This window comes from Takifugu rubripes, chromosome 5 (genome assembly GCF_901000725.2).
Source record: "Takifugu rubripes chromosome 5, fTakRub1.2, whole genome shotgun sequence".
NCBI classification, from domain to species: Eukaryota; Metazoa; Chordata; class Actinopteri; order Tetraodontiformes; family Tetraodontidae; genus Takifugu; species Takifugu rubripes.
Window position 1 is genome coordinate 3,497,293 of NC_042289.1, and position 71,721 is coordinate 3,569,013.

General features: G+C 42.2%; 3 protein-coding genes, 1 long non-coding RNA gene and 1 pseudogene across 4 annotated transcripts; 1 reads left to right on the top strand and 4 right to left on the bottom strand.

Annotated features, from left to right (window-relative positions):
• Positions 1–21,826: 21,826 nt before the first annotated feature.
• LOC115249931 (uncharacterized) lies at positions 21,827–27,483 on the bottom strand. The gene is made up of 3 exons (XR_003888552.1): positions 27,374–27,483; positions 22,348–22,436; positions 21,827–21,927 (listed from the first exon to the last, which is right to left on the bottom strand). It is a non-coding gene; the product is annotated as an uncharacterized lncRNA (long non-coding RNA).
• Positions 27,484–29,575: 2,092 nt separating this feature from the next.
• nags (N-acetylglutamate synthase) lies at positions 29,576–34,700 on the top strand. Its single transcript, XM_003964403.3, has 8 exons — positions 29,576–30,060; positions 30,394–30,674; positions 31,653–31,866; positions 31,944–32,124; positions 32,365–32,404; positions 32,749–32,880; positions 32,983–33,165; positions 33,682–34,700. The coding sequence occupies exons 1-8, from the start codon at positions 29,683–29,685 to the stop codon at positions 33,860–33,862; spliced, it is 1,590 nt and encodes a 529-aa protein (XP_003964452.1). The 5' UTR covers positions 29,576–29,682; the 3' UTR covers positions 33,863–34,700.
• A 1,149-nt stretch (positions 34,701–35,849) lies between these two features.
• Positions 35,850–37,842, bottom strand: coa3b (cytochrome C oxidase assembly factor 3b). Its single transcript, XM_003979659.3, has 2 exons — positions 37,627–37,842; positions 35,850–36,178 (listed from the first exon to the last, which is right to left on the bottom strand). Exons 1-2 carry the CDS (start codon positions 37,793–37,795, stop codon positions 36,072–36,074), a joined length of 276 nt encoding a protein of 91 aa, XP_003979708.2. The 5' UTR covers positions 37,796–37,842; the 3' UTR covers positions 35,850–36,071.
• A 1,810-nt stretch (positions 37,843–39,652) lies between these two features.
• Positions 39,653–48,325, bottom strand: LOC101069273 (sodium- and chloride-dependent betaine transporter-like). The gene is made up of 15 exons (XM_011603700.2): positions 47,968–48,325; positions 47,759–47,894; positions 47,236–47,370; positions 46,774–46,911; positions 45,709–45,799; positions 45,453–45,585; positions 45,043–45,177; positions 44,841–44,944; positions 43,149–43,273; positions 42,966–43,078; positions 42,345–42,482; positions 42,155–42,257; positions 41,885–41,985; positions 40,011–40,181; positions 39,653–39,892 (listed from the first exon to the last, which is right to left on the bottom strand). Exons 2-15 carry the CDS (start codon positions 47,880–47,882, stop codon positions 39,800–39,802), a joined length of 1,704 nt encoding a protein of 567 aa, XP_011602002.2. The 5' UTR covers positions 47,883–47,894; positions 47,968–48,325; the 3' UTR covers positions 39,653–39,799.
• Positions 48,326–52,685: 4,360 nt separating this feature from the next.
• LOC101069506 (sodium- and chloride-dependent betaine transporter-like) lies at positions 52,686–59,825 on the bottom strand (annotated as a pseudogene).
• Between the last annotated feature and the right edge of the window lie 11,896 nt (positions 59,826–71,721).

A 71,721-nucleotide genomic window follows, 5' to 3' on the forward strand; every position in this document is an offset into this window, starting at 1 on the left:
AAACGCTACACAAGATGCCCATGTGGTGTAATCATCACCTGAATCCTAAATTTGAACTATGTCCAAATGTATTTGTGTGTTTGGTCTGTTAAATGACACAAAAATCCATTTTTTTTTATTGTTGCTATTCTAGTAAGATGCAGACAGCAACATCTCAAGTCAACACACACATGAAAGAGGTCCGTTGGCTGCGTGTTCACCCCTGCTGCCCTGCGAGGTGAGGTGAGGCAAAGGGTGGAAAAGGTAAACGCTGCCTCCTCTGCTAACACTGTAATTATAGTGTGCCATTATGGAGCGCAGAACAAAGGCGAGCCCTGCAGCTCCGCAGCCGTCGCAGAGCAGGGGATGTACTGCTGCCTTTATTCTCACTGCAGTTAATAACAATACTCCTCAATGCTCTGCAGACAACGTGGCGTCAACCCTCCTACGTGTGTGCGTGTGCGTGTGTGTCTGTGTGCGTGCATGACACAGATCAGAGGGAGTGGAGAGGGTGTGTGTGGGATGACAAAGCACGAGCAAGACAATGATACTAGTACATTCAATTCAGTGTTGGTCAAAAAAAGAAGCTCATATTGGAATAAAAGTATCTAGGTGTTAACTACATCTCCTGTATTAATGGTGCTTGTGTGTCCGGGGTGTCTGAATTTTTATTTGCAGTGTAATTTACAATAGACAAAAACCTGAACGCACAAATTGCTGTTGTTTCTTTACTTAATTATACTTAGTAAATGATGGTATAGACGTGGATCCACGTGATCCAATGTGATTATGAACTTTTGCACTTGTTATTATTTGTCCCCTGGGGGCTGCAGTAGACAGGTGTGTCAAGTTTTGCTCTAAACCAAAATTAAATGGACCAGAACCCTCTAATAGAGTACATCAACTCTATTGACTCGTGGTGTTTACATTCTGTCACTGTTGCACAAGTTGTGTTTTGGGTGTTGGCCACTTGTTAGAAAGACATGCAGCTGAATTGACGCATGAAATTAGTCCATCATCCTCATACTTAAAAGGAGGCTACAAAGAGTTTTCATCTTTAACAGCAATGAGACTCTCGCTGTCATTTCTTTTGGCACCAAAGCAGTCAGATATTCCACAGTACAACATATCTCTGCGGCAACAATTGACCTTTGCAAACCATGAAGTTTTCTGTCACGTTTCTCACTTCAAAGGTAAATGATCTTATCAAATATATTCTACATATGACGCGAGAGTACAAGCAGGAACAAATATACATATAAACAAGGGAAGCTACAGATAACTTTACATTTTAGGATGAATTTGTCTGCATTCCAAAACCCAAAGTGTAGTCAGAATCTCTGCGTTTTCCACTAACCAGTTAGCAGCCCTTTGCCCTCTTTGCCTCCTGTTCACATTCTGCCAATCACAAGCAGCTATCAATGATGTAAAGTCCAGTCTGTCCTGCTGGTGTCATGCCACCTCTTCACATCCTTGGTCCATCCATGTGACCTCCTCTAGCCCCCTAAAGGCCCGACTCTATGATGGCCTTCATCACCAATATGTGGAGTCTGTGGGTGGAAGAGGATTCAGATCATTGGCTTTCCCCAGTGGTCTCCTCCTAGAGTGTCGACAGCTTTTATCTTAAAAGCAGCACTTTATAAGCCTGATCAGTCTTTATTTGATTAGTCTATATCTCTGATGTGCCTGTACTGTAAATGATGCAATAATTCCGAAATATGCATACATATAAGTAATTGTGTGACTGTTGTGTGAACCCAATGGGCAGTACAGCAAAAGCAAGCCCAGATGATAGCAGTTCCAGCAGTTGTGTTCTTATATCTACCCCAAGCAGACCCGAAATTATTTATCATTTCATTAAACAGTTCAGACAACAGTGAAAACAGGTCCGTGGGAAACTCCAGCATGGCCTAATGGTCCCGGAACACAGCAGATGGAGCAGCCAGACGCAGCTACACTGGAGCGGAATGTTCACTGTTTCTCATCGCGGTTATTCCTTTGTGGTGATATTTTCAGTTTCATTGACGCTCAGGGAGGAAGTTCAGAACCCGTTGGCACCTCCTGAAAGAGAAGCTCTGATGGCAGAAAACCATTAAGATAGTTTCAACTCAATTGTACACAGCAAAGAACATTCCGACAATCATATTAAAAAACAATTAAAAAATACTTTTGAGGCCAGCCCACGTTCTTAGATGCCTTCCTTAGATCTTAATACCGTCTACTATTATATCTGTACCTGAGGGAGAGAAGCTCAACCATTTGAAAGCATCAAACCTAAACTGTTCATAATTGTTTCTCATCATTGTAGTCAAAGTGTTTTTAAAGTGTGTAGTGAATGACACACACACATCAAAGCCTTTGATTTGCTCGAGTAGAACTGGGAGGTTTGTCTCGCTATTGTCTCATTTTCTTAAGGGTAATTGGGAACTTACTGAATGTACGACAAACCTGTCCTGGGGGAAAGTTCACAACTGTAATGACTCCATGTAAACAGAAGTTAAACTGCCTTTCAGATCTGACTCTTTGACTAGTACTTTTTTTCTGTACCCAAACTCACATCACTATCTTTTTGCCATATCCAAATCAAATCAAATGAAATTTATTTGGAGCTCCAATTGTTTGCCTCTGAGGGCAAACTTCAGGATTTTGCATTTTCTTCAAGATGAAACCTGAAAGAGAGCCACAGATGAGTTCCACCTGTCTCCGGCACTGTAGATGGCCCATAGGCAGAGAACATCAATAATGTATCTATCTTCATTTAAATTAGACATAAGAGTCAGTGTGTAATCTGTCCAAATTACTGGTGGTCATGGAAAATGACCAGTACATAGGCCCAGGTCCTCAGATTGAGACTTGGACCACTCAAGTTTTAGATCTTGATGGATCAGGATCTAGGATCAGGATCCAGGCTCTTGGGGGAGGGGGGGTCATCTTTCTGCATTACTTTGGGACAGAAAGTGTCGAATTTTTTTTGCACAGGTGATAAAAGGCAACCTTGAAATGTGCTTAATATGGGTGTTCAAGGACAGGATCCTGATGGAACAAAGCACCACTGTTGCTTACAGTGGTACCGGGGGCCATGCTGATGCCATATTAAATAATATGTATAAAATAAACAGAATTGGACTGGCCGTGATAGTCAGTCCTTTATCTGCTGCTGTAAGAAGGTCATTAGTGACCTTCACGCGTGCTGTTTCTGTACTATGATGAGTTTGAAGTCCGGACTGAAGGTCCCCAAAAAGTCTATTACTTTGGAAGTAGTCACATAATTAACTGAAAAACACTTTCTCTGGGTTAATCTGACTAAGACTAGTGTTGGGTTGTTGCTGGGTTTAATTTTTGAACATAAAAATGAGTTAGATAGGTTGGAATTGTACTTGACAGAGGTCTGATCCTGGAAGATCTTTTCCTTTATGTTCACTGCACTGAATGCTGCTGGAACTACTGAGAAAAAATGTAATGGTATAACAAAATAGGATATTGGGGAAAGATGTCAAAGATGTCAATTTTTCAACTTCAATATCATGTGTAAGGACCTAATCAAGGTGTGATTGGGACTGCGTTGGCGAATTGACCCTCTGGGAAAACCCTGCAGAGTCCAGTGATGAGATGAATGCAGTTTTAAGGGTTAAGACTGTCACTGTCCATGTTGAGCTGGAGATGAAAGAACAATAGTTAGGCTTTCAAATGAGGCCCAGAATTATTAAAAAGGCTGAATTAAAAATGGCTTCGACTCCACCTCCTTGGACCAATGTCTCAGAGAATACAGTGATTTCAATGAATGAGGAGTTTATTCCTACCCTAACCAGGTTTCTGTTAGATACAACAACAGCCTTAGAGACCACAGAACTGATGTTTAAGAAGCCACATTTCATTTTCTTGAAGGGCTCTTGTGTTAATTTTTCTTAATCAATTCATTGTCTCCCACAAAAAAGCTGCCAATTAGCAATCTGACCCATGCCGCTTTCTGGACACCACCTCATTCACCACTGATGGAATGAAGTACCCATAAACAAGGCGCTGACCCCAAATGCTCACCCGCAATGAGCTGGTGACTCCTTCACTGGTGCCCTCTGCCTTCAGCCACATGCAGACTGGATGGGCTTCAGCACCCTTCCTGTGACCCTGAAAGGGGCTAAAGCACTCAAGGAAGGAAAGGAATGAAGACATGCAGCTATAGGTTTAATCATTAGTCATGTCAGGGAGAGGTTCACAGAGAACTGTGACATCATCTTGGCAGATTTGCACATCGAATCCTCGTTGATTTTAGTGGCTTCCTTTGGCATAGTCGGGCATCATTAATGCAGACATGCATCCTGACATTATTGTGTCTCTGGTTACTTTTAGCAAGTAGCTTGACTTCAGGGACACATTTGACTCTGGACAGTAGAGCTACTGTAACTTGTTTCGCACTATTGAGCTGCCATTGAACAGAGTTGGCTTTCAGTGCGTGTGCCATCCAGAGTTAAAAAATGTATTGAGCCATGAAGTGCTCATTGGTGTACTATTGGGGACTTTCGTTTTGGGATAAGCTTTCTTCTTTTCTTTGTTTCCCAGCTGTCCTGCCTTGTAGTCTTTGTCAGAGGAACACTGGGGAACTAGCGAGGCCTAATCTGATTGTTCTCGTGATAACTTGAGCTTGTTGATGATTTCCAACAACAGTCACATTTTCTGGCTTTGTAACATCTGCTGTGTTGTTTTTATTTGGTACCATGACATAAATCATGCAGAAACATAAGCAGTCCACTTCATTACTGAGGATTCCTGTTTGGCTCCTGAAACAGTCTCAGAACAGTTACATCCAACGGCCTGTAAAGATGATGCACTGATGCCGGTACTGATGTAGTGGAACCAGTCCTGGCAGGGACGTAAGGACTGATGATGATGTTGTACACAGAAGTGAAAGTGAAACTAAGATGGTCTGAGTGCTCAACCTGTGTCTGTTTCACACATTTTCTGGTTGCGGTATATTGCATTATTTCTTGACTTGGGTTTATTCTTTTGTACTATTTTCTACTTAAAAAACATTTTCATCAGCTTATAGCTTTAACACCCATATATGTCTGCTACTCTTATTTCATGCACTTTGTGTCCAAATGGCAAAAAAGCTCTCACACACTTACAGGTCTGGAATAAGTCGCTAATGCTTGAATGGATGCAAAAGTGGACCATGTACAGGCAATAGATGGAAAATCGAAGACATCTTTGTTGGTGATACTGGACTAATGTTGGCCTCCAGTAGGAACAGACAAAACACTGAGATTGGACTGGAGAAACAATGGTGTCCAGTTCTTTCCATCTCTTGTTTTACATAGTTCTTCTGGCATGAGTCCAAAATCATTTCAAGTGAACATAAAACTAAACAAGATTAAGACATATACGTTTTTAACACGACTGTAGATCTGTCTGTTAAACTGTCCCTGAGCACACCCAGAACTTTGAGGGAAAAGTGAGCAAAAAGTGGTGCTGGGGAAGACGTCATTAAGTCATTGTGATCTGACACTGTGGTTACATGGAGTCTTGTTTTCTTATTGATTTTCTCAATACACAAAATAAAAGCATCCAACACAGGATTTTGAACCCAATCAAAACCTACCCACACATTTTTTTGTGGTTGTACAGGTGCCATAACACATATGGGCTCTATGGGATTAGTTTCAGATACACCTCTTGGATGAAACAGCTAAAAATCGTCATTCACTGAATGCAATATGAGCTGTTGTTGACAACGCTTCATGAAATAATAAGAGAAAGTAGTTGTTTCCATGTGTGTTAAAGAAACAATGGCTGGCAAATATTCAGAGGGTCTAAGTGGAGTTTATAGGTTCTCCCTGTGCCTGTGGAGGTGTTCTTCAGGTTCTTCTACGTTCAGTTGGTTTCTTTAGGACTCACCACAGAAAATCAAAATGTCTCCATCGCCCCTGTCCTCTGCATCCTCTTCCTCACTACATGTCCAAACCATCTCAGTCTGACCTTATTTCAGCTAACCTTCATAGATTAATCACACTGCCATTTGGAAACCTCATGGTCCAAAGCGATTCTTCTCTAGTCTCATCTGTTAGCCTGATCATCACCATATCAAACAAGGATACAGTCTGACCTCCCACCTACAGCACACCACACCACACCACTGCGTTACAGCTCTCATCCACGTCTTCTTCATGTATCTCATCTCCATATATCTAACATACTTCTCTGCCACTCCACACTTCTTCATACAGTTGCACAGCTCCTGCCTCAGCACCCCGGCATGTACTCCAGATCTGCAAACACATGATGCAGCTCTGTCCTCCTCTGTCCTTCTCCTCCTCCTCCTTTTGCATTTATACTATTTTTCCACTTTGTGAAACCAGAGTATAGTTTAAAGATCCCTTTTACCCGGGGACTAGCTTCTGTTAAGCTTTGCCACAACTTCATTATATCAACAACTTGATGCCTCCATAGAGGCCACGACTTTGACTATCTACCTTGTTCTAAAAGGTCAAGATGGGACTGATGACATACATCTGGAGGTGTGTCATCAGCGCCATCTGTGTTATTAATTTTATTTTTTATAATCAATCACATCCAAAATGGCCCTTACTCAACTTTGCTTCTGCCTCGTTCGTCATGGTTTTCCTCAGGTCCAGCCTGAAAACATGCACATTAAGATGATTGAAGGCTCCAAATTGCCCCTCGGTGTGCGTGTCTGAGTTGATTAACAAAAAAATGATGGATGATATATTAGGCACAACACAAAGCACCTGAAATGGAAGAAATGGAATGTCAGACATTCTTTACCTTTGAAAGTTAACACTGTGAAAACACGGAAGGAGCCATTTCATCAGAGTTTGGAGTGCGTGTCGTGTTTGGAATTCTTTTGTGTCCTTTTGTGTCTCTAGTTAGAGAGACTGCCCATATTTTCCTATTACTGCATTGATTTAATTAAGACCTGTGGGGATTGTTACAGTATGTTTATAACTTCTCTATAACAAATGTCACAGGTGATGTTGCCATCAGGAGAGGAGGATTTGCAGCCACCTCTGAGGGGGATGTCTGGGGGGCACTTCACCAGCACTGTGTTTTCTCTGTCTCTACAGAAGGCCTGATGGTTGGCTGGTACAGATGTGTTCAGCTTCCCCATACTCACATATATTTCGTCTCTCTATTCAAAGGCAACACACACCAATCAACAAATTGCTGTTATTTTTTTTAGATCTGACACACAAGGTGATGTGGACGAGAAAAATTGTAGACAATCGTAAAATACGTGGTTGTGAGGTTGCATTGATTTCATGAGTTTAGCATCAACAAATGCATCGAGCTTGTTCATATCTTGGAGTTTGAATTGAAGAAAAAAGCCCAGTATCAAATTTCAAATTACATTAAGCTGAGACAAGTTAATTCTTTTCGAGGTTTGCCATGATTAATGCACCATTTTGTTAACCAAATTATTGCTGCCTTTTGTTTGAAGAGTATCGTTTACGTGTTTACACCTGTTCCTGAATTTCTTCATCAGCTGCCAGATATTCTAATCACTTTGAAACCTGCCGCAGGTCGATAAGAAGGCCATATTTGTCACCACGCTCTGTTAGGTTACACATGCATCTCCAGGGTGAATACCTGAAATACTGACTTCTTGTGATGTAATGGCCAAGTCCGGATGACAGGAATTTAAATTGTTCCCTTGCTTTAGTACCACCTTGCTTTTGAATTCACTTTACACACCTTTTTAATTTCAGGGTGTGAATGGTAGGTAAACACAAGTTTGCTTAATCAAGTGTTTGTCGGTGTGAGTATCTTTGTCATTGTCAATTAATTAATGATTCATTAGTTATGTGAGTGTTGCGTCTCATTCAATTGATGTTTTTTTAACACACTGAAATGCCATAGGGGTGCGGTGGAACGAAATTTGCTAAATTAACATTTCAAAGATTGTTGTTAAAGAAAGACTTAGCTTAACCTTGTGAAAGTGCCGACAGAAGAAGAAAGAGGTAATTACGGTTTGTGTTTAGCGGTTGACTGCACTTCTGTTAATATGTTTATGTTACACACCGAAAGAAAAGTCTGATTTGTTATATTTTTAGTCGATAGGCAAGAATGATCCCAGCTTCATCGGAATTTAAATGTAGGACACAAAATCTCAGTAAGAATAATAAATATAATAATGAAAAAAATATAAGAAAGTGGAGTAAGCTTGTAATAACGTGACCAAATATGGCTAAAACCCTATTTTATTCTCAGGTGCATCTGAGCGTTGGACTATTAAAAAAAAGGTCAAAGGTCATTTCAAGTTTATTGATCTTCTTGATGTGTTGCATATTGAAATATTTATAAGATGGAGTTTGAATTTAGAAAGGAAAAACAAATGATTAAAAGGATCCTGGAAAGGCTCCAACTGTGACTCAGGTCAGCGCAAAGGGGCTTTTTTCCCTTCTGGAAGTAGAAATGACTCCTCTCATCGGCTGATATTTTAAAGAGAAGGAAAAATCAGTTATGGGATTAAAAAGGGATTTGTCAGCATGTCAAATTGTCATCTGGCAAAAAAAAAAAGTTATTATGATTAAAAAGTACTGGATAATAGTGAGGAAAGCATGGTTCCAATTAAAGCGTAATAAAAGTCCATTTTCTTTCTAGGACTTTTTTCTGTCAAACCTATTTATTCAGCGTATTTGCCTTTTGGTTTTGACATATTCTGAACTTTAACTGACGTCTCTTGTCCTGGTCGTCATCATAATATTCCTGATACACACCAGGACTTTGAATTTTGTCGGGTTCCTGCAGTGAGAGTGACAAAATGTAATGTCAGACATAAAATATGAGCCAGGGCTTTTAGCTGCTGATACATTAACTTTGCTGCTGAGTTTTATTCTGTCTGCGTAAACATTATTCTGTTTGTAGCTGCAATGAGACCCTGACGATGGAGGTAAAGCCCCCGCATACTAAAACAAGGCAAATGTATATATCTGCCCACTTTTCTGTTGCACGGAGAATTAGCTCCAATTCAGTTTCCTGACTTAGCTGCAATTATCTACAAGTCATCAGCCCTGCCAAGTGCAAGTTCTGTATTGAAAACAGAAATGACTGGAAGAGCAGAACCACATGAGGAAATTGAAGATTGCTGCTCCAGTATTTGCAGTAAAAGATATATTAAATAATTGGAAACAATGTTTGGCCGACATTTCATGTTTGATGTGATGCTTGCTTACATCACCTATGCTAAAAAGTGTATTTAATTTTACAGATGATGTGCATTATATTACATCGATCAAGGATTTTATATCGTGATCCCACTTGGCAACGTTTTCTGTCTAACTTTTCAAGCTCAGAGCCAAGAGTGTCAAAACATCCAAGCTCTGCACTTTCTGGCTTGAGGCAATAAATTGGGATTGATACTATGGGATACAATTGCCTCTGAAATCCACACAAACAGCAGTTTTAATAAAAATATCTTTATATAACACTGAATTTCCCATTCTGATAATTGTGGCAACTGAGGACACAGAACGGAATCGTCTAGAGGTCCTCCGGAATGGTCTGCCTGTTTCTTTTGTCTTATAATAATATGCATAATCAATCTACTAAACAATTTACTACTACGAAACTTATGATAAGAACAATAGTAATGATTACATAAAGAGTAACTAAGTAATATGCATGACTGACAGTGACAAACCAGGGTTGGTGATGTGATCGAGGTATCGAGGGGACGTGGAGGAGAGAGTTGGAGGTCTTTTGTCCTCATAGCGCCACGCTGGGTTTGCCAACAACAACTCGACGAGCAACACCCGCGCAATGCTGGCGACACGACGGGAAGATCGGCAACGCCGCAGCTGCGATGGGCATGTCCTGGAGCAGGCACGCTCCGACAGGCCCGGCATCGCTGAGTCTTTCCACATTTGGTTGCATGATCTCATAAAAGGAAATTACAGTTATAAAACGACTGTCACCCCGTAAACATTACTTAAGCAACCTGTTTTTTTTTCATGTTCATCTCCCTACACACCTGGCAGAGACATTACAGCGACTATTGTGCCTTTGAAATCCCAAACTGCAAACTGCTTTCAGATATCTTTATTCTGAAACAGCTTTAAAAAAGTCTGCATGGCTAATGTGATACGTGTGTGCCTCAGTAAGCTAAAACTCTGCACCTCTGTCTTCATTCGGGACCAGACAGAATTGAGCTGTGTGCACAAAACATCTGGGCGTGATTCTGACGAGACAACAGATGGGCTGCTGGTCGTTCTCCCAGCTCTGCGCTAAGGCCTTAGTCAGCACCTTTTGGGTGGTGGGAGTCCGTGGGCATTTTGTCTAACAATGGCAGGAAGATCTCATCCTGGTACTTAAAAGAGTCTGAGCATCCCTGCGAGGTAATTCCCATGTGTCTTGATGTTGAAAGCAACAGAACGCTGTTGACATTATCTCCAGACTGTCTCTCATCTTACCCGGGAAGAGAACAGGGCACTAAAAGTGAGTTTGCCAACTTTGCTGTGCTCTGGCAAACACCAATCAGGCTTCATGGTGCTGGGTTGGGAAAGCAGGGCCCACTGGTGGGTGCTGGGCCGTCCTGCCACCTGGAGCCTGTTTCTGACAGTTTGGCCACCATAAGAGTCCAGCTAGAGGTCATTATGTAGGGCTCTGACTGTTCCTGCTCTGAAGACAGGGGCAGATTGCAGTCCTGAGGCTGGGTTCTTGCCCTCCTGCAGCCCCTTTCTGCCTCTCCTGGGACACTGGCCTTGCTAATGCTATCTGCATCCCCTGATCACCTGTTGTCTGTCCCATTTACACATCATCATCATCATCATCATCATCATCATCACCATCATCATCCTCAGCAGCAGCAGCAGCTTTGGGCAGCACATGTGCTTTTTATTGACTACAGTTGCCCCTCTGGTGCACTTTTGCTTAAATGCTCATTTGGTCATTTAATAACTCTCAATAATAGCAATCACCCCAATCAGTCATTGAGTTATTTTTGCTGAGCAAGTCCCGCGTCAAGCTTTATTTGTACAACTTTTACACTTGTAATTGCATTTATTCCGCTCGGATGGTCACAATTCAAAAAGAATTACAGGGATTAATTAAGACGTTCATTTCCGTGCTGGCTGGGTGGTTGCAGGGGTCTTTGGAGAAAGTTGGCAGCCATCTTTCTGGTTTCTGACCCAACTGAGATGCTTTCATAATTTGACTGCTCCTTTTGCACAAGACGTGACAGAAATTAAATTTAAATCAACTGCCCACAGAATGAATGACATACGCAGCCTTTGAGCTCATTGCACAGATTTATGAGATAAAAGTGGCTGTGATCTGATAACTTTGTTAATCACTCTTTCCTTTTGCAGACAAGTGGAAGAAGACAAGACTCTTTTCTTTTATTGTAGATGTGCTGTGAATATGTTGAGTGTTAGAGTCGTTTTTTAATATCATATAAAAATTGTACGCAGATCAGAGATGTTGTTAAAGAGACTGTAAATTACATTCACTATTCCACAGCATTCACAGGACAGCAGTTATTACATTGCTATGTATGCTACACAAATTCTTTTTTATTAAACTGAAATATTATTTATAAGATGTGTGTAAAGTTTACATTTTTAGAAATGGGATGGCACAAGAGCAGCAGCCATAGACTAGAATCACTAAAACACATGTAGAAAGAGGTTGTTTTTTCACTTTGTTTGTTTTTTACTATGAGGTGGATTTGCGTTAAATTGTCCGTAATTTACAAAAACTTAACTCGACTCAGATGATACTGCACCTTGATGCCAACAGGTCTATTATCTGAGTTAAATTAATTTCTTTCACCATCTGCACCAGCGCCAAAACCAGAGAGTGCAAATAGCTGCTCTCAGCACAGACAATAATAATAACAACAACGAAGTGCAGCGTTAAACAGGCCCCCTTCAACCGTTTCCAAATGTCATTCCAGACCTGGATGTAATGAGCCTCGGTGGAGAGTTGAATGGTGGGTAATTGCTGAAGAGGGGAAATGGTTTGTCACCATAGCTTCCTTTAGGTTTTCAACTTCCTGTGTGTGTACATGTGTGTGTGTGTGATTTAACCCCGAGGCTTCTTGAACCAATGGACTACATGCTGCGGGGAGCTGGACTCACGAAGTCAACCCTTAAATGATGACGACGATAAACAAAGAAAACACAAATCTTGTTCTTTGGGAGATCGGTCCATCAGATGTGGGACTTGTGCTGCAGCTGGTGGCCTCGGATATCTGATTCTGAACAAACAGTTGAGGAAGGAAGAAATATCAAAGTGGAGGAAATGACGGCAAAAATTAGGGGGGGGGATTTACAAAGCAGTGTTTGTCTGGGTTTTTTCATATCTGGACTAATGCTTTTATCAATTTAATACCAACATTTCTCACCTTTTTTCTTTTCCCATTCAGCTTGGAGGCTTTGATAGGTCAGCAGGTATCTGGATGTGTGCATGTGTGGAAAAAACTGGTAATTGTGATTAAATATAAACAGAGAATCATGTGCCATCACAAAACAGCATACTGGCCAGTCCCACCAGTCAGGTAAACACAGTTCCCATATATGTCCAACCTGAATGCCTCTTTAAAACAATGACGATAAACTCAGTGGTGAATGAAAATATTTCCAGCTGACCTGCGTCACCCACCAAGGAAAGGAAACAGTGCTCAGTGCTGCATTTATCCGGCCATAACAGGCAAATTACCCTTCTAGAGATCGAAAAGGGGCAAGAAAAGTCCCAATTTTTGATTTCCTCACATAGAATGTGGATCATCTCTTTCCTTCTGTGGATTGGACTTATAAAAGACAGTTGAACATTGATTTGGGCCATCTTTATTGAATATTGCTCTTTTATTAATGCCAGAATAACTGTTTTAAAAAACGACCCATCGGGAAAAGTTTAACCCTGTATTTGAATTTGCTGCTCACTGTGGAAAACATTCCACAATAAAGACACTGGAATGAACAAAAACAGCTGAGCATCCAGTATTGTTGGATGATCTATGTTGTTTATAATTTGGATTTACACGATGTGCTGGGAAAAATACATCAAAAATGATATAACCAACTGGCAGGAGAACCCCAAATAATATTTCTGATAATCTGGAAGTAAAACAAGGAAACTTAAGAACTACTGTGGTTTTAGATGAAGCACAATTTTGTTTAAAATGATTTCCATGTCACAAGTGATCAGCGGTGACACAGTTCTCATGAGCCAAACACGTCAACTGCAAATATAGTGTACACACAGCATGCAAATAAATTTGGAAACATGAATAGAAACCTGTTCTTCTTAAGCGCCAGGTCCGCCTGCCCTACCTGGAAACTCTAACTTGTATTTTAACTGCACCACCTACTCAAATGACGTGTAGGCTAAACATAACTGCTGGGGGAAAGTGGTAGTGCCACTATTTTTGGTTCAAATTGCATCTTTTAAAATGCAGAAATTACTGGATATTTGTTTGTCATTGGATTTCTTTTGCACTTACGTATCTAACTACTAGCTAAATATTGTTACCTTTACCTTTGCTAATACTAAATCAACACAAGACACATGAACTGATATATGGATATAAACAGTGATAGAGGGAAAATTGTGATTAGTATTAAATGGCTTTGAGCCCTGGGACACAGACATGTTTAGTCCATATAGCAGTGCTAAGCAAATGTTGAAGGATTAAACGCTGCACCGTTCGGAACTCACACCGCTCACACGTGGATGCCTGCAAAAGTTTTGCCACCACATCTGGCTGTGTGTGAGAGGTCAGGTTCTGCAGTGGTCTATACTGTGTGTGTGTGTGTGTGTGTGTGTGTGTGTGTGTGTGTGTGTGTGTGTGTGCGTGTGTAAGTCTGGAGTAGAGCTGCAGGTGAACGCCACAGGCGATCGTAATCACAGGTCATGGTCATTAACTGGCTTGTGTTTGGGTGTGTGTGTGTGTGTGTGTGTGTGTGCGTGTGTGTGTGTGTGTATGTGTGTGTGAGGAAAAGAGAGTGTTTTGAGAGTGAACAGGTGTTGATCTAAAGCAGAGAAAGAAGGATACCACACTACACATCTCTTAAAATAATATGGTGCGTAATTTTAATGGTTCCAAATGGCTTTTTTAATTTAAATTCGGCCGTTGTTGCTACACTTGATGCATTCATTGGCCCCCCTAAATACAGAAAATTCTCCCTCTCTCTCTCTCTCACACACACACACACACACACACATACATACACACGTATCCTTGTACTCTTGAGGACATAATGTATTACCCAGCTCTCTACCCTCTTGTACTTATATCGTTGTGAGGACCCCTAACCTAAACCCAATTGTAACCTCAAGCTTAAATGAAGTCTTAATGTTCAAACAGGCCTTTGAAGTCAGCCGAAAGGTCCTCAACTTCCAACAATGTTATATCGCACTTCCTTGAAGAATAAAAGGATACTAATTCATTCCAGTATCTCTTGTTCATCAAGACTTCATCTCTAAGCAACACTGTACAAACTAAAAAGAGTGTAATCAGATGATTAAGGACAAAGAAAATCAATTTTTGTGTCGGCTCATAACCAAAACAGCTTCTCCTGTCTGCTGTGTGACTTAATTATAATCATGTCTTCATAAAACTATTTGCTTTCTATGCTAATGCTATTGCTAACATGGGATTCTCCCCTCATCCGCTCACTTGTCGTTAAAGTCAAGTCTCATCCCGTGTGGATAACGATCATTAGAATTCAGAGGGCGAGCCATGACTCTCACCTCCACTGAGCCACTCAGCACATCTAAGATGTCAAACAGGTCTTCTCACTAAATCCTGATAGTGAAAAACGTGATGGAACCAAACTGACCAGAACAAACTCTTGAACACAGCAGAGCCCAGTCATCAGCAGAAATCCCTGATGGTTTGACTTTCGGAGTCTGAATCCCTTTTCATTAAACCTTATCTGGAGCCAAAAAAAAGCCACTTCCTGATGAATTACCTGGAAGACCTGACCCTGCATTTCAATGGGACTGCGATGCTCGTGAATCTGTTTTCACCATCTCACTGCAATATTATTTACATTGATCGTCTGCGGTCCCTTGGGGTCGCCCAGGTGCAACATGTTTTATTTTGTAGTAATAACAGGGTTTGGCCGGCTTGATTGAAATCCCACTGCACACTTCCTGGGCCTTGCTCCCATCCTCGCTGATAAAAAATAAAAACAAGAGCCAAGGAAGAAACCATTGTGTTTTTGGTGTGAATCCAGACAGACGTGTGCACGCAGGAATTTTAATTTATGGGGACTGTTGGGCCTTGACTTCGCCAGCAGTTTCAGTCGATCTTGTTGTTGATGTTTTCTTGAGCTGCTCTCTCCAGAAGACCGGGTAACTTTGGTGAAAGTCTGGAGTGTTTCTTTTAGGCGAAAAGGAGAAAAAAGGGCCCTTTTTTTATTCAGGTTGAAGGTCTGCTTGCTATTTTTAGTGCCAAGTCCAAGATGGCTGACCTTTGTCCTTTCTGACCCCGGGTCAGGTGTCAGGGGTCAGATGTTGGCAGGCTGAAATGACAGTTTATTTTTAGTGCAAACAACATTGCTATTTAAGGCTACATAAAGAGGTTGGTCAGATAATTATACCACCGGTTGGTCGGCTGCCATTTATCCACCCACCATACTGGTCAATTGCAGCCATATGTGGACAGAAACTAGGGGGTCTGCCCTGTCGACACCGTCTGCATGTGTGTGTGTGTGTGTGCGTGTGTGTGTGTGTGTGTGTGTGTGTGTGTGCGTGCGTTTACCCCCATGTAGATGCTGGAGTCTCTGTTCCCGTGTTGTAAACGTTCACCTGGACTGCACAAAGGTGTGTTTCTGGCTGTCAGTGCAACCAGTTTTCTTAAGTCACCACGACACGGTGCACGTGCGTGTATGCGCGTGGTTTCCATGCATAAATGTTAGTGCTCCCGATGGGAATCACATCAGGCCAAAACCTTGTTTACGCCGCGCCTTCTCAAAACCACCCAGATACTGCGCAGAGGATGGCGGTTTCCACTGAGTACGAGCAAACATGGCGTGGATGAAGAGCCTGGGGGGGGGGAGGTGGGGGGCAGGACAGCCTCAGGACAGCCTGTATGCATCCATATACATACAGATAGATGGCAACTGTAACTACATCTATACCACCGCTCTTGCTAACACTGGCGGCAAAAGTTGAGGGCAACAATCCGAGCAGAGAAATGGAAACTTGTTAGTCAAGGTTTCTGTTCTAGGCTCCACACTTATCCTTTTTTTCTTCCCGCTGATCCCTATCAACCAAACAGACGGCTGGTGCTCAGTAGCTTGACTTCCGCAGCAATTACCTTCTCCCAGGAGGCACTGGGAGAAACCGAGTGCATAGATTCCTTCGCCGTGTCTGTGTGAATAAACTGGGTAACTCTGTGTGTGCTTGTGTCTGCTCAAGTGTGTGTATCAAATGTGCTTCAGCTCCGAAACGAAACCTCAAAGCGACCATGTAAGAAACACAATCCCTCAAGTGCCCACAAGAAGTATTTAGTCTCCCTGGCCTATAGCAGCGCTGTGACGGCTCTGGTTGTTGACATTAGTGGACTAGTCAGTTGTCAGTCATTGGCTATACTCTGAACTACGGCAACACATGCTCATTATGTTCAAATCTGCATATGCAACAGCAAGAAGGTTCGAGTCAGCTTGTGTGGGTGTTCTCCAGGTACTTCGGGTTCCACCCACTGTCCAACAACATGCACTTTAGGTGGCTGGAGACTGTAAACATGAGTGACTAAAGTGTAGTTTACATCCATGTGTTTAAAATACAGACTGCTACTTCAGTCCATTGAACAGATACACAGATTCATGCAGCAGTGCCCCCTTTAAGCGTTGAATTAATTACTTTATTTGGATGTAGATGGATGCTCTTTAATTGAATCCTGCTGTAGTCATGTATCGTATCGTCGTATTGTCTTTAAAAGGGATGGTGGAACGTCCTGGAATTTGTACAACTGCAGGTGACCACGGCTGATGGTGAAGCCTTGGTAACAGGAGTTTACACTGCACATCAGAGTCTTATGTCATGTTCATCAGTATTGCCTCTGTGAAAATCACTTTTCCCCTCTCTGTGTTGGCTGAAATACTAAATAAAGCTGTATTATCCTGGAGTTGTTGTTGGTACCTCCCAATGCACAGCAGGAGGGAACCACAATTGGTTGTGAAAGCCGGTTGGACCACTCTGTGAAGGGATTATGGCAACGCACACAGGGCTATAGCATAACTGCAATGCTGTCCATCCTGATATAACCTATTTGTGCCTCATGCCCAGAAAGAAACTCGCTGACACTCTGTTTTCATGAAATCATTCTGTCAGAGTTGATATGAATGAAGCAGGGTTAGGGAGGACCCATTAAGGGGTCCCTCCGCTCTTTGTGGGTGGGTCGCCGTACAGCTTCACATATTGCTGCTCAGGTGTCAATGTGAATTTTTCTGGATCTGTGACCGTGCTGCTGACTCTGAACAAAACTCCCCCTTGTCAGTTTACCTGTTAAATATCTCTGACATTTTTTTCCTCCACCAGCAAGGGAGGGGTGGGAAAACATGGTAACAGCCATGTCTTCAGCCACGCTAGCACCCATCGGTTATTTAAGAACAAATTTTAATTTATCTGACTCACTCTTGTCAATACAACAATGGATCAAAGAGCAGGCTAGCTCTGACCAGCAGCTGTAATGATGGTCACACTAAGATCACGTAGTTTTAACTGGTTCACCTTTCTATACAAAGCTCTGCCCTGTAAACATGGTGACTTAGTTTGGATCCTCACTGGTCACTTTCACATATTCCAGAGGACCATAGATAAAAATCTGTTAGGCACCCACCTGTGTCTGACTGACTCCGCCCCCCTCTGGTGGCTCCTCCTCCTTGATGTCCGTTAACTTGTCTGACCTCTGATCTGAAGATTCGATTCAGAACCCTTATGATGATTGTTTCTGACCTCCGACCTCCGAATCAAATCAAATCGAATCATCTTACAATCAAAATTGTCTCTGGCCGCTTTACAGAAACCCAGGGCCTCACCTCCAACAATCAGGTTTGGCTTTTTTTCCTCTGTGTTTTGCACCTCTGTTGTGAATCAGGATGTCAGGTTGTACAACCTGAATCTGAGATTGAAACACACCAATTTCTTCATGCCGGTCTGAAGTCATTGACCTGGACATACACACGGCCTAATTCACATCTTTCTAACCTGATTCCAGTCTTCCCTGTTTGTTGGTTCATTCTTTGACCCAAATCCTGGTTATTCTGGAGTAAAAGGCCAAATTCACCATCATTTCTTGCTAGTTTTAGTTGAAGTTTTAGGACTGAAGTTATGAGCAGTCAAGTTAATTAAAAATGATGTTACAACAGCAAATATGTTATTTTGACAATGTGTTTTATTGGATTGTGTAGACACCACGGAGAAAGCCTAGCCTAGTCCACTAGCCAAGGGTACACTATGGCACCAGAATTAAAGAAGGATGATGTGTATTTAATATCGTTTTTTAGTGTAATATTTTTGTTACTTTTTGCTTTTATTCCTGACATCACGGTTGATCAGATCCCACCGGGTGGCTGACAGACAGGTGAGCACCTGCATGTGTCCCCCTCCTTCGGCTAATTGGCAGAAAGAGCCTAAGATAAGCAGATTTTGCAGAATCTACATGTTGAGGAATTATATGTGAATGGAATTTCAGTGTTTTGTTCTTGGTTTGTGTGCTGAGGAATCCTCATCATCCTTTAAGTATTTTATTGAAAATCCTGTGGGAAATTTTCAAACTGCGCCAATGCGATGTAAATAAAAAAAAACCCTGAAATAAAGCATTTCCAAATCCTGAAGGACAGACTGACTTTGTGCAGATACGTGGTGTTTGGTCCGACAATGTCTGGAGGCATCTGGTAACACTTCTGTGTAATTGCTGCTGAGAAACCCCGAAAGATCTGAGAGGGGAAGAAAATTCCAACGTGTTTTTCCTTCGTCCTTCTTCTGCCTCGTTTGCCTCAAGTTGGAATTTCACCAGAGTTTAGGCAAAAACAAAAGAGACGGGTGTTCAGAATTTGAGGGAGGGGGGCACTTGATGAAATAGAAGGAGGATTTCAGTACCAGTGGTGTGTGTGTGTGTGTGTAGCACATCCAAAAAAGTTAAGGTGTGAAGAGAACGACAGACATCTGCTGTGGCCTATAAAAAAGAAGAGTATAGTGCATCACTACATCACTAACCCTAACTCCTAAACAACGTTGGAGATAAGAGTGGTTTGCACAGCTGACCAACAGCAGGAAGGTTCCTGGTTGGTCTCGCTTTACTTCTTCTATGTGGATTTGACTTGTTCTGCCGATACTCATGTGAGTTCCCTTCAGGTTCTCCAGTTTCCTCCCACAGTACAAAACGTTGCACAGAATGGAGACTCTAAACTGTGTGTGTGTGTGTGTGTGTGTGTGTGTGTGTGTGTGTGTGTGTGTGTGTGTGTGTGTGTGTGGTGATGGACTGGTGACCCGTTCAGGTTGTATTTTGATTTTTAGGGGTTTTCAGAAGTATATATGACAGACTAACACAAGGTGCATTATTGAATTAAACTATAAAGCTCATTATGATGGTTGGATTAAGTGAATGAGTATGAAAGTGAAAATTTGTTTGCATGCAAAAATGTATGCTGGGAATGAGTAGCATAAATAATTACTGCTTATGATTTTTAATTCAAGGGTTTAAAAAAGCAACTGGTGCTATTTATCTGTTCTTTTTTATTATCTATCTCTCATATTTACACTTGCATGTTCAAAATAAAAAATTATGATCAATTGTGATCGACTATGATACATTTTTAGAGCAGGTTCTGGTTCCAAGACTTACATGTTACTGCATAAATGTTGTTAAACTTGACACATTCAGGGACATGAATCAAACCACCCTGATGTTTTCTCACTAAGAGTGGTGGCCAAATGCTACCTTGAATAAAGGTTTGGAAATGCGATCCCTGCCTTGAATAAATCTACGGCAGGGATCTGTGACCATACAGGCGACGTATCCATCAGCCTGACCATGGGCATCAATAAAGAAATTCCTCAGAATGTGCAACAAAGTTGTTTGGGTTCTGAAAATGATTTAATCTGATCTACAATCGTAATTCAGCATCTCTTTTTCTCCATTTTTAATATCGCAAAAAGAATATAAGTTTTGTTTTCAGGACAAGATTCGGACTAAATTGTTGAAATTGCTCCCACTGGAATCTTAGTGAGATATTTAAATGTTTGTTTTCCTAATTTATATTGTTGAAAGGAGAACAAATGTGGAGCAGTTTTCTCTTTTTAACTTAATTTTTCACAACTTTGTAGTGTTGCTGAGTTGTATTGCAAATGTAAAATCGTTGTCTTAGTTTATTCATTTTCTAAGATAAAATTGTGATCAAGTGAGTCACAATACCAAATTCTTGAAAGTTTTAAACAAAAAATTCCCCTAACTCATATCCCACTCCAGATCACCTCCAAACCATAACTGGTTTAAGATGCAGTCATGCTCCCTCTCTAATTTATGCAAAAGCTGCTTTGTTTTCCTTTTTCCTTTCATTTTTCATGAAAACAAAGAAACACCAAACCCGAGTCCCTGTTAGCATTTTAAAACCTTGCGAAAATGGTCCGAGTCATACTGACAGAACACCGACGCCATCCTGGTCCAATTCAACTTTCTGGTGCAGGCCAGAGAAAAAGGCGAAATGATCCCTTTATTCTGGAGGGGAAAACATCAATCAGGCAGCACATATGATGGTGATGTACTGGAGCCATATGAATTCAGTTATTCCACATGAAATCCCAATATTCCCTTCAGTTCCTTTTCATTTTCTAAACCATTACCAGGAATAAGATGTGTCATCGCTTCCTCCCACCGTGCACAAGACAGACAGACAGACAGACAGACAGACAGACAGACAGACAGACAGACAGACAGACCCTGGAATACTGAGATTTGAAGGAGTCTGGGGGTGATATGGGTCTTTGTTTACACTGCAGTAAAATACACTGTGACTGAATCTGACAGCTTGTTTAAAACACAATCAGCTGTGTAGTGAGATTTTAATCTGGACCTGCAGATTAGACCTGTTTGCGAGGCGCACGCGCTGACCACACACACACACGCGCACATACGCACACACCGCTCTCGACTTAACAAATACCCACACATAACCACCCTTCGCCAACATACCCGACCACACCAATGAGCCCACCCTGACTCTGCATCCAAACGCACTATCGACTGACTCTAATTTGGCGTTTCAAGTCTCTGTGTGGCACCAGGGTGGCAGGGTGGCACCGCTGGGGATTTTGTGGGTGTCTGCAATGGCAGGGAGGCATGTGCCCACAAGCTGTCTGACAAGCTGCTGAGCACCCTCTCATTTAGAAGTACATATATTTTGCACCACAGCGTCACGACCTCTGGGCACGCTGGAAATTGTTGTGCTTTATCGGTTTATTCCTATGATGTGTGTGCAGGGTGTTGATTTGATTCCATCAATGGGCTTCAGTAATAATTGCTAGAGGAGGAAGCCTTGTTTGTTAAATGGAAGTAAAACCTTTGAACATCCAGTGAAATCCCTTTTCTACATCGTATCATATGTGCATGTGTCAGTATATTATAGGGGGAGCCTCATCATCCCAATCATCATATCAATTAGTCGTAAATAAATTCAAACAGAAAATTTTTCTTAAAACTTCAGCTCTAATGCAGCACAAATTCAAAAAGTAAAGGATAAAGGACAGTGTCGGCCGTATGCCACCAAGAGTTATTGAGCTTCATGCACGTTTTCCTTTGGAGAGAAAGGCAGTTTTATGTTTCGGAAAATTCTCGACTTTATTTTATTTGAGTAAAATAAATAAAGTCATAACTTTAAAGTCATTCAAAGTCATTTCTGACAATTTTAAATTGAGTGTTCTGGTTTCGTGTCCAATAGTAGTGTTGTCTTGGTTTCATCAACCCAACTGGCACATTTCTGAGGCCTAAAAATGAAAAAGACATATAAATAAAAACTAACTAACCAACCAACCAACTAACTAACTAACTAACTAACTAACTAACTAACTAACTAACTAACTAACTAACTAACTAACTAACTAAATAGATAAATAAATAAATGAATAAATAAATAAATAAATAAATAAATAAATAAATAAATGAATGAATGAATGAATGAATGAATGAATGAATGAATGAATGAATGAATGAATAAATAACTACCGGTAACTAAATCAATAAATAAGAATATAAAAATAAGAATTTCAACCTTTTGCAACACTAATCATATTAATAATAGTGACAAAGATTATAATATTAATAAATAATAACAACAAATGTCATGTCTTTATTATCTCATTTTAAACGTGCTGATGTACGGACGTAATGCAAAAACATCAACATACCTGCGGGTTTCTGCATCAAAATCAAGTGCTATGAATATTTGCATTCTTCTTGTTTTTGGTTTTACACTGCAGATTTTGTGTGTTGTGAACTGTAAAAAAAAACAGATCAGCATTAAAAGCCTGCATGTTTACTGCCCAGCACCGTGGTATCATATGTTTAAAGGAGGATGGACCTGTTGCACTGGAGAGAAGCAGCACTTTAACACCCGCTGTTGATGGATTCTCACGTAAACAAGCTGCTTCTAGCTCGGAGATGATGTAAAGTTCCAGTTCAACCTGCCTCCTCGCCCTCGGAGGGGACGAGTGACCACATTCAAGCTGTGATTAAATGACCACCCACGCAGAGTGCAGAAAGACACAAAACGTGCACGCAGGTAGGAAACAAATAAAGGTTTCCGTCTATAGCAGTGAAATTTGCATCCTCGGAGACTCCTGGATTCACAGAGAAATGAGTGTTTGTAGCATTCTTCACTCTACACGCCATACACAGTGGGGATGTAATTAAACTCAGAATGGGATAATTTTTCTAAATAAATATTGGAGGCTTTAGTAAAAACACTGCAGTCACTCCTCCGCTGTGGCCAGAGAGTCTGGGCTGCACAGTAGGAGTAGACTGCACAGAGAGCTCCTTCCATGGGCCTCCGTTCCGCCCAAGTCCGAGTCCTGAGGCACGAAACCTTAGATCTGAACCACCAAATGTGTTTTTTGCCCTTAAAAAGGTTTATATCGGCACTGCTGGTGTAAAGAGCGGTGCTGTGGACTCCACCGCGCAGGTATAGTTAAGCAACTGGGAGAAAAGCAACCACACCACAGGAAGAGTTGGGAAAGTTCAGACAAATTCCCAGAAAATGGTCGAGAGACAGTCAGGAGCAAACACTGAGGTCAACAAAAGGCGAATACAAACAGATTGTCCACGCTGGTCTAGACTCTGGTACCTCTGCGATTCTTAAAAAAAAAAAAAAGACTGAGTGGAATCCTGGTGGGACCAAGCAGGTGCTAAAGTAAAGTGGATTTACCATCGACACTAGTCAGGATTCCTGAGGAACATGAGCCTGCTGAGCACAAACCTGCACAATATTCAACGCTTCTTCTCAGTCAAATGGCATTTGCTTCCTGGTCAACTCATTTTTGTGACTCTTACAACAGCGTGTTTGTGTTGTGAGCACGTGCCGCTCGCTCTATGAGGATGTCGTCACCACCGCCTTGCTCACGAGTGCTGTCCACAGCTCAGATATTTGCTCCAAGACGGACTGATCAGATTCCTCATCGCTTCAGTCTGTTCGTTGATGAACCTCTGAGCGTGAGCTGCGTTGCAGATCTCCTGCCGCTGACCCAGAGCTGCGAGGCTCAGGGAGGCATCAGAACACGTCTGCGGGCTCTGCGAGCCCAGGGATGAGATCAACCGCCATTGTTTGGAAAAGTGGTGCCCCATGTGTTTGGACAACATCACAGGACGCTGAAGCTACTGTAACATGTCACGCCTCTTCATGCAGACCACCAGAGCGCTGGGTGCACTCACACAGTGAGGAGGCGTCGGGCCACTGTGCAGAGTAAATAAACCAAACGGGCTGCAGAAAAGAGACCTCATCGCTGCAGCGTGTTGTGCAATACAACGTGTAAACACAGCAGCATATATACAGCAGATTTCTATACTGACGACACCGTTTAAAAAATGACAACGGCTGCTGCGGCGTGGCCCTACGCTCAGCTCGACCTCTGAAATTTCGCTTTATCATCTTCTTTGGGTCTGTTTGGGTTTCAGGTTCTTGCATGTGAAACATTGTTGAACTCACGGAGGCAGCGTTTGGGTTCTAATCCATGGTTTTGGTGTCTAAGCCTGAGCCAATAAAAGGGTTGCTTGACAAAGCATTTCTCAAACTACCATGGATCAAATAAATGTGATTATTTTGTATTTCATTTGGTGTTTCACAAATTCATCAGGACAAATGAAACACCGTCAGTTTTTAAAATACCCACACACACACACACACACACACACATACACACACAATGTCAATAACAATATCAAAAAACTAAAACAATAATAATTACTAAAAATATTTAAAGAATGGCATAATGCTGAACAAATGACTGATAAAATTCCTAGATTAAAAAACAATTGATATTTATAGCAACTTTAGCCAATGAAAGAAAATTAATCTGCTTTGGTTCCTCAACTGGAAGGAAAAGGTCAAATTTATTTATTTTGTCTTGTAAGTAGCCACCGTGACCCTGTTAAAGGGAAAGTGGTAGAAGATGGATGGATAGATGCACCTGTGTTTATAGGCGTTAAACAAAGTTTTATGTAATGTGTGATTGCATTAGAGGTATCAATATGGTAAACATCAAATGAGGACCAGTTAGATTCCAAACCTTCCAAAATATTCAGGCACATTTGTGGAGCAAACCTCATCCACCGCTGTGCTCGGTCACGACTTGTTCATGCATGCGTGCCTGTGCTGTTGACAACTGGCACAATTACAATCTTCACGCAGAAAATTAAAGCCGGCATGTTCTAAAAAAGGTTTTAAATCACTGCGGCTGCTGTGACTCCTCCAGAGAGCCAATGGATGAGATCGTAGCCGTTTGCTCTGCTGCCCCCTAGTGGCAAATGTATAACGCCAAAGTTGCTTAGTAACTCAAGTTTATTAATAAACCACCTTTCGCAGACAATTTAAGTGCTGCGCAAGACAAGTAAAACAGAAATTAAGGATAAAATTTGAGAAAATGGTATACAAAAAAGTAAACAGAATAGTTTTTGTTAGTTTTTTGTAACTAATAGATAAAAGGAAAGGTATTACGATAAGCTTAAAAAAACAAAGCCAGTGTCTAGGCAGCGAATAAAGGCAGGTGGAGATGTTATAGAGCCTCAGAGCATCTGCTCCAAAAGCACGGTTACTTAAAATGGCCTTTTAGAACCTCTAGTAGAGCCTGTCTAGAACCTCTAGACAGGTCAGAGATGTGAGGAGGAGCTGGGCCTGAAAACACCTCTGCTAGTCCGACAGTGATGAGCATCGTCACAGCAGTGTACAAGAGTGGGTCTCACCTTCTTTTTGCAGAGTTTAAACTGTGAGTAATTTGTGATTAAATGATGTTAGATCACAGACCTGATATTAAATGGTTTACTTTGCTTGCAGTGACTGAACATGAATGATAATTGTGAAATTACATTCTGGCAAATGTATCACCTCTGTGGTTACAATCATTGGAAAATATCACCTGTGGATAGTGCAGGTTTCCCTCTGTGTGTTTGATAGAGACAGAATGAGAGACTAACAGTATCTTAAATGAAGCCTTTACAACATAAGCAATTTCAACTAAATCTAACTTTTTCACAGCATTTCTTTATCCCCTACACTCAGCTAAGGTATGATGACGTATCTGCAAATATTTCAACATGCTAATATTTAATGGAGCTGTTTTGTGATTCAGTGCTAAGCCCATTAATACTGAAAGTGACACGGATTCTCCTGAAGGACTCCGAGCGGCAGGAAAAAGTGTTTTCAATGTTAGTTTCTAACTAAAAACCCAAACCGCACTTATAATTCCTGTCCCAGCCTACAACAAGATCCTGAAGGGCCTTAAATGAACAACACTCCGGAAGGAATCATGCATATATCAACAAAATCCAAAAAGTAAATGTCTGTTTGGAGATGAGCTCTTACAATGAACATGTAGCCTTTACGCCATCATTATAATGCTGCCACGCTACATGAAAGGGATCATTGTTATTTTAGAATTATATCTACAATCCTTTATGTAATTGATGTAAGTTTTAAGACCCCCCCCCCCCCCCCCCCCCCCCCCCACCACCCCCAACATAGAACTCTTTGCATGCCTTCATAAAAAGCCTTTTGTACTGCTAGGCAGCAGTAGGTAGACTGTACATTAAAGTTGTGTTTTTCGAGTGTAAATACTCTTTCTGTGAAGTTTTAGCATGAAATTAATTAAATATTGTCTGATAATCTGATTAGATCAACATTACACACTGTCCGATATTCAAAGGTGGCCCAGCGAACATTTATTTATGCACTTAATGCTCAGAAAATGAAGGTTTGCTCAAGAAAATGATTTCAACAATGGCATGTGATGTTCTTAGATCAAAACATTTGTTTGTAGAAAAGGGGCTTGAGTGTCAACATAAGGAAACTGTCCATTCTTCTGTCCCTCAGGGTGAATGTGGGGAGGAATGTTTTCCTGTCGCACAGAAACTTTGATCTCACACCCCATAATCGCTTCCTTAAGATTATACAGTACATGAACCTCCCCACTGCTGTGTGTGTGTGTGTGTGTGTGTGTGTGTGTGTGTGTGTGTGCGTGTGTGTGTGTGTGTGTGTGTGTGTGTGTTCCCCAGAGGGCAGCCAGGGTAGATGTGTTCCTCTGTTCCTCTGTGTCCCGCCGGATGACAGATAGGGAAGAAATTGAGACATAAGTATGATGTCATCAGACAGCAGCAGACAGGAAGTGATGTAAGTGGTGGTCTCTCTGACCTGTGCAAACTCTCTAAGTGACTTCAAACTCCTTTTTTTACTGAGCCGCTGCAGTCAAGGCAATATTGACAGGTGTGTGTGAGTAGACGCCCTGACTTGCTTGAGCATATTATTTTTGGCTACTACATTGAGATGGAGTGTTAAAAAGTAGATCAGAAAAATAACAGATTTCAAAATCTTGAACACAGTCAAACACACAAAAAACGACCGAAAATTTAGATCTAAAACTGAATGAACTTCAAAGTAATCCAAACAATCATAGTCCCAATTCACATACCATGTAGGAGGAGGACATTGTTGATTTTTCTTATCCCCAACATTAGACAGCAGTTCTGAGAATAATTTAGAATCATTTCATGTTATGCATCAGGTTAAACACTTGATCTCAGTAGAATCATGATTCCCATGGATCCTCCAGAGAATCAAACACCTCCTGTCAACACCTCCTGTCAACAAGTGTGTCTTCCACTGACCTTCTCAGCATGGAAACATTTATCGGATAAAAAAGTTTCAAGAGGGAAAACCTGAACACTCACCCTAAGGCGGAGGGCTCCCCCATGTGGGCCCCTGCTGCTATTGCATCCTCCAGAGTCCGGAACAACAGGCCACCACCTGCCGCATGGATGTGCTACTAAATGTCATCCATTGCTGGGAAACTGTCCACATTTCAGTTCTCTTATAGTATTTTGGTTTAAAGTCTTCCTTGACATGTTCTGAAGGATTTTTTTTTCAATGTAAAGGGGCTTGTTTTCTATTTCCCCTCTGTTTTCCCTCTTCTGAGATAACCTGCTGTTTTAGTTGTGTTAACCCATTAATGTTCATTGCAGTTGTGGTGTCCAGCCATCTTCTCCTCCTTCAACTCTTTCTGTGTCCATGAGTCACAAGGAACATGCTGTCAACAATATTTCATTCTTTACACACTAATGCCGGGCTAAACAACACCAGGGTAAACAGTTGGAGTTGGGTTGGGTTAAACTCTGCCACCAGGCTGACCTTAGACCTCATGTCATGCACTCTGTAGCAGTGCTGACGTCAAATATATGAAAGGGAAATGAAACGTAATAGCTGCCAATGCTCCATGCTCAAGAGAACAAGACGCCTACAGTGGGGGACATTTTTCATGGTGTGTGTGTTTGTTTGTGTCTGCACATTTCTGTGTTCTTCAACAGGGTCTAAAAATAAGATGATTCACTCCCACGTCTTCCTGCGTGCACCTGAATGTTTGCACGCTGTGCCCATGCCTTGCGACAGGATGAAACGTGAGAGGTGCTTATCTAACGAGACTAGGAACTGTCAGCGCTGCACTTTGTTTCACTCTGTTGCTCTTCAGAGGCTGTTACTGAGGGGAACAGAGGCAGCCTGGGAAGCATGTCATTTACTTGCACACTCTTAGTAAAGGATCAGACTACTTAATCTATTTTTATGATGTCTGTAACTCCTTTCTTTATGCTATTATTGTTCATATTTAGTCACACTTTCACTGTTTTGTTCCCTTTTGTTGCACTTCTTATAAAATGTTTAATAAAAGAATAATCAAAAACAGTAAATTCCATTTATTGGGGCTGTTGTTTGACATCTATATAAATGCAAATTGATGTATGAAACTTTGATTTTAAATATAGCCTTTTTTCCTCTATCCTTTATGCTCCAAACCAATCCAGACAAGCCTGCTACTATTGTGTTGCAACTTAATTCAGCCCAGTTCAGTACATGCTCGTGGCCTCCAGCCATTCCAGCAGTTTCCCAGCAAGGGCTGACGTGTAGAGGAGAGAAAGAGCAGGTATTCTGGGAAGCTTGACCTTGAAAATATTCAACATCAGTGTAACTTTATACTGATTTTACAGAGTTTACAGATTAGCAACAGGTCCAAAGCTGCCACTTGTACAATATGTAATTAAATCTGTGCACTGTCTTGTTCTCTATTTTTCCTCCTTTTTTGGCTCTTCGGCATTGACCTGTTGTTTGTGTGTGTGTGTGTGTGTGTGTGTGTGTGTGTGTGTGTGTGTGTGTGTGTGTGTGTGTGTGTGTGTGTTCCTCCTGCACGACTGTGGTGCCTAATTAACTCCTTATGCATTGGGCAACCTCACCGACCTCCACATCATCTTTGCCTTGCTAACATTTGTCATATAAACTTGTTTATCTCGATCACGCCTTCAGCAAACAACAACTTGCCCTTTTTAAATATTGAATACACCAAAAGAAGCCGACTAACAGATGCTGGTCTTGTTCCCGCTGTAGTTGAGTTTGGATTTTGCAGGGTTGCCCGCAGGGGCCATTTTTGGGGTATCAGCCCCATCTACAGGCTTTGCCACGTTATGTGCGTGAACAGGCGCAAATGTGGGAAGGTTCTAGAATAGCGTGTGCGTAAAAAGAACATTGTATTCCTGCTAAATTTCCTTGGAAAAAATGTTCGGAAAAGACGCGAAAAGTGCGGGTTATGCGTGACACGTATCCCTGGACTCTAATGGCCAGTTCATAACCTTGTAATATAAATAAATATTTGTAATTACGTGTGTTTCTGCCAGTAAATAAAAAAGAGAATGACAAATAGATGCTGAAATGGATGACTGAGGAATGCCAATATCAACTAGTTATGAAAACCTGAGGGGGAACGTTGATTGGGAAAATAATAACAAACCAAGGTTGGGGCTCCATTACGTGGTTCCAGGAGTTCCAGAAACACTTTTTAGCCTCAACCTGTCAAAGCCGACTCGCTACTCGGCGAGTCAGATGACTCTCCCCTCGGTTACCGAGCCAGTAATGTGAAACGCACTTCCTGGTGTCAGAGCAGAGCTCCAGAAGCTCAGCAGTCAGCGCCGGGACCCCACGGAGAAAAGGCTTCGACATGGCGAAACTCAACAGCGGCTCCCCGGGCTGCCGGGCCGTGGCCCTGGCAGGAAAGTACCTGTCCAGCCCGTCTCTCCCGGCGCTGACCCGGGGCTCCGGCCAGCGGCAGCGGAGGATGGCGGCACCTCGACGCTGCATGATGAGCTCCGACGCGTCCGGGGACGCGGGGAAAAGCCCGCTGCTGCTGCATCAGCAGGACTCTCTGGGCTGTCTGTCCCCCGCGGACCGACAGGCGCCGACCAACCGAAATCTGATTTACCGCGACGTCAGGGCTTTCCTGAGCGAGGTCGGCGGGGACCCCCGGGAGGCTCGGTACTGGCTGACCCAGTTCCAGAGAGCCACCGCGACGCAGTCTCCTGCCTTCGCCGTGCTGGAGGTAGATGCCTGACTGTCGCTTTGATTTTCTATAAATCAACGTGTCTCTGACAGTCACCTTTGTGAATGTTTTACGCTGTTTGTTTGTTTTTTAAAGAAGTTATGAAGTAATTTTGAAAGTATAGGTAACGCATGAAAGTATGCAACTGGAAACATTCCAGTTCATATAGATCAGCATAAGTTGTGCAGAATAGGAAAGGAGAGACATTCTGCTCAAAAAAAATATGTTTGCCTCAGCTCGATATATTTGGTGATGCTTCTTTGAGGACAGTTTGGCTTCTTCCCGTTGTTGACGATGAGGTTGATGTTCTGTTCACACGTTTGTCTTCCCCAGGTGGACAGCTCAGTCTTTGAAAGCAGGGAAATGGTTCAAAGGCTCGCTTTCGGGCTTTCCTTCCTCCAGCGGATGGACATGAAGCCTGTAGTGATAATGGGCTGGTCCGAGCACGAGGATCTCAGCCCCGGCGAGCCGATAGCAGGCTCTCAGTGCACCAAGGGGCTGGTGAAGCGGAGCAAGCAGCTAACGGAGGCTCTCCAGCAACACTCTGCCGTGGTCCTGCCACTTTTCTCCGCTGAGTCCTTCCTCCTGCTGCAGGAAACCCAAACTGGAAGCAGGTGAGCTCTGAGAAGGAGACAGTCTAACCCCCATTCATGCTGTTACTGTGGTTGCCCAGAGCTCCTGGGGGTGATGCAACCATCCACGAGTTGCAACAGGAGCAAAAACACATGCGAGACAGCTGTGCTAGAAAGAATTTGGCCAAGATTCTGCTCAGGGAGAGAAAGTGGAGACATGCACATTGAGTTCAATAGTACATGCCAAAAAAACAACCAATAATAATGTTCTTGGGATTGGATGTTGTTTTCAGCTCTCCAGCTGCAACTACTTTTTTTAGTGCTGTCTTTATGATTTATTATTTATAAAATAAGTGAGTATGCAATCACATAGATTCTTATTTTGTGTTTTTATGTTTACTCTATTTACAACGTTAGGGGGGGTGGGGGGGGGGTTAAAGTCAGAGGAACTAATCTGGAGACTTTCTTTTCAATCGCCGTGGTTTGGTGAAGCGTCCCTGACAGAGATGATACCAGAGTTTCCTCTGCATCCTGTCTTAAGTGTTCATTTCAAACCAAAACAGCCCCGTTTTTAAAAATTTGAAGAAAAACAAACAGGTGCATACAATTACAGTTGTATTGACAGAATTCTAGAATGACGCGACGCAGCTAGAAGCTAGGTCTCAAGGACGTTAGTAGCTGAGAGCAAAAATAGGTGCATGAAAAAAGCTGTATTTTGCATTTTCACATGTTGACACACTTGGGACAGGCCCTTCGGCCACAGAGGTGAGACTCAAATGCTCAGACTGTTTCGGTGTAATGTAAGGAGCAAGTGTACACTCACGCTGTTTTAGACTTATTCTTCAACCTCTCAACCTCTAGAATCTCCTCTGCTTGACATGCTTGATGAATTGTTTTTCAAAAATCTAACGGTGCCAATATAAAACATGAAATCCTCCTTGACAGTGCTGAATAACATGGCTCTTTCTTGCCCTGACTACTCCCCCACCCCTCTCATTCTCTTGACTTGCTTCTCCTTAGTGCCCCACCTTCCATCAGTGTGGACAGCAGTCTCCTCCAGTGGAGTCTGGGCTGTGGGACGATCCCATTGGTTTGTCCAGTGGGGAGGGATGGTCGAGGTTGTTCAGTCATCTTGGATTCCACAGAGGTTACAGCAGCTGTTTCCCGAGTCCTGAAACCCTATAAAGTCGTGTTTCTGAACACTTCAGGGGGGCTCCGCAGTCAAGAACACAAGGTAGCCTGGCGTGCGACGAGCACTCACAGTGACGATACGATAGAACAATTTACATCGAACACCTGCGTCTCTTACAGGTTCTGGAGACGGTGTTGTTGCCCAGCAACCTGCTTATTTTGTCCACAGCAGCATGGCTGAGCAAAGCGCAACGCTGCCGCGTGGCCACCATAGCCAGGCTGCTCAATCAGCTGCCGACGGAGTCGTCTGCAGTGATCACGTCTGCAGACGCACTGCTCACGGAGCTCTTCAGTCACAGAGGTGACTCACTCACACTGTTTAGGTGCAAGGAGCGACTGTGCACACACTGTTTTAGACTGTTCACACACTTATTCTGCCTTTTGTTTAACTGTAATCAATTGTTATTCTCTTTTTTTTGGGTGCAGTGTGTCCTAATTTAACGAGGACGACAGACACATATCATGAACAAACTTTTGCCCGACTTATTTTAGTCACCTGAGTTTTTATTTAAATGTTGTTTTGTTTATATTTGTGGTTCAGGGTCTGGGACTCTCTTTAAAAATGGGGACCCCATACATCGGTAAGTTCCTTTCACACCAAAGCACAGATGGAAGGTTTGATTTGTAATTCAATGGGAGCATTCTCATTAATCTGTTACCTTCTGGTTTTTTCATCCATAATTATTTTAGTTTTAAAGATGCGTGCATTTTAAAATGAGAAATGTGGAAGCCTAAAAGCCAAAAAAGAACCTTATTATAGTGCTGACAGAACTCTGACAGAGGGATATAATACCAAGAAATAAAAAAAAACTGTAACTAATACTCAATATTATTTTCTATTGCACCTATATAAGATCATATGAGCGAGTGTGGCTCCACAAAAGTGTGTTTTATTAACCCTGCGTGCACGTGTGTGTGATTAAAGACACAGTTCTCTGGCTGGGATCGATGTGGAACGCCTTCTGGCTCTCATCAACAAGTCCTTTGATAAAACGTTGAGGCGAGACTACATCGACTCTCTGCAGGGACGCGTGCACTCCATCTACCTGTCTGAAGGGTGAGCGCATATAGAGTAGATCTAGCCAGCGTTGGCCTCATAGCTCGCAGCTATGAGTTTCCGTTACGTGGCCCTAAGTTGTCCGTTGGCCCTTCACCCCAGCTACAACGCAGCAGCCATCATCACCATGGAGCCGGTGAACAACGGAACCCCGTACCTGGATAAGTTTGTGGTGAGCAGCAGTAAACAGGGCCAGGGCACCAGTCACCTCCTGTGGGAATGCATCAGACAGGACCTGGGCAAACTGTTCTGGAGGTCACGAGCCACCAACAGGATCAATCCCTGGTGAGACTTTTTATTCTGTTAACGTTTAAAAGACGGGTGCATCCCACTCAATTAGAATATCATCAAAAAGCTGATTCACAGAGTATCATTAATTCAACTCAACAAGTGGGGCCGATCTTTTATACTGATTCACTACACCTAGAGTAATACAGGGACCTCGAGAGGGTGGTGAAATAAAGCCAGTCAGCATATCAGGCATGCAAAAACGAAACGAGGTCGCCTTACATCATTGCCAGTTGAGGCGGCACATTACATGTCTGTCTTTGTCTCTATCTAAATATAGCCTGGTAATCTTAACGTTTCATAGAAAACTTCTGGGAAGATTGCCAGACGTTTTCAGCGCCCATGCAACCGTGGTTTGTGACTTACTCTGCAGCCACGAGGAGGTCACATTTCACTTTTGGTTTCAGTTTTTAGCGTGCGCTGACCGTCACCGTCCCGTCGGGCTCCAAACACGTTCAGTGAAATGCAAGAGTTGTGTCACTGCTGATTCTGTCCAATTTCTTGTCCATGTAGGTATTTTAAGCACTCTGATGGCAGCTTTGTGAATGGCGCATGGACCGTCTTCTGGTTTGGCCTGACAGACATTAGAGATTCCTATGAGCTTGTGGAGTATGCCAGGAATCTCCCAGAATCTTTCCAGGCCTCCCCTCTCGGTACCCCTGAGCAGCCCCTCACAGCTGCTGCAAAATCCTGAGTGGATCCCGTCCTGAGCCAGCCTCTTCTGTCTCAGAGAGCTCTCTTTTTTTGCTGTGATTTAATCTTTCTTGTCTTTAGCTGCGGTGAAAACAAGAAATCGTCCCATTTATTCATAAGCTATAATAAGTATTGATAAATATTTCAGAGATAACTATTCAGATTTTTTTTTTTTTACTTTTATAGATTATAAAAAGTACTTAAATGTGCAAAACGTGACATGGAAATACATGAGAAGTTGCTTTATTTTCACATCTTGTAAAGATTTTAAGACATGGCCAAACAACTGAGTAGTTGAGCTGGAAACGTGTGTAGACTCGTTAACTGCAGACAAACGCTCGGCTCCTCGTCAGCGGTATTCCTGGTCCTACTCTGATCGGCTGCTTAGCATTTAAATGCTGCTGAGAGCTGGTGGCATTCTACTGTCCACGTGCCAATGGCGATGCGTTCCAAAGATTGCCAACCCTTGAAAAAGAATGCCAGACATTCCTGATTAATTAAAGAAATTGATCTATCAAGAGCCTGATGTATGTCTGTCGTCCTTACGGAATACAGTGGGCATTGAATAAACACATAAAATACACAGTTCTGTCACAAAGGACCTTTTGTGGGGAAATGAGGGCATTTTTGGATGGTCCTCACAACTCCAACAGGCTGTGTGAGAGTCTTAAGAATCAGCATAGAATTATTGTTAAGGTTCGGTTTAGGGTCAGTGGCTCGGAAATGAATGATTACATATGAAAGTCCTCACAGTGATAAAAGGGTGAAATTAGGAAATATGTATTTTACTTGTATTTGGTACTACAACAGAGGAATAAAAGCGGTGTTTACAGACTGGCCCCCCAGCATTCTGTCCTTCCTGTTTCTACCAAGGCAGTTCCTCTACTTCATCTTTGGGTTTCAGATCAAATATGGATAATTCCATTACCACGCAGGTTTGTAAGAAAATAGGTGTGTCTGGCGGTTACAGTAGTTCTAACAAATTCCCAACTGGTTATTTCATCTTCTCATGCCATCACTGATACCCGAGCCTATAATGTTAGTATCTATATTCTGAATATATGTACTCATAAGTACAAAGACATTAATGTGCTGAGCATTTGGTGACTGACACAATCCCAGCATCTGGAAATGGACACGGACGTATATACATTTTATGTTTGTTTCGTCTTTATCTGACTCGAGTTGGGGGTGTGGGGGGGATCAATTTGAAAGAAAGGATCAAGTTTGCAACAGTTAAAAATGTTTTCCTTTCCTGTGGTGTCAAGTGTAGACTGCTAAGTTCTTTTTTTCATTTGGTTCTTTTTTAACAGTGTAGCCTTACACCTTACCTGTCGAAACATGGCTGTCCAAATGACAGGTATGCGTTTCCAACATGTCCCCCGGGTGTCCACTCCCTAAACCTCCAGAATGCCAGGGGCTGATGACATTTAATCAGAGCTGAATTGTAAACACTATATTTCCTGAAAAAGAAGGCCGGATCTAAAACCAGTTTGTCCAGTGATCTCATCTTACTGAATAGAGTTTAGCATTTTTAACACTGGGCTAAAGTGGATGACTCTACTCACCTGGTATATTCCATCATCTTTACACTTAGTATATTTTAACTCCCAGTTCCCACAAACCTCTTAACTGGAAACACTTGTGGGGGCAGTGTTAAGATTCCAATATTGTTCCCTGGTAACTATAATAACTCCATAAGGAGCACACCTAGGAGTTATTACTACAAAATGTGTTCTTACCACTGGAGGCCACTGACTCTAAGAAAATGTGCTCCCATCATGCTCTCACATGAGATAACCCACTGTTGCTAAAAAAAAAAACATTCTAAGGCACATCATACTCAAATGTCTAAAACAACTAAGTGGAGATTCTGATCACTTTAGGTTTTATATTAATAAACATATATAATGCTCATAGTCTATAGTACAGATTTTATATTCTAAATGCTTTAAATGCATGGAATAATGATACGTGCAGAAATCAAGTCAGTTAAGGAAGCTGGGATGTATGAGTCTTGTTTTGTTAAGGATGGGAAGATCCATTAATTCCCTTTTTTTTCAATTTAAATTTTCACATTTAACACATTACAATATCTCACAGACAGGTCAATATACATAAGGTAATGTCACCTTTAAATGAATTTACACATTAGCACCACCCACTACACTGAGGTGGAAAAACAGTAAGCCTGGCACAGTCCATTGTCATCAGGAGTTGGCTCCAGTCCGGGGCCCTCTGATGATGTGGATTTTGGCTTCATCATCCAGCTCCTCTAGAATTCTCTCCTGCTTGACGGACAGAATGGTGTAGCCAACTGCACAACCAGAGTTAAAGGAAAAACACGAGAAGTACTTTAAAAGAGTAGGTTGAATATGTTTGTTAATGACCTAATTAATAGTCATCAGCCTCATGATGTCACCCCTAACTTAAGAAATCATAAAGCATTGCTCTGATACCGTTAAGGCAGGGGGATCCTCTATTAATAACAATGCTTTGTATGGCACAAAGATCAGAAATATGTATCATCGATCATAGGGATCCAATGTTATTTGGCAAATTTTCAGACTGAGCTCACAAAACACACATATCCCTGATCTGTACAGATTAAAGATGCAAATGTGGAAGCTGAGCCATCACGGATAAGACTTTCGGGTGCCAGAAGGTTGTCATTAACATGGCTGTTTCCGAAATCACCCCCTAGACCCTACATAGTGCACTCAATAATGTGGACGCCATTTTGAAATAGTGCCCGAATTGTTAGTGAGCATCGCTGTACCCTATGTAGTGCACTCAATGTATCCCACAATGCACTGCGAAAAGTAGTGTACAAGCGAGCACCCTAACACGGAAAATGTATCCCAGTAGAAATTAGGTTAAAAGATGCGTCCCATGGGACGCATCTTTTAACCTAATTTCTACTGTGCGGTTTGATATATGAAATTTTTGGAAATAAGATTTTTTTTTCAGTAGGGATCCAATATGATCATCTTAAAATATTACAACATAAATGTGTAAAAAAAAAAAATCAATCTTCACTGATCCCCCGCCCCTCACTTAAAATTGTTCTTTGGAATCGTCTGTTCCTCACCAGGCGACAGAATCTCAGTAAAAGAATATTTACAAAGATGAAAAGTAGCTCTGAATCCATTTTTTGATGAAAAATTGCTCTATTAAATGTTTCCACTACAGCAGAATATGACTTGAGAATGTACCATCACGTCTTGGCTTGAAAATGTCAAGGGACACTAATTATTTTAGGCAATAAGTAATTATTATTGTATTATTATTGACATTAATATTTCATTTTATTATATAAAGTTAAATACAGGGTAAAATGTTGCATTTTCATAAAATGACCGCTGAATGTATTTCTGATGGGTTAAAATAATTAAATGGACCTGGCCACTTTTCCTGGCGAAGCGGTTCGTAATTATTATGCGACACCATGACGTTACTTTACGTGCGCCGTAAATGACACCGTTGTCCGAATACTAACTTTAAATTGAGTGCACTACGTAGTTCACTCAATCCATGTCCCCCTTGTAGTGAGTAGGGAATAGGGAACAAGTGTGGGGTTTCGGAAACAGCCATTGTTACAGTTTTAAGATTACTACAATAAGAAAACAAAAAAATATGTTAGCAGTTAACATTCAAATCTGCAGACTGAAACTGTTACAGTTAGTGTCATTTTATTCCAAGTTTGCGCATGAGTCCAGCTTCTAGATAACATCTAAAACATCTTGAGGACGCGGTGAAGGATACACATGCCGACCACGAACGTTCCAATAGCCAGGCCGGTAATCAGGTTCCGCCTGCGGAGCAGAGCAGCATTTTTCTGCCAGTGGTGGAGCTCCTCTCGGTGGCGGAGCAGCCGTTGCTCGGCCGCTTTCGAAGCGGGTTTTGCGGTGCTGTCTAGCCCACTGTCAGCCATGATACCCTGTAGTCTGTAACATGAATCGGAAGTGTTTTTGTTATCCACCGGTTTAAAGGGAAACAGGCTACACACTGCCACCTAGTGTAGTGGGGTGTAAAAGTCTTTTCGGCGGCTATACCGTATATACTATTATATCTAATAGTGAATAGCCGCCACCTTGTGGACTTCGATAATAACTGCAATGTTTACAGCGCCCCCCCCCCCCCCCCCTCCCACACACACACACACACACACACACACAATATGTATTTAATCCTGCTGCTCTTACAAATTCCAAAATATATCTGATTCCTTCCCCTCTATTTTCCTTTTCAGGCTCCTTCTTTCCTTTGCATGTCTCTTGATCACTTGTTCTGTAGCCATCCTGGTGCAAGAGGTGAAACATCTTCATGAAACCCGAACAGTCCAGTTGCTCGGATTCAACTATCAGAATCATGGACAGGTTAAAAAGAATTGGGTCTTAAATTGACCCTTAAATTGAACCAGCACTTTATTTCATGAACACTTGACAAACAAGCATCCAAACTCAAAAAGAAGTAACAATTGGTAAAGTAAGAGATGAACCAATAAAGAACAGTACCAGCGAGGCCGACCTGACCTGGTGTCTCATTCTATTTAATAAAATTTGGTGGTCTATTGTATTCAAAGCAACAGGTAGATTCAATAGTACCAAGACTATAAGTTTATGGTCATCCAAGTTGTGCCTGATGTTTAAAATCTTTATTAGGGTTGTCTCAGAACTGATTCACTGAAAAATCTAACTGATGCCCAAGATGTTATTTCTCTTTCAAAAGTCATTTACTTGATTAAAAACAGGAATTTACAGTATTTTACTCAAAAATAATAAGCTGGCTGTTGACCAATAATTGTTTAAATGTTGGGTTCCCAATTGCTTTTCTTCAGAAAGGGCTTTACTGCCGCAATTTTAAAAGAGCCAGGGAAGGCGCCCATCTGAACAGAGTAATTCGACAGTAGTTCCTCAAAGAATCCATAAAGAATTTCCAATAAATGGTGTAGGAATTGGGTATAAAAGGCAGGTTGATGGCATTACTTGGAAGAGAACTCTACCAAGTGACCTCACTTTAACCAGGGCTAAAACTCTCCAGTGATCCCAATGTGCCATCATTTCAAATTTGCTGAGATAAAAGACTCTATTTTTATTTTATTTCTATCATCAATTTTGCTTCTGAAATTGTCTGCAAAATCCTCACAAGGGGTATTGTTTGGCATCCTTGAAGATCTATTTAAGTTTGTGCATGTTAAGAGGTTGATTTGACGGAAAATAAATTTGTGTTGGGGGTCCAGGGTTTCGGGTCGTTCGTTGCCTGACTCTTCCTGCAGGGGGCGTAAACGAGCCGATAATTGTCAATAGCTGGCGCTGCAGGCGGACGCACATCTTCATCCTCCCATTTAAGGACGGAGCGTCCGTCTGCCAGAGGCGGAAGATTTCGTACGCGTAGTGGTAAACATGATCCCTGTTGCCTTACAGTTAGTGGAACTGTTCATAACACTCGCCCGTTTGAGGTCCCCACGCCGACCTGCGGACGGAAGTCGCTCGCTGGACCTCCCGGTGCCCCCCGGAGGACTGGACGAGTGTCTCTCCTGCGGTCCAAGATGACGCCACGCTGGCTGTTTAATAAAGACTTTGTTCCTGGACTCAATCCACACTGCGTGTAGCCTGCTTTCGGGTTCTTAAAAGAACCCTAATTATTAACAATTTGTAGTTGACTTTCCGGTTGTTAATCACGTAATTTTTTATGGTGAACTGTTAGCTTTTAGTTTTCTGATATCTGCATTTCTCCACAGGGGTTTAATTCTTGTTTTAATTGCAACTGGAGCCAATGAGTCCCATGTTGACTTTAGTTTATTGTGAAATAAAAGTACAAGGAGTTCGGTAAAATTTCTGCAGGAGTGCTCACATGAAGTGAGAATGTGAATAACACAAAAAAGATAGATATTTTTCATGTCAGTAGGTGCTTCTCTTAAGCATTTAATAGCAGCTCATATATCAGATGAGTGGATGGTCTCAGATTCGTGTCCATTTCTCTTAGGATGAGCAGCACCACGATCAGGATACCAGAGGACCAACAGACGCTGAGAGCAGCAAAGAGGACAGAAAATAACAGCTAGTCAGGCAGAATATTAATTTGTTTGCGAAGATAATTAATGGTGGTGATAGGAATTGTAAAGTGTTCCAAAGATGAACCCTTACCTGCTTCAGGGTTCCTTTAGTGAAACACAGCTTTGCAACTGCATAGAAAGGAATTACAACCATCGAGGACAAGGCCATAGCCAAGCCGAGATGGTAGGACCAGTCTGGATACACATAACCCCCCCTGGATCTCAGAGGCTGGTAGTTGAGAAATGAGCAGATGAGGCCAACCTTTAGGGAAAGCCATAACAGGACTACAGTTAAAAGAGGCTGAGCTGGGCAACAGGGATGAGATGATGCTTGTGGTTTATTCATATTACACTTGTGTGCACAAAATTACAAACTGATGCCAATGTTAATTACAAGTTGAAGAGATGACAGGTTGTCAGTAATGAGTTTACAGTAGGTTGACACCATCATTGGTAGTTTTTGAGTGTGGCAAAGAAAAGTGTTGAGTTTGAACTTTCTAATTGAAATGAGTAATCTGCTGCTTGTGGACTAAGAAAACTTTAACCTGAAAGTCTGCAACTATCCACATTTATGATTAAATGATCCATTAAAGTGCTGATATTCAACCATACATCCAACCTTAGGGTATAGAGAACAATTAAAGCATTCGACCGTGTCCCTCGGGGGGTCCTGTGGGGGGTTCTCCGAGAGTATGGGGTGTCGGGCCCGCTGATACGGGCCGTCCGCTCCCTGTACGATCGGTGCCAGAGTTTGGTCCGAATTGCTGGCAGTAAGTCGAACTCGTTTCTGGTGAGGGTTGGTTTCCGCCAGGGCTGCCCTTTGTCTCCGATTCTGTTCATAATTTTTATGGACAGAATTTCTAGGTGCAGTCATGGTGTTGAGGGGATCTGATTTGGTGACCTCAGGATCGGGTCTCTGCTTTTTGCGGATGATGTGGTCCTGTTGGCGTCATCAGCCCGTAACCTCCAACTATCACTGGATCGGTTCGCCGCCGCATGTGAAGCGGCTGGGATGAAAATCAGCACCTCCAAATCCGAGGCCATGGTTCTCAACCGCAAAAATGTGGAGTGCCTTCTCCGGGTCTGCCCCAAGTGGAGGAGTTCAAGTACCTCGGGGTCTTGTTCACGAGTGAGGGAAGAATGGAGCGGAAGATCGACAGGCGGATCGGCGCGGCATCTGCAGTACTGCGGACTCTGCACCCGTCCATAGTGGTGAAGAGAGAGCTGAGCCGAAAGGCGAAGCTCTCGATTTACCAGTCGATCTTCGTTCCTACCCTCACCTATGTTCATGAGCTTTGGGTCATGAGCTTTGGGTCATGACCGAAAGAACAAGATCACGGGTACAAGCGGCTGAAATGAGCTTCCTCCGTAGGGTGGCTGGGCTCTCCCTTAGAGATAGGGTGAGAAGCTCTGCCATCCGGGAGGAGCTCTGAGTAGAGCCGCCGCTCCTCCGCGTTGAGAGGAGCCAGATGAGGTGGCTTGGGCATCTAGTTAGGATGCCCCCTGGACGCCTCCCTGGTGAGGTGTTCAGGGCATGTTCCTCCGGTAGGAGACCCCCGGGAAGACCCAGGACACGTTGCAGAGACTATGTCTCTCGACTGGTCTGGGAACGCCTGGGGATCCCTCCGGATGAGCTGGAAGAAGTAGCTGGGGAGAGGGAAGTCTGGGCTTCTCTCCTTAGGCTGCTGCCCCCGCGACCCGACCCCGGATAAGCGGTAGAGGATGGATGGATGGATGGAACAATTAATATTGTTGTATTAAGGAACAGTATTTCTGATCATCTGATCTGGATCTCATCTGGAATCTCTTCTTTTGGGTTATAAATCTATTATCTAACATGACTGGTATAAAATGAATGTGCATTAGAGATAGAGAGATTAATTTGGACAATTGAGGATACGTGTGGCTGTGATAAATGATGGGGATTTGACACAATTAGTCTGATTCCTGCTTTGTGCAACTCACCAGAGAGAGTAAAGGGGTAAAGTAACGCCAGCACAGTTTGTAAAGAAGCCAGGGTCTCTGTCCCGTTATCTCTTCAACAGCATTACACATCTGCTCAGCACCTGCACAACAATTAACGTTTGTTAATTATAAGAGACAGGTGTATGTCTCTGACTCGATAGTCCAGTATAGTGTTTAATCCACTGTCTGATTGCAAAGAGGCCTGTTTCTTAAATGAATAATTTTTTCAGGTCTTCAGCCTAAAAAGTTACAATAACTGAGATTGCTTACCAAAGGCCCAACCAACAGCCAGACACTGGATCAGAGATCCAAATAAGATACATGTTCCACTGCAACCATAGTAGTCAACCAGCTCAAAAAGGTACACTCCTCCCTGCACATGAGAATGTCGAAACAAGGTTAAATATGAAAATGCTGTGTTCTTCATTTCCTTTATTGGGTGCCCTGATTTGTTTACTACCTCAGTGGTGAGGCAGATCTGTACGATGAAGCATGTGCAACAGAAAATAAGGAGGCCGGCCTCTCTACGCCAGGGTCTGCGCATCTCTCCTGGAAAGAGGTCAATCATGGCTGATATCAGAGCTTCCAGGCCTGCAAACTAAGAAATGCAAAAAGAAAAGAAGTTAATTAATTTGCCAGAAGTGAAGTGATGTTTTTTAATGTGTGATTTCACAATTGGAGATCCATGTTTGCCAAAAAACATACTTTTTTTTGACCCACAGTTTTTTAAATTGATCTAGAGCCTAAAAATTAAGGGATGGAGTTCAAAAACACTGCCAATCCTGCTGCCCATGGAGTGGCAGGTCATTTGCAGTTTCCCAACTTAGACCTCATACTCCTCATGGAGGACCTACGGCAGGAGGATGAAAATCTTTAGAAGAACATTTTATTTAAACAAATCACAAATCCTCGACGTAGAGCACTGGACCAACTCCCTTCTTGAAGGAATTCAAGTAACTTGGGTTTGCGTCCATTGTGATTATTAGGAAAGAGGAACAAGAGATAGGCACTCCCATTGCCTCTTGGATATTAACAGGGGTCATTTTTTCTATATGGCATAGAGCATTTTGCATCAACTCACCATTGTGTCAATTCCCAACAGTAGGAGCATAAAGAAGAAGCAAACAGCCCAGAGCTGAGGAAGGGGCATCATGGCAATAGCCTGAGGAAAGGCAATGAAGGCCAGTCCTGGACCTGTGGAACAGATGAGTTTACTCCACATTATTAGAATTCTCTTCTTTTTCCATGTGATTTGAGGTCCTACCTGATTCAGCCACCATGTCAATGGGAACTCCTTGTGCTTGTGCCATGAAGCCCAGAGTTGAGAAGACTACAAATCCAGCAACAAAACTGGTGGAGGCATTGAGCACGCTCAACCACAGACAGTCCCTGCACATAAGTGTGTTTGAACAAAAATATAGAATATAAAATTAAAATAACAGCAAAGTACACAAAAATAAGAGTATGGCTGGGAAAGGGCAGGTGGAAGCATTGTAGAACGGTTACTGCTGCCATTTTTATTTTGTTTAAATAAAACAATTATATTATTCATATTATTATATTTTTATCAGTATTATAATCTCAATGGTTATTTTAGTATCAAAACACTATTGTCAGTCATTATTGTGACTATTAAATGTAATCACATTCCCAGAGGGCTCCATGTGGTCATGACTGCTGTCCCAGTGCTGAAGTACACTTCCATGGCAGCATTATCACCCATCAGAGCATGTTTCCTGATGTAATGTTCAATAAACATGTGGATTTAAAGGTGATGCTCCCTTAATTCCATCAGTAGGTAAAATGTGTCAGCAGAGGAGCTACACTAACACACTGGATGGGGATCCGAAAATATGTCCACCTTTGCTCTTACGACCACACGAACCCATAAAACTTGGCCAGATTGTGCAGCTCAGTCGCTGCAGTTTCGCCTGACATAATCATTTGGGGCATTTTAAACAGCCAGAGCTTGAAGTATGTACTTAAAATGTACTATGTTGTATTAAGAAATGCATGGAAGTTGTAACAGTGGACAAACACAATTAGTAGGTCTATCCCACGGGTCGGCATTTGCAGAGGAGCTGAACTACACTTGTGCCTGCAGAAAAATGAAATGAAGTCGCCTGAGGCAGACTTACTTTTGTTAAATATGAGGTCTACCTGCTCTTTCACCACAAACTGCTGTTCAGAGTGACATGCATGAGACTTCCTCATTCCATGTGTGAACATATACAGAGCAGGTGGAGGAGAGAGAACATCTTGCTTCTTAACACTCCTAAAAATAAAGATCTCACAGTGGACATTTATCAGAACAAAAATGACATTCAATCCTTATTCATAGGTGGGGGCTGAGTGCTGAGATCATCTGAGTACTGGTTCTTTAGAGTCTCCGTTATGAAAAATCTTACCTTGGACAAGAACACAGGGGAACTGTTAAAGAAAGCCCAATAGAGACATTCTTTCTTGAGTGTTTAAGCGAGGAACAACAACTGTTGGTGTCCATCTATAATTCAGAGCCTATTTTGTCTTTGTGTGGTTCTCCAGCTCTACATTGGCAGAGGAAATTCTCCAGAAGGTCAAGAACATAACCCAGAATATCACAAGCTGACCATACCCCTCTCTAGAAGAACTTGACGGTTCTCGTGACCACAACAACCACATAATTTACTCAATCACTCATCAATTGTTCATGCAGAAAATACAGGTACAATCAGACTGAAAAATGGTTTACCAATCTCACAGCCATTGATGTGCCACAAAACAAGGGATTGTGCGATAACTACTGAATGTGGATGAGGTTTTGATGATGTATGGTTTAACCATGATTTAGCTTATATAGTATTTTATTACCTTCTTGTTATTTTTTTACTTTATAAAGTTCCCCATCAAGGGAAGAGTGGTAGAGGGTGGAAAAATAGTAGGAACTGTTCTGTTCGTTGAGATTTTGATGGCTTACCTGCAACAATTGTTTTTGAGCTTGTTGTAGCTCCCAAAGGTGATTAGTGTTCCTGCTGAAACGCCATAAGAAAAGAGGACCTGAGAGCAAGCATCCATCCACACCTAGTAAAAAAAATAACATTGTGTATTATTGTAATTAAGAATTGTGACATCCTTTATTGAATGCTATGTTGCCTCAACAAATTCTTGCACTGTTTTACCTGAAGGTCTGCTAGGCGAGAAACATCCGGATATAGGTAGAAAACCAAACCCTGCAGAGCTCCAGGAAGCGTCAACCCCCTGACCAGTAGGATGGCCAGCATTACGTAAGGAAATATAGCTGTGAAGTACACTACCTGAAAATTGAAGGGAACAAAATTTGAAGTGTTCACGGTGCGTACAAATATAGTCTGGGTTACTTATCGTAGGTCAAAATGTTTCCCAGAGCAGTGCTAGAGACTATCAATGCATCCACTTTCTTTAACCACTATTTTATGTACACCGTGGTGCAATTTAGAGTTTTTAACTGAAAGATCATATTTTTGATCAGTGGGAAGAAAAAGTCTGAAGAAAACTGACACCCATATCCAGACTGTCTTAGACCCATAGCTTGGTGAACTATGGATTTCACCTTTCCGGTAGACCGCACCCCCTTCCAGATGCAGAAGTAGCAGGCTATCCAGCAGGCAAGCAAACACAGCAGCAGCTCCCACCTCACTGTACCCAACTCCTCTATTCCAGATGAAATGGACAGCACTCGTCTTCTGTTACGGGAAAAGAAACCAATTCTATGTTTGTACATGGCAACAGTTTGCTTATGCACAAATGGGCTCTGCTTTAGTCAGTACTTCAACCCTTATTATTATTCATGTGTAACAGGTACTCACTCCCAGAATTCAGAGACTGAAGACTTGGTCAGATTTGTACTGTTGATTATCAAATGTCCACCTTCTGCTGTTGAGAGATCCATACATCTGTCTGTTTGCAAGAAAGCAGAGAATATGGTAATTCAAGGTCCAATGACTTACAGGATATAGATCATGGAAAATCCCATCGCAGTGTTAACAATGTTGCAGCAACACAGTTCAGGTACATTCACACTCTGTGTACGTTGTCTGTAAATGTGACCCAGAATGGCAACAAATGTAGAATTTACAAAGTTTTGTGTGTGTCTTGTCAACACTAGATTTTCCTTCAACAGAAAAACATCAATTAGTTATCCCAATATTAAATTGGCTGAGAAGTTCTGTAGCTGTCGCTGAATTTTGGGTTCATGTTCTTAATTCTTGTTTTCTTAAATGTTTATCTTGTTTATTTAATTGATATTGTGTTACTTTGATTTATAAGAGGTAAACCTGTTGGTGAAGATTTAGATTTCAACTGATTTCACCTGAATTAGAGTATAAACAATGCAAGGTGTGGTCTGGGAACGCCTGGGGATCCCCCCGGACGAGCTGGAAGAAGTAGCTGGGGAGAGGGAAGTCTGGGCTTCTCTTCTTAGGCTGCTGCCCCCGCGACCCGACCCCGGATAAGCGGTAGAGGATGGATGGATGGATGGATGGATGGATGGATGGATGGATGGATGGATGGATGGATGGATGGATGGATGGATGGATGGATGGATGGATGGATGGATGGATGGATGGATGGATGGATGGATGGATGGATGGATGGTTTTAGATTTTGTTTGTAAGATTCAAGCTGATCAATGCTGTTGTATTTTTTGATTGTGAAATTTTATACATTTTCTTTCACATTCAACAGTGGATCGTACAAATAAAACAGTTCAACCATCAATTGTATCGTGGACCTTAGTCTCCAATCAGTGAGAAGTGTTTAGGAGCAGCAAAGTTCTTTCTTTTATTAGAGAACGTGGATGAATGATGTATTTCACTGCATTCACTTATGTTGAAATATATGTTGAATAGGTTTCACCTCTGTTATATACTCACCTGTGTTCCAGGGGTTGTTGCAGGTGGCCCACGGCAGAGTTCCACGAAAAGAGTTGATCAGGTAGAAAACAATCCAGGCCAGAACAATGGTGTAAACTCTGAAATATATCTGGATAATTATGATAAAATATCCAGTCCCTGTAAGGAAGAAAGAAAGAAATGCTCTGTTAAGAGTAAACTAATATATGAAGGGAAATATTTGAGGCTCAGGAATTTAGTTTGTTTAATTTGTAAAAGGCTCACTATAAACTTAATTTTTACTCTGACAAACAAATTATTCTTTTAGAACAATATTATCAACAAAGCTGTGTTCTACTGGATGCAATGCCACTTGGCCATCATCATGGAGGAGCACAAGGGAGAGCTGGCCCACCTCAATAGCTTATCCATCCACTGTCCTGTCCCTAATGTGATATTTACCAGTTTCCACATTACATGCATTTTTTAAAACCCAAAACTTACCTTGAGCCAATGGGCAAATCTTCGTCCAACAGGTGACAACCCCCTCTTGTGTGAACTGACCCATCACTGTTTCCAGCAGGAAGAGTGGCAGACCACACAGCACAGTGAAGAAGCAGTACGGCAACAGGAAGACTCCTTCAAACATGCACACAGGTACACACACACACACACACACACACACACACACAAACGTATATACTGTCTGTATACAAAAGACAATTTAAAGACAGAGTAATAAACACTTTGAAACGTATCTTAAATTAGCAGAGAATCCTAATGAAATCAAAAGGAATGAAAACCTAAGTGATGAAGCAGTCACTGATAACTAAGTGATCAATAAACTGTGGATAATTGATATATTGTGGCATCCTGTAACTCCAACTCATCTTATTTGGCAATTTCCATCAGTTTGGGGATTTTTGTCAACTGTTCATAGTTCATTACTTTAAGTTAGTTTTTAGGAGACACAAATATTTTCCTTTTCATTATCACATTCAAAAACTCTCACTGCATTCCAGCTCACCTCCTCCATTCTTAAAGCAGAGGTATGGGAATCTCCATACATTACCCAACCCTACTATATTGCCTGCAGACGCCAGAATATATTCCCTTTTTTTGCTCCATTGGTCTCTCTCTCCATGTTCCATGATGGTCTTGATCTGAATGGATGAGGGATGAATGAGGAAACTCAGACTTTATTAAGTGTTGTGGAAGAAATCCAGGAGGTGTTACCTGCAGGCTGATAGGATGAGGTAGTTAAGAATTCAAAGCTATTTGTTTTTTCTTTATTCGTTGCTTTAAGTTGAAAAATTTGTCCATATGTGAACACCTGCATTGGTTTTCCACCACTTAGGGTTAGGGATGATAGGGTTCTGCTGTATAACGAGGAAGAGCCACTCATGAAGAAACTAGCATGTCAACACAACTTGTGCTAAATCTTTATTTTGTACAGTTGCCTCTTTTCTCACCAGAGTTTTAACATAAAAGACAGAAATCCTGATACAATAAAGTCTTTATTTCAGTCAGAGGCAAAATTCTGACACTTTACATGGTGAAAAATCCAAACTGTAGAGACATCACTGAAAATACACACAATCATGCCTTAAGAATGACAATGATGCCCCTCAGTCAGTTTGGCAAGTTTAATGATCGAAAAGTTAAATAACACCCCCCTCCCAAGATACAATCAACATAATTAGTTATCTCATGATTAACTAATCCTTTTTGTCAATATTTTTTGCCACGGTGTTCTTTTCCACTCACAGATCATGATTCCATGAGGAAAATCCACTTGCTCTGATGATAATAAATTAATACAAGACAATTCTACTCTTCATGGTCAAATTGACCTGGTGACCTTAAATCAAGACAAATAATTCATGTAAGGACTAAATACTTAAACAACAAAATAAGAGATCAGGAATATGAACATGGGACATTGGTATATGTGTCTGTGGGTCTCCACACCACACTACTGACGTGTTTTGATAGTAAACAATATGCAGAAAAAATTATTACCGTATTTTCACGACCATAAGGCGCACTGTATTAAAAGGCGCAGTCTCAGTTATGGGTGCTATTTCTGTATTTAAAACATACATGAGGCGCACCGTATTATTAGGCGCATGCTGAAACATACAGTAAAAATTACAACGGAAGTAAAACAGTGAGTTTCGACACATTTTGTCACAGCTGCGGGCAATCATGCCCGTGAGCCGCCTCGCCCCGCACACCTGTTGTGCATCAGGACTCTAATGAGCACTCTTCTTAATCCCTGGAGGCACACCTGCTCCCTGCCAGATCGTTATTCGTTCCTGATGACTTCCTGATGACTTTCCAGCGTATAAACGTTCTAATCTTATCTGTATTTATTTATTCTGTCTCTTTACTGTGCATACGCTGCTACTATAATTCAATTTCTCCACGGGGATGAATAAAGTTCATCGTAATCTTAATCTTAATTCCTGTTTGCCTGCCTGCCCGGTTCCGACCTTGCCTGTTCCTGACCATTCTGTTTAGTCTGCTCCCCTGTAAACTCGGTCTGCCTTCTGCCCGATCTCGACCTTGCCTGTCCCCGACTATTCTGTTCTGCTCGCTCCCCGGTGAATCCTGTCTGTTGTCTGTGTCCGACAATAAAGCTGTGTTCGGCCAGACTTGTGTGTCACATTTGGGTTCTTATCTGGTTTCTGACAACATTTATTGAACAAAATATTCATTCTTCCGCCACAAAACCAAAGTTTTCATCTTCTGTATCTGAATTAAACAGCTGCGTTATTTCAATGTCCAACATTCCGAATTCCTCTTCTTAATCATCTGAATCGGACTCAACGACCGGTTCCGGTTCAGCGTTGATTTTGTGAAAGCTGTTCCAGTACATGAAGACGGTATCATCAGAATCAGAATCAGAAGAAGGTTTATTGCCATTGTTCATGTGATACACAGTATTACACAAACTAGGAATTTGTCATGGTGTGCCGCTGCGACATTCAACATAACACTAGACATCAACACCACACTAGAATAAGATAAATAAAATAAAATAAGACTTATATACAGTATATACATAAATAGTGAGTGGTAAGAAATAGTGCAGGTCCATGAGGAGTAATGTATTGTTTATGAGTCCGGCTGGCTGCTGTACATGGTGCTTAAGTGACAAGTCACTTGGTGTTCAGCAGCCTGATGGCAGAGGGGAAGAAGCTGTTAGTGTAGCGGGAGGTTCTGGTCCGAATGGACCGTAGTCTCCTGCCTGAGGGGAGGGGGGAAAACAGTCCATGACCAGGGTGGGAAGGGTCGGCCGTGATCCGACCTGCACACCTCTGGGTTCTGGAGATATACAGGTCCTGGATGGATGGAAGCCTGCAGCCGATCACCTTCTCGGCAGCGCGCACGACGCGCTGCAGCCTCAGTCTGTCCCTGGCGGTGGCACCAGCAAACCACACGGTGATGGAGGAGGTGAGGATGGACTCGATGATGGCCGTATAAAACTGCGCCAACATCCTGGGAGGCAGTTTGAGCTTCCTCAGCTTCCGTAGGAAGAACATCCTTTGCTGGGCCTTCTTGATGAGGGAGCTGATGGTTGGCTCCCACTTAAGGTCCCGGGTGATGGTGGTGCCCAGGAAGCGGAAGGAGTCCGTGATGGTGATGGGGGAGTCCATAAGGGCAAGGGGGGGCAAAGGGGCTGTGACTTTCCTGAAGTCCACAATCATCTCCACTGTCTTCTGAGCGTTCAGCTGCAGGTTGTTGTGTCCGCACCAGGACACCAGTCGAGCCACCTCCCTCCTGTAGGCAGTCTCATCGCCATTGGAGATGAGACCGATGAGGGTGGTGTCATCCGCAAACTTGATCAGTTTGACAGACTGGTGGCTTGAGGTGCAGCAGTTAGTATACAGGGAGAAGAGGAGGGGGGAAAGTACACAGCCCTGGGGTGATCCGGTGCTGATGGTGACGGAGTCGGAGACAGTCTTCCCCAGCCGCACGTACTGCCTCCGATCCGTCAGGAAGTGAGTGATCCACCTGCAGAGGGAGTCAGGCACACTAAGCTGGGACAGCTTGTCCTGTAGCAGAGCGGGGCGGATGGTGTTGAACGCAGAGCTGAAGTCCACGAACAGGATCCTCGCGTAGGTTCCCGGGGAGTCCAGATGCTGCAGGGTGGAGTGAAGGGCCAGGTTGACCGCGTCGTCCACAGATCTGTTGGCTCTGTAGGCGAACTGCAGTGGATCCAGGAGGGGGGTGGTGATGGACTTGAGGTGTGGCAGGATCAGGCGCTCTAAGGACTTCATGACTACAGAGGTGAGCGCCACAGGTCTGTAGTCGTTAAGCCCAGTGATCCGTGGCTTCTTGGGGACAGGGACGATGGTTGAGGTTTTGAGGCAGGCTGGCACCTGGCACGACTCCAGGGAGGAGTTGAAGATGTCTGTGAAGACAGGAGTCAGCTCCTCATAGCCCATGTGTCTACAATCCACCCGCATATGGTGGCATAACCTGCCCGCCGCTGCCTCATAGTCTTTCTGAAGGAGTGTTTGCCTTCCGGACTATCTTAATTGTGTTTTTAATGTTTTAAATTAAACGGATCTCAGAGTCAACAACTTTCTCTCTGGGCCTCAGGACCAATAACTAAATCTTCCTAGCTGTGAAAGATGGTGTCACAATCCTGATGACATCCCCAAGTTGATGTCTGTGAAGGTTCTAAGTCATCTAGTTCATGGTAATTCACACGGGGCTGCTAACGAACCCCACTGTGTCAGGGGAAGTTTCAACGACCCTCAAACAGTCCAGTTGCTAAGATTCTACGACCAGAATAAAATACAACAGGTCTATTTTTTGACAATTTAAGGTTAAAAAATCCTGTCAGCAAATTGGTGACCCTGACGCAATAGGTGTAAAAACCACAAGAAAAGACTCCCGGCGTGGACGTGGTCCAGTTCTACACCTGGCCTCGGTTCCAGACCGCAGTGCGTTCGAGAGACCCCGCAACCTGGCACAGCACTCTGTCTCCATCTGGTGGGCATTCACTCACCTGGCGCCAAGACATCACATGGTAAAGCAAAAACCTTTTCTAAGGTCTATAAAATCAGAAGTACCAAACCAGACCAATCAGAAAAAATCCACGGGCTAAAAGAAAAAGAGTTAATTTGGCAACGACTGAAATTCTGGAGAACAGGCGGTAAAAAACACACTCTCATAAAAAAGGCATCGGCAGAGATGAAAGAGTAAGAGGAAATCTGCTGTTTTCTCAAACAGATTACAACTCTTCTGGAATTCTGCTTAAGAGAGAAAAGAAGGAAAAAATGGATGATGCAGAAAAGCAATTTAAGACTGTGGTGTGCATTCTAAATGGTGCATTAACACTTGTGGAAACAAGAAACAGGACTGTTCGGGTTTCTTCTTACATTGACCCTTGGGGAACCAGCACTTTATTTCATGAACACTTGACAAACAAGCATCCAAACTCAAAAAGAAGTTACAATTGGTAAGGTAAGAGATGAACCAATAAAGAACAGTACCAGAGAGGCTGACCTGGTGTTTAATAAAATATTTAATAAAATTTGGTGGTCTATGGTATTCAAAGCAACAGGTAGATTCAGTAGTACCAAGACTGTAAGTTTATGGTCATCCAAGTTGTGTCTTAGGTTTAAAATCTTTATTAGGGTTGTCTCAGAAATGTAATTCATTGAAAAATCTAACTGATGCCCAAGATATTATTTCTCTTTCAAAAGTCAAAAATAGTAAGCTGGCTGTTGACCAATAATTGTTTAAAATGTTGGGTTCCCAATTGCTTTTCTTCAAAAGATTCTTGTTTGAGGTGTCACATAATTTTTTATGGTGAACTGTTAGCTTTTAGTTTTCTGATATCTGCATTTCTCCACAGGGGTTTAATTCTTGTTTTAATTGCAACTGGAGCCAATGAGTCCCATGTTGACTTTAGTTTATTGTTGTAACATTTCTGCAGGAGTGCTCACATTAAAGGAATAATCTTTGCTGTGCTGCAAAATGAGAAGCGTTGAGAATGTGAATAACACAAAAAAGATAGATATTTTTCATGTCAGTAGGTGCTTCTTTTAAGCATTTAATAGCAGCTCATATATCAGATAAGTGGATGGTCTCAGATTCGTGTCCATTTCTCTTAGGATGAGCAGCACCACGATCAGGATACCAGAGGACCAACAGACGCTGAGAGCAGCAAAGAGGACAGAAAACAACAGCTAGTCAGGCAGAATATTAATTTGTTTGCTAAGATAATTAATGGTGGTGATAGGAATTGTAAAGTGTTCCAAAGACTAACCCTTACCTGCTTCGGGGTTCCTTTAGTGAAGCACAGCTTTGCAACAGCATAGAAAGGAATTACAACCATCGAGGACAAGGCCATAGCCAAGCCGAGATGGTAGGACCAGTCTGGATACACATAACCCCCCCTGGATCTCAGAGGCTGGTAGTTGAGAAATGAGCAGATGAGGCCAACCTTTAGGGAAAGCCATAACAGGACTACAGTTAAAAGAGGCTGAGCTGGGCAACAGGGATGAGATGATGCTTGTGGTTTATTCATATTACAGTTGTGTGCACAAAATTACGAACTGATGCCAATGTTAATTACAAGTTGAAGAGATGACAGGTTGTCAGTAATGAGTTTACAGTAAGTTAACACCATCATTGGTAGTGTTTGAGTGTGGCAAAGAAAAGTGTTGAGTTCTAACTTTCTAATTGAAATGAGTAATCTGCTGCTTGTGGACTAAGAAAACTTTAACCTGAAAGTCTGCAACTATCCACATTTATGATTGAATTATCCATTAAAGTGCTGATATTCAACCATACATCCAACTTTAGGGTAAAAGGAACAATTAATATTGTTGTATTAAGGAACAGTATTTCTGATCATCTGATCAAATGATGATTCTGATTTCTGGAATCTCTTCTTTTGGGTTATAAATCTATTATCTAACATGACTGGTATAAAATGAATGTGCATTAGAGATAGAGAGATTAATTTGGACAATTGAGGATACGTGTGGCTGTGATAAATGATGGGGATTTGAAACAATTAGTCTGATTCCTGCTTTGTGCAACTCACCAGAGAGAGTAAAGGGGTAAAGTAACGCCAGCACAGTTTGTAGAGAAGCCAGGGTCTCTGTCCCGTTATCTCTTCAACAGCATTACACATCTGCTCAGCACCTGCACAACAATTAAAGTTTGTTTTAAGTGAAAGATAGGTGTATGTCTATGATTTCATAGCCATAGTCTATAATGTTGCAGTTAAATCAAGATGTATTTGATCGACGGTCTCACTGCAAAGAGGTCTGTTTCTTACATGAATCACTGAAGTGACTCTAAGGACCGCACTAAGGGACCTAAAGCACCCTACTTTGACTCATCCAAGCAATTTTATAAAGACAGGATGACAGTACACCTCCTTCATCTCATTTTGACCACCTTCCAAATGAATATTTTTTTTAGTATCTTATGCGAAAACCAAGTTAAAAAATAAAGTGGCAATAACTGAGATTGCTTACCAAAGGCCCAACCAACAGCCAGACACTGGATCAGAGATCCAAATAGAATACATTTTCCGTTACAACCATAGTAGTCAATCAGTTCAAAAAGGTACACTCCTCCCTGCACATGAGAATGTATATGTGTTTTAGTTTATACATTATATTACTTACATGGATATGCATGGATACTACCTCAGTGGTGAGAACGATCTGTATAATCATGCATCCACAACAGAAGGCCAGGACAAGGAGCTCTCTACGCCATGGTCGGCGCATCTCTGCTGGAAAGAGGTCAATCACCGCTGATATTAGAGTTTCCAGACCTGCAAACTAAAAATTGCAATATGATAAATGAAGAATAAGTTGAGACAAGTGAAATGATTTTTATAGATTAATCCACAATTAATTATATTATTATATTATTAATTAATTAATTATACAATTATACACATTTAAAAAATAATAATAATTACAAAAGAAAGTCTTTTGGTTTTTTTTTATTTACATTTTGAATTGATAAATTATTATATCCGTATAGGCATTTCTACTGTCCCTTGCATTGTGGTAAAAATTCAGACTTGATTGGCTAAGGATATAGTTCAGAGATTGTCAAAGTTAAGACAGCTCTCTCAGTATTTTTCTAATGTTCCTGCCCCCTCAGCCTGCCAGCCACGCCCACCTCATCAGTCTACGGTACTCAAATTACCTATGCAGGCAGCTGCCCCTCATCACATGCAATCAGTCCAGTCTATCTCTGCACTCCTTTGCCAGGTAGTTCTTTGCAGGGACAAGACTTTCCAGTGTTCTTCTGCCTGATCTCTCGGTACCCACCACAGCTGTCCCTGGTTTCTCTGTTTCATCTGCCTCCTGGTAATCATCTAAGCCTTCTGCCCTTCACCAAGATTTCAGCCTCTGCTCTGACCTAGCATTCTGCCACTGATTGTGAACTGTTTGTCTTCCTGAGCGTTTCTGAATCTTTGAATTCTCTACATTGGTGAAAGTCTTTTGTGCTGCAATTATATACCATACACCAACAGTTGCAGAGATAGAATGAACACCCTCACAAATTTGTTTATGAAAATATTCTGAAGATAATGCAAAACTTGAGAACTATGAGAAGGTTTAATTCTTGGATGCTGACACCTTGCGTGACAGATTCTAGTGGTGTATCCTCTTGTCAAGAAATGTCCCTTTCGGGTCCTCAAGGAAGATCTGGTATGTTAGCTGAACCCCAAAAGAAAAACATATATTTGACAGAGTACTTGGCCAACTCTACCATCTTCAGGGTGTTCGAGGGTACATGTTGGTAAGCTCTGTTCACATGTGCTTTATGGTTGAGGAAAAGCTTAAGATTATGTAGCTTGGTACTCTGTCTCTCCTTTTTGTTGATATAGCATCTTGAAGATTTGCTGCCTCGTCGTTGAGGAGTTCAAATACTTTGAGTTTGAGTCCATGACCATTGGGAAAGAAGAAGAGAGGCACTCACAGTGCCTTTTGGCTGTTAACAGGGGTCAGTTGGCACATACACACAAATGCATAAACACTAAATAAATGGTTTCAACAGGACATGGACAATTTTGCATCAACTCACCATTGTGTCAATTCCCAACAGTAGGAGCATAAAAAGAAGCAGACAGCCCAGAGCTGAGGAAGGGGCATCATGGCAATAGCCTGAGGAAAGGCAATGAAGGCCAGTCCTGGACCTGTGGAACAGAAAAGATTCAAATGTTTTCTCCTCATTGTGCATTATTGGAGTTCTGTTAATTTGTAGCAATAGATTAGAGACATATTTTAACTCTTGGTGTATTTTGAGGTCCTACCTGATTCAGCCACCATGTCAATGGGAACTCCTTGTGCTTGTGCCATGAAACCCAGAGTTGAAAAGACTGCAAATCCAGCAACAAAACTGGTGGAGGCATTAAGTACGCTCAACCACAGACAGTCCCTGCACATGCACATATGATTGTTCAAACAAATAAAACACAAAATTAGGATGACATTATAGTATACAAAGTATATAGCTCAGCCTTAAATGTAGCGCTTTTAATGCTCTTTATATCTGAGATGTTTTTTCTGTTTATTCTCAAGATTTTACCAGGACTTGTATATTTTGTTTGACTGTAAGATTACTATTTTATATTTTGATATCAAAAGTTATTGTAGAATAAGAATGTGTTCAAACTTTTTGAGGGTGTTTTTTTTTTTACTTGTTCTCTTATTCTTCCTTATCTTTTAAAGACTAACATTGCCAGGGACAGTTGGCTACATTCATCCATTTATTTCAGAACATGCAGATGACACAGTACACTATGACAGGACCAGCAACACCAACAAGACCAGATGAGGGGAATTGTATGTGGATGTCAAGGGAAAGTTGTGCACTAACGCAGTGAAAATTGACAGTTACTACTACCCAGATTAAAGTATGCGATGAATAATAAATAATGAATGCACGTAGAATTGCCATTTGTAGCTGGAGACCTTAGTCATGTGGATTCCACTAGCATTTTAAATGTGCAACCAGAGGTAGCAGCACACTGCATGGGGTTTACACCACAACCACTACTTCTTCATGGTAGATCAGCTGGTGATGATGCTAATGGTGCAGGTGGCTAACCTGTGAAAAGGAGGAAGACTACCCTCCAGAAACTGCTAGAGTCCTTATCCTTCTCAATGAATAGCCTACTGACTCTCTGGGCCTCCATGTAATCAGTGGTAGAGAAGAGTTATCCAAAGAGTCATAAAGGTTCTTTACAAAGTACTTTGAAAAGTGGATGCAGGTTTCTATCACATAGCCATCAATGTATGAATTGGTACGAAACAAGAGATTGTGCAATAATTGAATGTGGATTGCTGATTGAGTTTGTGATGTCTATGTTCAGCATAATTTATTTTGTATATTTTAATTCTTTACTACCTTTTCATTCTGCGGGTGACACTTAGAGTAAAGATATCCTATTAAAATGTTTTTTTCACCTGCAACAGTTGTTTTTAAATTTGTTGAAGCTCCCAAATGTAATGAGGGTTCCTGCTGACACGCCATAAGAAAAGAGGACCTGAGAGAAAGCATCCATCCATACCTAATTTAGAGACAAAATACATTTATGTCATTAAGCTTTGTATTGCAGTTCTACAACAATTGTTTTCTCTGTTACCTGAAGGTCTGCTAGGCGAGAAACATCTGGATATAGGTAGTAAACCACACCCTGGAAAGCCCCAGGAAGCGTCAACCCCCTGACCAGTAGGATGGCCAGCATTACGTAAGGAAATATAGCTGTGAAGTACACTACCTGAAATTGAAATGAACATTACAGCACTTATGGTATGAAAAAAATGTTTGGGCGTACTTGTGTGCATCCTTTTAGCACGTTTTTTTTTTAAACACTATTTTACCGGAGGATGGGGGTCATCATTAGGTAGAAGGCAGGAATACAGACACTATTAGTCGCACACAGAAAACTATGGGAAAACCTACAGAAATCCTGTCCACATTATTGGCCAGATATTGTACTTTGGTCTGCTTTGTGTTGTGACTTCCCTTGCCAGGATATACAAATAAACTTGGATTTAATTTCACATATTTGAACATAATCTTTACCTTCCCAGTAGATCGCACCCCCTTCCAGATGCAGAAATAGCAGGCTATCCAGCAGGCAAGCAAACACAGCAGCAGCTCCCACCTCACTGTACCCAACTCCTCTATTCCAGATGAAATGGACAGCACTCGTCTTCTGTTACGGGAAAATAAACCAATTCTATGTTTGTACATGGCAACAGTTTGCTTATGCACAAATGGGCTCTGCTTTTGTCAGTACTTCAGCCCTTATTATTAATATGGTGTAACAGGTACTCACTCCCAGAATTCAGAGACTGAAGACTTGGTCAGATTTGTACTGTTGATTATCAGATGTCCACCTTCTGCTGTTGAGAGATCCACACATTTGTCTGTTTGCAAGAAAGCAGAGTGTAATTTAAGATGCATTGATTTGTAAGATATGGATCTTGACACTGAGCATTTTATTTCCAATCTGTCATCTAAACAATGGATGGCTCTAGCCCTGGTTAGCACTGTTGCCTCACAACAAGAAAGTTCCTTGTTCAAATTCGCTGACAGTTTGGGGCTTTTCTGTGCCAAGTGTGCATGTTCCGAAAGATGTACATTTAGTGAATAGGTAAATTGGCTTGTCTCAATTGCTGATATAAATACTGTTATTGGTCCAATGCCACCCCTCAAAGGAAAAGAAGATAGATGATGATGTATTTATGGGTTTGTGTCCCTTTCCTGAAAATTTCCTTCACTGAACAGACCTGAGCTATGCATCGCATTCGTAACAATAGTCAAACATTTCTCCCTGCACCACATTCATCAAATACAGCCCTAATTACCTGTTACATACTCACCTGTGTTCCAGGGGTTGTTGCAGGTGGCCCAGGGCAGAGTTCCACTGAAAGAGTTGATCAGGTAGAAAACAGCCCAGGCCAGAACAATGGTGTAAACTCTAAAGTATATTTGGATAACTATGGTAAAATACCCAGTCCCTGTAAGTAGAAAAAATATATATTTCAGTGAATGGAAATAAGATCATTGGAGTGAAAGAATTGTATTTTGCTCGATTCCAAAAACTGTATGACAAAAAATGAGTAGTCCTGATCTTTCAAGGGAAAGAACACATTTAATCGGTTTCACACCCCAGGATCCTCTGCCCTGCCAAACAAGAAACCCTCCACCATATTAGGGTCCTGTGGAAAGGAGAGGTACCTGCAGGTACTGACTTTATTACTGACTGGACAAACGCAATGGTCTTTTTTTTATAGCTGCTTTAGTGTTTGTGTTAGTGTTAGTGTTTTAGTGGGTGATATTTATATTAGCTATATGAATATGGGTTTCCACATTAATTGGATTATTTTAGAACCAAATCTTTGGGTGATTACCTTGAGCCAATGGGCAAATTTTAGTCCAACAGGTGACAGCCCCCCCTTGTGTGTACTGACCGATCACAGTCTCCAGCAGGAAGAGTGGCAGACCACACAGCACAGTGAAGAAGCAGTACGGCAACAGGAAGACTCCTGGAGAAACACCCTTATAGTTCTTGCTGTGTGATGACTTTCATGGGAAAACAAAAAGCATTAACCAGCCCCGAACCCTATACATCACAACTAAGTGAATTACCCTGACGCCAACCTAAACCCAATTTTAGCCTCAACCTTAAAATCTTAACCCTCAGTCTTTTTTGTGAAGACCAGACAAAATGTCCTCACTTTGGTAGTAGAAAGACAATTTTAGTAGTCGATACACACACACACACACACACACGCACACACACACACACACACAAACGCACTAAAACAAATGATATTGTCAGTGATAAACCAGTTCAAGAAATTAATGGAATTAAAGCATTAATCCAGCTCATTTAACTTTTCAATTGCCACCATGACTGTTAACTATTCATAGTTTATTATTTTAAGTTTTTGAAATTTTATTAGGGTATTGATTTAAATTCCAAAAAATACAGAATGACTTTCAACTGGAAAATGTCAGTTGTTCTGTTAGGTATTAATATTCCAAAGTTCATCTTTATTCCAACTCACCTCCTCCATTCTTAAAGCAGAGGTATGGGAATCTCCATACATTACCCAACCCTACTATATTGCCTGCAGTTGCCAGAATATATTCTCTTTTTTTGCTCCATTGGTCTCGCTCCCCATGTTCCATGTTGGTCTTGATCTAAACTAATCCTTTTTCTTGATAAAGAATTAATGAGGAACCTAAGACATGTGCTGTGGAAGAAATCCAGGAGGTGTTATCTGCTGGCTGATAGGATGAGGTAGTTAAGAAGAGCAGTCATTTTTTTTTTACCCAAAGCCTTATTGCAGTAGGAAAATTGGTCTGTGTGTATCTGAACTACTCTGTATGCTAAACAGAGTCATCAGTGTGAACATGTTAAATACACTTTAATTACCCACCCTTTCCATGCATTCACGTGTGTATTTCATTGCTCATGTACTTTAAGTGAATTCACCAAACAAGCGAACACAATCAGCCTTCCGTCAGTCCGATCCTCAATTCTTCTCATCAGAAATAAGTCGGGATTTATTGCACTGCTGTTACAGTCACAATCTTCAACATGTGTTTCAGTAAGCAGTGAAGAAGAAAAAGCATTAGTCTCTGGCCGGTGTGTGTGAAAAGTAAATCAAATCTTGTTTTTCTTTTTTTCTTTCACAAACCAGTGGTGCTCTTTCAGAGGATTACCTAAAATTAAAATAAAATTATCCATCAGTAATCCCTAATGTTCCATAACTCAGGAATATGAGTTCACTCTTATCCCTTTTTCACCAAAAGAACCTGGTGCTAGTGCCAGTGCTTAACTGGTTCCAGAGACTGACTCCAAGTAAAATGTTCAATGGCAATGACATATATGGGACAGGTCTGTTAATTTCTAAATGGGCATTCACTCTGCTGTTCCCTTTGCACCAATGCCTCTTTTGTCATCATGCTCTTTTGGTGACCGCTCCAGTTATGGTCTCCATGATTGTTATCTGCCGTCCACCTGGACAATCCATCATAGATCCCCACTCCTGGCAAACAGACAGAGCTGGCAAAGAGCTTGAAGTCATTCTTGCTTAGAACTGCTTTTAGACCACTTTTTCATTCAGTTCTCACTGAGCAGCCCCCCCACTCCCTCACCATAGTGCCACGGATGCGGTGGGATCCATTTGCAACACGGCAGTTCCGGACAGTTTTAATAAACGGCTTTATTGAAGGTAACAGCACACGGGCCTCTGTGAAATGGAGAAAACCCATCACAGTGTTTGCAACGGTCCAAATAAACACACAGCCAAACTCTTAGTTGGGAACAGAAGGTTGTCAGATTTAGTAGGGCAGAGGAAAAGTCCAAGGCAGGTAGGGTCAAAACCAATAAGTCCAATCAAACGATGTGCTGGAAAGTCAGGCTTGGAGCAATAATAAGGCATGAATGTCCAGCAGTTGCTTAAATAGGCCTAAGAGGGAGCAACAGGTGAAAATGACGAAAGCTGATCAGATGGGTGTGGAGGAGGGGCGTGGCAGAGTGAGTGGAATTTTCCACCTTGGCACGAGAGCAGAAGAGCAGGCAGTTACACATGGTCTCCTTCCAAAGCAATCTCTGCAAACTCTCTTCCACCCTCTTCTCCTCCATTCTGCCCACTTCCAGCACATTCTCTTCTCCAGGGATTAATGATACCAAGGTACTATTTGCTCTAGCCTGCTAGTCTGTGTCCTCTAACCACCAGGATTTGAAGTAGATCACTGAGTTCCTGTATAGAAATGTCCTTTACCTAAACCAATTTGGTTTCAAGAATGGCCTTTCAACAGCCCTGTTGTCTATGATGGAGACACTCTAAATGGCCTGATAATCTTCTCATTTTGCTTGACTTAGCTGCATTTGATAAAGTCAGCCTCTACATCATTCTTTCCATTCTCTCTGGCATGGCATCACTGGGAGTGCATTTTCCTGTTTAGATTCTATCTGGGAGTAAGGATTGTTTTTTGCCATATACACAACCGTCCTGGGCCAATGATTCCCTCACATGTTTTTTCATTCTACTGCTATGCAGATGTCACTCAGCTGTACCCCTCATTTCCCCCAGATGAACCCCCAGTCTCAGACAAGGTCTCAAACTGTTTCTCGGATGTGGGACCACCAGGAGTCACACCTCGCCGCTCCATTACAGCTGATCAGGTGAGGAAGGACCTGAGGAGGACCAAGACGAGGAAAGCTACTGGCCCTGATGGCATCAACTCCAGACTACTCAAGGACTGTGCAGATCAGCTCTGTGGAGTACTCCTGCACATCCTCAACCTGAGCCTCAGTCTGGAGAGAGATCCACTACTGTGGAAAACATCATGTGTGGTTCCGGTTCCTAAGACTGCTCACGCCAGGGAGCCCAACAACTTCAGGCCAGTGGCTTTAACCTCTCACCTGATGAAGACCATGGAGAGGATCGTTCTCACCCACCTCCGACAGCTGGTGGACAGCAAGATGGACCCTCTACAGTTTGCATATCACCGGGCATTGGTGTGGATGACGCTGTCATCTACCTGCTGCACCGGTCACTCTCACACCTAGAGGGCACCGGGAGCACTGTGTGAGTCATGTTCTTTGACTTCTCCAGTGCCTTCAACACAGTCCAGCCATCATTGCTGAGAGGGAAGATGGAGGGAGCCGGAGTCGACTGTCACCTAGCTGCCTGGACCACCGACTACCTCACCAACAGACTACAGTACGTGAGGCTCCGTGACTGTGAGTCCGATGTGGTAGTCTGCAGCACGGGGGCACCGCAGGGTACAGTTCTCTCTCCCTTCCTCTTCACTCTCTACACATCGGACTTCAGCCACAACTCGGACAGCTGCCCCCTTCCCGAAGTTCTCCGATGACACAGCCATCGTTGGACGTGTGTCTGAGGGGAATGAACTGGAGTACAGGGAGGTCATCACCAACTTTGTTGCCAGGTGTGAACTGAACCATCTGCGCATCAACACCAGCAAGACAAAGGAGGTGGTGATCAACTTCAGTAGGAAGGCTACTCACACTGCACCAGGGAACATCCAGGGTTTGGACATTGAGATCGTGGAGGAGTACAAATACCTGGGTGTTCATCTCAACAATAAACTGGATTGGACTCATAACACAGACGCCCTGTACAAGAAGGGCCAAAGTCGTCTTTATCTGTTGAGGAGACTGAGGTCCTTTGGAGTGTGCAGGTCACTGCTTAGGACCTTTTATGACTCTGTGGTGGCATCGGTGATCTTCTACGCTGTGGTCTGCTGGAGCTGTGGAAGCTCAGAGAGGGACAGGAAGAGACTCAACAAACTGGTCAGAAGGGCTGGCTCACTCCTGGACTGTTCTCTGGACTCCATTGACGAGGTGGGTGAGAGGAGGATGTTAGCCAAGCTGACATCAATTATGGACCCCTCTCACCCCCTACACGAGACTGTGGTGGCCTTAAGCAGCTCCTTCAGCAGCAGACTGTTACACCCACGGTGTAAAAGGGAACGTTACCGCAGGTCATTTATTCCAACTGCCGTCAGATTGTACAACATTCACAATTCTTAATGTAGAACCAATAACCCAGGGTTGGAGTATTTGCACTAACTAATCTGGAAGGTCTTATTTGCACATCTTATTTGCACCTTCATTTTTCTTCACACTGTCCGACCTTCTTTCTGTACATAATTTTTAATTTCTGTATATACTGTATAATGTACATAGTAATGTACATAATATAAGAGTCTTTTTATTTTTATTTTAGTACTTTTCTGTATTGTACACCACGGGCTACCGCTGTAACGTGTAATTTCCCCAATGTGGGATCAATAAAGTTTTTTATCCTTATCCTTATCCTACCACCTCAAACTTAACCTTGGTAAGAATCAGCTCCAGGTGTTCCCAGCCAACCAATACTTTCATCACAACATTGACATCAAAATTGGCTCCTGGTCTCTTGCTCCTACCAGTGACATGCGGTGAGGTTCATGGCTGGGGAGGCACTGACGTTATTAGTCAGATTTACAAACATCATATGAGCCCCCTAGAGCAGCGTATTCACTGTTTCATTGGCAGTTGAAAATTGTTTTAGCTTCTGAATACAATCCTCCATTCTGTACGTATGACAAGGCAATAAGAAAAAAATTGATGACTCAGCATTTGACACGCTACCTGTAAATCGCTTATTCCACTGCCAATCCCTGGAATCATTAGTGCCCCCTAACATGAGGCCGGAGAAGTGTTCCTCCTTTATGCTTCTTTGCCGCCGATTGTATGGCGCAAGAAACACATTACAGGAATATATTTGCTGACAAAAACACGGCTCATTATATAAATCAGCTAAACTATGAAAAATTAGTTCATATAGTATTCTTATTTGAACATTTAATAGTGACATAAAGAGAGAGCCCCACCCTCACCTGAGGCCCAGTCAAACCTGGCCTCCGGATGTAGGCGGTGCAACGCTGTGCTGCGCGATGTTGCGCTGTGTCCGTTGCCTAGTATCTTCTCAGTATTTTAATGGTAAACATCAAAATTAAAAGATATAAAAATGGTGAAGTTAAATTGATAATTAGTTTATAAAATAACTGGAAAAATAAAGCCATTTGATTTTTTCTTTCCATGACTGCAGGGGAGGCCTGGCTTCCCCTGCCTCCTCTGACTGCACGTCACTGGCTCCTACCAAGGCTTTATAAAATCTTGGAGTCATGAATAATGATCAACTGAATTTTTCTGATCATACCCTCAGTCTCCCAGTCGGGCCCCCTTGCCTTATTGAATATCAGAAAAATCAGGCTGTTCTTTGCACAGCATGCCACCCAGCTACTGGTACAAGCCATGTTGATCTCATGTTGATCTTCATTGACTACTGCAACAAAGTGCACTGATGTGTGTGGTGAAGCCGGTTCAGATGGTCCAAAATGCAGTCTTCTAGTCTTCAACTGAAGTGGGCTCACATCCCCCCACTGCTGAATGAGTTCCACAGGATTCCTGTGTCTATCCACACTAAAGTCCGGTCACTAATGCTGAGCTACCAGTTACTAGCTGGATCTGTCTACTGTCCACTGCATTCTGCACATGCGCCCAAAAATTTTCATTCCGTCTTTCCCAATGGTTGAACAACCTCCCAGGGCAACCCTCTCTTCCTGCAAAAAGCTCTTGAAGACTCTTACAAACCTGGCTGTAAATACAATTGTCAAAACGTTACTCAAAAGAAAACAAAAACAAAAAACATGTGGCATGTTTCTGGGCTGCTCATCAAGGAAAAGAGAACACAGTTCATCAGCAGCCATTTTAACCATCAAAAAATTAAGCCACTGTCAAACACGGTGTGTTGAGGAAAGAGGACATCTGTTACGTGCGAGATAAGGAGGCCAGGACCCAGATGCAGAGTGCAAAACAAAAGGTTCTTTATTGACAAAAAATGCAAAGAGAGACAGAGTGAACGATCTATCAAAAACGCTAAGAAAGTTGCAACAGAAAAGCGAACGAAAAATCACCATGAGGGGAAAAAACCGTCACGAAAAAGTACAACTGAAAACAGTGGCTAGGCACTGAAATAAACTTTCTACTCAGGAGAATAACAAGGGATAACACGAGGCGAAGGGCTGGTGAGCTCTGTGAGCTGGCGCTAGATGCTGAAGCATGAGCAACAATCCAGCACCGGAGACAAAGAGCGGAGAGCTTAAGTAGGAGCCAATTTAGGCAGAACAAGCTGCAGGTGTGCCAGAGGCTCAGCGCTCTCAGAGATCAGCCCGCCCCTAAATGCCGCTCCTGCAGGTAGGTGAGAAGTCTGAGTGACAACCAAAAACAGAACCACAACACCAACACAAAACACAGATTAAGAAATTAAACATGTTACAGTGGGAAAAGTTGTCTTTTAATGATTTCAATAAGAGTGTAAATGACAAGTTGACAAGTCGCTGTTTTATACTCCCTTAACTTATTTTCAAAGAGAACAAACCAAGGGACCTTGTTCATATGAAAGGTGCATGGATTTAACATTGTTCCTTTGATGAAAATCAAGAGACTTTTACTCAACTGTCTATATAGAACTGGATTTTTTTATGGTTAACAAATCTCTTCAAGAGTTGTGAACAATCCAATAAAAACCAAGATTTAGAGAATGTTAGGTTACATCATAACAAGGGAACAATGAGACAAACTTGAGTCGCTCATGAGTTGTCCAACAGGTGAAGAAGAATAAATAAACAAACAGCACAAGTAGAATCCACCAAACAGAAAAAAAAAAAAACTAGACACAGAAATGACTATACTCACATGTCTTAAAAAACTAGGAATAAAATCCCAGGAGTACTAAACAGAAATGTCTGACTTCAGAACTGGACTTTTGCATCAGGACCATGTTATGTGGAAATTATGCATTTTTGAAGATACAAAATGAAAGCGCAGAGCTAACACTGCAGCTGATCAGCGGTGTAGCGGGAATTTTAAATATATATATATATATATATCTATTTAAATACAATTGTTATAACAATCACCACTTCAAATATAGCACAGCACTTCCAATGTGAAAAGAGCGCCATCTATTGTCTGCCCGTAAAAACAACATGTGGTTGCTCATGGTGCTCTAGCGTTTGCTCCCACTGTTATTTTCACAAAATGTAATTTTGGGGATTTGTTTAATGGTTTGTTTTTCCAAGTTGTTAATTAGACTAACAAAACCTACTTGCTCAGGTGAGTTGAAGACTTCATCTGAAGCAAGTCCCCTTTAGTATTTGTTTCCAGATGGACCTGCAAAATGGACTTGGGCCAGTTAATAAACAGTTATTTAGATATGAGTCAGTGGTATGAAGTGTGGACAAAGAACAGACAGCAGAGTGTTTGGTGAGGAAGACTGAAGCCCACTACTCCTGCTTATAACGGCACAGATATAAATACTCCTCTGTTTGGATGTTCTGTTTCCTCTCTGAATTCTTTCCATTGTGGAAAAAGAAGCTCCATCTCCATATCAAAGTTCGATGAACTTGTCTCTAAAGACAGAGCCAGATAAGGATTTGGAGTATTTGTATTTATCTTTTCACACTGTTCTACCAACACCCAAATTTGATCCCTGTTTCACCTGTAAGAATCCCCCACAATTGAAAGGTGTAAGTTTCACTTTGTAATCTAGGAGATGTGAGGAATACCATACAGGCAGTGACCTGAACTGCAGTCAGGTGACAAAATAGGCCACTGCATCAGAGCTGTCAAATAATTACAATTTATAATCACATTTCCAGTTTTCCCGATACACATTTGGGCAGGTGTTGCACGTTTAGCATTCAGATGCTAAAGTCAGTGGTGCCTGGATATAATGAGAATTTCTGCTGCAATGTGTGACAGCCACAAGTTTATTTTTATTATCAGATCCCTTGTTTTTTTATCTTGTACTGGTTATTACTGTCTTCCCATAGCCGCTCCCCTTGTCCCCCCTCTGCAAAAGCTATAATGTTACCAATAAGGTTAACTCTGTGTAAGATGTCTTTGCCAAACAATTCACAAGCAAGATTGAAATTGGATATAGATCGAGTGGAACAACCCAAATCCATTCTGGTTGTGTGGCCTGTTCATCATTCTCAAGCAAATATTTTGTCTGATATCCACTCTGTGAAGACCTAGAATGTCATTATAACCATGAGATGGTGTGTGTGTGTGTGTGCGTGTGTGTGTGTGTGTGTGTGTGTGTGTGTGTGTGTTTATGTTCATGATGCAAGGGAAGGGGCTGAAATTTTAGGCTTGATAAACAGGGCATTTGCAGTCACTTGAACTCTTGGGAGCTTGTTCTTCTCCCTGTATGGAAAAAAAAGCATGAAAAGCTAAAATGAGGAAAGTGTTGTTCTCCCGTGCCAGAAGCCAAAAGCCTAAGGAGGTGTGGACTTTAGAGCGAAACAAATATGCTTATGTTTTTAACCATTCTTGCATGAAGGCTTCATCCTTGCACACACAAGAAGGTCAAACATCAGATTAGAAGAGACTATGGAAAGATTAATCCATTAAAAGGTAAACATCCAAAAACACATTCAGTTTACACAACTAGAGTTTCCTGTGCTATTCCATATGAAAATTTGTTTAGATTCCATTGTTCCAATACATCAAGAAACATTACATTATGGATCAACCCAATCACAAGCATCCCTGTAATTTACAGACACATTTCTATTGAGAGTTGATCAGTGCTGTTGGTATTTACGAAGAAAATCCAATTCCAAGACATCTGTAACCACATTTATGCCATTTGTTTGAGGTTTGATTTAATGCACCACAGAATGACATAGAAAGGATTTTAGTACAATGTGACTGCTGCTGATTTGCAATCCTGGGAACTTTAGTGGGTTCTTTTGGGAAAAAAGTGCTGTGATGTATCAAGACAATCCAGTCACAACTAAACACCCATTGATTACACTTAAACAGGAACAGATGTATATGTGGATATATGTGTGTGTGTGTGTGTGTGTGTATGTGTGTGTGTGTGTGTCTGTGTCTGTGTGTCTGTGTCTATGCAAGAAAGAGAGGGAGAGAGAGAGAAGAGAATTTTCAACATACAGTACTTCTAAATATTTACACCAGGGAGAGGTATGTTCGGTTCACTGTCAGTTCACAGACATACCAGAGTAGGTATAATGACAATGACTAGTAATAATAATGATCATTTGCACTGTTTTAATGTAATCATCAGGAAAAAACTGGCATTGCACTCTTTTTTCTATCCGTGTGACCAATCTGTGGTTGAAGCTCTGTCACCTGTCTGTGTGAAAATGGTGGAGCTGCAGCTTCTACATATTTATGTTCAATGACAAACAATCCGGGGACAATTTTTTACGCTTCTGCAAAAGGGCAGAAAGGGCAGCGCTGCAATCAAAGTCTTTCCGGGGCCCATGAGGGGGAACCCCTAGAGAAACACCAGTACCAAACCACATCTGACACAACATTTAACATACTGACCTTAACTCCGTGTGGACTGAAAGTAATCGGAAGCTAAAAATTATGCAAATGGTGATGCTTTTGGTTTAGCATTAGCATTTATGTAAAATCCAAACTCTTTCAGGTTGGCAGATGACTAAGCCAACAGTTGTGCGCTGTGGTTTTGAGCCCATTTCCTTTCTCTTTCACTCCGTCCATGGCTGTTCCCACATGCAACATGTGGAACAGCTTCATTATTTACAGCTTCATTATTTACAGCGTTTAGCACGTCTTGGAGAATGTTGCGATAAGCTGCAGTCACTGGAGTTCATGTGAACTGTGCAAGCGCGCACTGTTATTGTTCTGTTCAGCAAAGGCTGTTTTTCTGTCAAATGTTTGCTGTCACTTGTGCGAAGGGACAGAGTAATTTATATTTACAGCTGCAGAACTCACTGCTTTTGCGGGGTGTTGCGTGAGCAGTTAACTGTTGAGACAATGAATCGTGGTGTGCTCTCACACTCCACTTCGTAAACCGGTTCAGTTCCTGTCAAAATTAGACCAATTTGGCTTTCCCAGAGGTCCCTTCTAATCCAAGCCATGCTTCAAGTGTGGCATCTGCAAATGATTCCTGTTTGGCTTTATGGAATGTGAAGATCTTACAAGTTGTCCGTGTCATAAATGAAACATTTGTATGAAGTTAAATTGCTTTAAAGTGTTAGGGTTTAGTTTGAACAGGGCCCGAATGCAGACAGGAAACCGCCAACTAGGTCTAAAAAAAAAGCCCCAAACTCTGCAGGGGAAAACCTCGTTCGACATGGGAAAAAGATCCTGCACGTTTCTTCACCAAAAGAGGAAGCTGTGGTGACCTTGAGCAATGAACAAAACCCGACTGGTTAACAGGAGCGGTAATGGTCACCAGTGCCAGCTGCAGGTAAAGGCTCCACCACACCACTTGGAGACGGAACAGAGCAGGAACAGGGGAAAACACCACCAAAGAACACCAAAACAAACACCCAGGACCCTGACAGGGAGATTGAAAGTACAATGCTTCAATAAATTCATTTTACAATAGTATTCAGAATTACACTTCCCTAGTTTATAGGGAGGAGGTGGCCAGTCTGGTGAATGACCTCACCAATGACACAGACAAGACCACTGAGATGATCATTGACATGAGGAATGAAGGAACTCTTCTACCCCTGATCATCTGTGGCCTTGAGGCGGAGAGGGAGAGCAGCTCTAAATTGCCAAGGCAATTACCATAGCTGCATTGTTGAGAACATCTGTGTTGGATCATTGGCACCTGCAGGGAGTAGTAAAGACTTCTGAGAGACCAGTACCCACTCTACAAGACCACTATGTCCACACAAACCACAGGAGAACCTGCTGCACAATGAAGGCCTCTCCTCACCCCTGACATGGACTGTTAACACTCCTTCCATCTGAATTGTGAAAGGCAGGAAATCCACTTTGAGGAACTGCATTTTTCCCAAATGCGATGGGCCTGATAAATGGCTCCAGTACACGCTGCCCCAGCCCCAAAAGAAAAGCATTTCAGACAATTCACATCGCTGTTCAGCTGTAACGCACAAATACATGCGGTAAAAAAAAAGTGTAACAACAATTTTCAAATTCAAAACAATCTTCTACAACCAAAGATTGTGATGGGACCATGCAAAAAAACCTGCCCCCCCCCCCCCCCCCCCTTCCCCGTGTTTAGGTGGAAATCCCAAGAAGTCTGGAACAAACACACCAGAAAAAAGGAGGGAGGGACTGTGAGATTAATCTGGAAGAAAACATTTCCCACCAGGCTGTCAGGAAGTGCAGCAAGTCAACGACAGGCCAAAAGAAAAACAGGTTTGCTCTGGAAATCTCAGCCTGTTGCACGTCGTTAGACTACTGGATAAATGCCGACGTTTAAGATGATTCTGCTGGTGCTGATCCATGAACGTGATGAAATTACAATAAGATCATGATTGTCTGCAAAAAAAACCTTTTTCGACCCGTGGGTTTTCAAGGATTTGCTTGACCGCCTGTGTATCAGTTCACATTTTACAATGTATCAACCAGTAATTAGGGAGGAGCTTCTGCCTCCTGTGTGCTCATTTTTCTACCCAGGCCACTGTTTGTCATCTGCTGCTTCACTGCTCCTTTTAATCACAGGCTGGTGTAAATGTGAAGGTTCAAAGGTCACCGGACAGGCTATCAGCTCAAACAGGTAGCTTTATCCCAATACCAAATCAATACAAAAACCCTTGTGCTTACCAAGGACTCCTTTTTTTTACATCTAAGGACTTGAACTGTATATTACTCTTGTTGCTTCAACTCTTGTTGTTGTTTATTTGACTCTAAATGCAGCTGAAATATAAAATATTTCTCTCTCCTGCCTCTCACCATCAAGGGTGCTGAGGTGGGGAGGGCTGACAATCACAGATTCCTGGGACTGCAGGTAACAACAGACAGCTGGACTTTGAAAACTGCTGCCAGAATGAAAAAAGAAACGCAGCAGCAGCTCTACCTTATCAGGCTGCTGAGGGAAGGTGGACTCAACCGTGACCCTCTGACTGAGAGAGCATTCTCACCTCGAGCATCGATACCTGGTACGGCAACACACAGGCAGAGGGAGAGTCGTAACTGCTGCTGAGAAAAACCTCCTTATATGGACTCGATGTACATGCAGCTCACCCCCTGCTCAGACACAAACTCAGCACGTACATCCGGATAATCACACCCAAAACACTAACTTTCAGCAGCTTTTTACCTGACACGGAAAAAACCAAAGCAAAAGGATCACAGCATTACTTTCGAACCAGACCAATAAGCCTTCATTTCCTCACCCTGCATTATGTGCAGAAGGTCCAAATCATTTCCCTGTCTGGCAGTGTTGTTTCAATCTGCAGTGATTTTAATGTTTTTACAGTGTTTTTATTGTTTTTACAAGGTTTCTTTGCTCTTTATGTACTCTGTTTTTCATGAACTGACTGTAGACTTCAACAGCCCCTGCAACAATCCCAATTCTTGGTTTATGTACCACTGGCAAATAAATTATTGCAGTCCCTTAATCG

Bases quoted from the DNA above. Each gene is read 5' to 3' on its own strand.
- nags (XM_003964403.3), top strand. From the start codon at position 29,683: ATGGCGAAACTCAACAGCGGCTCCCCGGGCTGCCGGGCCGTGGCCCTG. The intron at 31,867-31,943 runs GTAGCCTGGCGT...CGTCTCTTACAG, and splicing joins TCCGCAGTCAAGAACACAAG to GTTCTGGAGACGGTGTTGTT. The intron at 32,125-32,364 runs GTGACTCACTCA...TTTGTGGTTCAG, and splicing joins GGAGCTCTTCAGTCACAGAG to GGTCTGGGACTCTCTTTAAA.
- coa3b (XM_003979659.3), bottom strand. From the start codon at position 37,795: ATGGCTGACAGTGGGCTAGACAGCACCGCAAAACCCGCTTCGAAAGCG. The intron at 36,179-37,626 runs GTATCCTTCACC...CTGGTTGTGCAG, and splicing joins AACGTTCGTGGTCGGCATGT to TTGGCTACACCATTCTGTCC.
- LOC101069273 (XM_011603700.2), bottom strand. From the start codon at position 47,882: ATGGAACATGGAGAGAGAGACCAATGGAGCAAAAAAAGGGAATATATT. The intron at 42,483-42,965 runs GTGAGTTGATGC...TGCATTTCTTAG, and splicing joins TGTTGGGAATTGACACAATG to TTTGCAGGCCTGGAAGCTCT. The intron at 39,893-40,010 runs GTAAGGGTTCAT...TGCTGCTCTCAG, and splicing joins CTAAAGGAACCCTGAAGCAG to CGTCTGTTGGTCCTCTGGTA.